The following is a 72,089-nucleotide window of genomic DNA, read 5'->3' as shown; positions in this document are numbered from 1 at the left end:
GTAATGTTACTCTAGGTGAGAAGTAACAGTGGCTCTGGTTAATAAAGCACCAGACGGAAGGGGTGGAAAATAGATACTCATTAACAAAGGTGTATTAGCTGGTTACTATGTGGCAAGCACCACTCCAGTGCAGGGAGTCAACAATGAACAACTCAAAGGACTTACAGTTTAGTGGGGAGACACATGGAATAAACAAATAAATAGAATACATACTCATTGGTGATGAGTACTAAGGGGGAAAAAAAAGATAAAACGATAGAGATGGGGAGAGATGCTATTTTATATAGTGTTGAAAAGGGTGACTTCCCTAAATACAAGACCAGAACGGAGATATTAGTCAGGGTCGTGGGACTTGGATAATAATTAGATAAAGGAAAGTGGTGAGGGGCATGAGGGATGGGAAAAAGATGACACTTGTTAAATGTCAGAATCATGGTAGCCCTTGGGTTAGGAGTGGTTCTATTTGTCGAATAAGTTAAACCTGCAATAGGAGAAGTTTGAGATATGGGGGGAAATGTGTTCAATTTTGAGCATATTGAATTAGAGTTATCGATGGCTCTCTCCAGTTAAGGTGTCCATGAGCTGTTAGAGAAACAGGTCTGAAGCCAGGGAGATATATCACAGCTGAGATATCAGACTCATCACATGGTTTTGAGAAAAACTGCAAAATTTCAAGTATCTGAGAATGCCTAGAAATTCTACATAATTAAAAGTATAGAGATCTTACGGCAATGCATACATTTTGAGACAGAGAGGACAAGAGAATTAAGGGAGTTTTAGAAAGATGCATCTGAAAAATGGTGGAAAGTCAGGACTGTATTGTCCAGGAAGCCAATGAAAGCTGACTTTCAGAAAGCCACAAATTAGGAGAGTAGAGGAGAAGAATATGAGCGCTCTGTGTTAGTATTAGAGAGGTCCTAGAGACTCAGAGAATAGCTAGGATCGTTTCTGATGGGGCAAGCATAAAGGTTGGCTGAGGTTCTGCTGCTTTGCAAGATAGTTATGTGGACTTGGAAAATTTGGGTTCCAAGGTGATGGAGCCTTATAACCACGTGTTGGTGAGATGTAGAGACATCAAGTTGGGTTAAAAAAAAACAAAAGAGGTCTGATAAAGCAGTCTGGTAACCCCAGCTTCCATATTTTATATTCACTCACCATTTCCTTGGATGAACCATTCAAAATATTGTTCCAGGGACTCTGGTCTCTTAACAAATGTTGCAATCCTCCAGAAAAAATAACCAGACACAAAAAACATCTCTGGGATTTCTGATGAGGTAAATCACCTTAAAGAGAAAAATAGGATAATGAAAAATCAATACAGTCATTTTCCAGCCTTCTTGATCTTCATAAAAATGGAGAAAAAGCCAGTTCCTAGAAAATGCCCTTTAAATATCAATGGATTCTTTTAATAAATTAGTTATTGCATTTATTTTTTTTTTTAATAAATTATTTATTTTTAGCTGTGTTGGGTCTTCGTTTCTGTGCAAGGGCTTTCTCTAGTTGCGGCGAGCGGGGGCCACTCTTCATCGCGGTGCGCGGGCCTCTCACTATCGCGGCCTCTCTTGTTGCGGAGCACAGGCTCCAGACGCGCAGGCTCAGTAGTTGTGGCTCACGGGCCCAGTTGCTCCGCGGCATGTGGGATCTTCCCAGACCAGGTCTCGAACCCGTGTCCCCTGCATTGGCAGGCAGATTCTCAACCACTGTGCCACCAGGGAAGCCCAGTTATTGCATTTATTAATCAAATATGTATTTTAAAGTTCCTACGAACCAGTCACTGGGATGATACTAAGGATATGACAAAGGAAGAGAAAAGTATTGTCTTTTCCCTCTGGGATATTATAGTCTACTTATAATGGGAAGCACTGGAAGATTTTAATATGTGAGTGCTATTATATTTGTGTACTACAGTTTAAAGATTACTAATAGGAGAATACATTAACAAATTATGCTATCCTTATAGATACACAGCAATATATATCCATACATACACACAACATCATGAATGAATCTCATGGACCTTATTGTTGGGGGAAATCATGGAGGTTTGACCCATTGAGCCATTGACCAGTGAGCTGGACCTAGGCAATTGCAGGCACCTTACCCCTCCCCCTGTCCTTGGAATGCGTGTTCCACTTGCCTTCCCTGCACTAGAAGCTGCCTAAAGATATAGCCTTGAGATAGCAATGTGGTGTTGAAACCATCTGGATTGTGTACATGACTCAAGCCAGGTAAAGTCTATATAAACTTTTAAGATTGGGGGAGCAGGTGCAGAAATCAACCCGTCTTGTGGCTGCCTAAGACCTGCCTCATAAGTAAGTTCTCTTGCTTATTAAACCTGCCACCTACCAATCTGGAACGGTCTGCCTCTTTCTTTGATCTCTTCCTGCCCTCTGCATATGCGGTCCAGTTTCAGATTATACCCAGCAAGCTCCTGAGGAGGTTGTGCACCAACAACTATGTTGAGTGAAAGAAGTCAGATGTTCATATGGCATGAGTCTATGTATATGAAGTTCAAGAACAAGCAAAACTAATCTGTAGAGTTAAAAGTCAGGAGAGGGACTTCCCTGGTGGTCCAGTGGTTAAGACTTGGCCTTCCGATGCAGGGGGCAAGGGTTCAATCTCTGGTCGGGGAACTAAGATCCCACATGCCTCATGGCCAAAGGGCCAAAGCATAAAGCAGAAGCAGTATTGTAACAAATTCAATAAAGACTTAAAAAAAAATCCACATTAAAAAAAAAAGTCCAAAAAGAAAAATTAATGGCTATACTTCCTTGTGCTGTACAACGTATCCTTGTTGCTTCACAATCTAATTTAAGCATAAAACATTAAAAAAAAAATCACAAACCAATTAGCACCTTCCAGGAAATCATGTTTCTAAAAACAATCTAAGATATGCTAGATCCTGGATATTCATGGTCCCTTCTGGGCATCATCTGTCAGCCCCATGAGAGAGCCATGTGGCTGTTAAGCTCAATAGACAGCTGTATATAGAAAGACATAGTGGTTAGAAAAACCGGCCATGGGCTTCCCTGGTGGCACAGTGGTTAAGAATCTGCCTGCCAATGCAGGGGACACGGGTTCGAGCCCTGGTCTGGGAAGATCCCACATGCCGCGGAGTGGCTGGGCCCGTGAGCCACAACTACTGAGCCTGTGCTCTAGAGCCCGTGAGCCACAACTACTGAGCCTGCGCGTCTGGAGCCTGTGCCCCGCAACAGGGGAGGCCGCGGCGGTGAGAAGCCCGCGCACCGCGATGAAGAGTGGCCCCCGCTTGTCGCAACTGGAGAGAGCCCTCGCGCAGAAACGAAGACCCAACACAGCCAAAAATAAAATAAAAATAAATAAATTTTAAAAAACAAAAACAACAAAGAACTTAACTCACAAGTTTTCAGTCGTGCGTTTTTCTTCAGTTGAGAGTTCCAATGGATAGCGCTGAGTGTGTGATATTCAAGCAAACGCTAATTTATTCTTTTATCCTATCAAGGAAATTGTGCAAGGAAATGCCACACATGTGCTTCAGAGGTGGAGGTATGAAACAGATTCAGTCCCTGATCTCCCTGAACTTCTGAGGGGGACAGGTGAGAATGCAGGTCATTTCAAAGTAGCAGGTGAAAACATTGAAGAGGCTGAGGAAGGCCTCAGGGGGGTCCCTCGCCCAAGCCTTGTGAGAGAGGTGCCAGGGCTAGAGCAAGCCTTAGACTTCAGTCTGGGCATTGTGGACGTTTTGGCCCGGATCATCCTTTGTTGGGCAGGCTGTCCTGTGTACCTATAGCATGCTTAGCAGTCGTCCTCGCCTCTACCCACTAGGTGGCAGTAGCACCCCTTCCCCAGTTATGACAACCAAAAATGTTCCACACGGCCCCTGGTAGAGAATCAGTGTCTTCGAGGAAGGGATGTGAAAGCTGATATCCTCAAGAATAAGGACAAGTTACCCAGGCAAAGAGGGTGAGCGCCTCTCTGAGGCAGAGAGAAAAGACAGACTATCACCTGGAATTATATTTATAATAGATGCCATCTTCCAAATGGACACATATTTCCATCTTTCACGTTCATTATTCTGAATCCTAAAAGCAAGAACATACTGCAATTGCAATAGCAATAATATAAACAACAACAGCAACAATAGCTGGTGTATTTGAGGTCTTCATGCTATTGATTACTAGCCCTCAGTAAGAGAAGGGAGTGGATTTACACATTGGCTGTCTGAATCCAGAAAGCGTGCTCTTAATTACAACACTGTAATTATCAGTTTGATCCAACAGGAAAAAAGATAAAGTAACGCGTCCTTGGTCACAGAGTTAGAAAGTGACCAAGTTGTGATTCAAAATCTAGTGGGTTTAGATCCCCGTGCTGACTCGTAACTCTGCGAGTGGAATCAGAACACTTCAATGGTAAAAGATCATGTTTGCAAAGGAACAAGTGACCGTAGGCCGCACCCCGAGGCATGCGGAACTTCCCCAAGAGGGATGGAACCCGCCGCACCTGCAGTGGAAACACGACGTCTTAACCACCGGACCGCTAGGGAAGTCCAACCCTGGGATATTTTACAATACTTACTAGTTTAGGAATCAGACAATGTCTTAAATGTCCTTCGATTGTGGAATCAAAGTTGTCAGTGTCCTGCTTATTCATTGGTGCATAACAAACCACCCCCAAACTCACCTTGGAAAAGAGGTTGGCAAATGTTTTTGGAGAAGGACCAGATAGCACTTGTTTTCAGCTTTGAGGGGTTATAAAGTTTCCGTTGCTACTACTCACCTCTGCCATTGTAGCACAAAAGCACCACAGACAATACATAAATGAGTAAGTGTGGCTGTGTTACCCCAAAAGTTTACTTACAATAACAAGTCATGGGCCAGATTTGGTTCACAGACTGTTGTTTGCTGACTCCCAGCTTTGAACGCAATCCCGTGGTTCTGGGGGTTCACTGGGCTCAACTAAGTGGTTCTCATTTGGAGTCTGTCATCCTGCTGCAGCCAGACGAAACCTGGGCTGCAGTCATCTGAAGCTTCTTCACTTGCATACCTAACACCAGGTGGCTGGGAGAGCTTGTGCTTGGTTGGGCATCTCTCTCTCTCAAAGATGCCTCTCCACGTGGCTAGCTTGGGCTTCCTCACAGCATGGCGGTCCTGCAGACAGTCAGGCTTTTTAGTGACTGGCTTTACCCAGGGAGAATGTTCCAAGAGACTCAGGTGGAACTTTCAATGCTTCTTGTGATCTGAACTTAGAAATCCCAACCATCTCTTCAGCCTTATTCTATTGGTTAAAACCTAGTCGTGGACCCAGCACAGACTTGGGAGGAAGGGACTGCACAAAGGAATAAATGCTGGGATGTATGGTTCTCTGGGCACCATCTTTGGCAATGAGCCAGCCGTTTGCTTTTTGAGATAACTTGCTGATTTCCAGATGCTGATATTCTTGTGGCCCAATGAAGATCACACAAACTCAGATTTAATAAGGCCAGGATATAAATATATACCTTTATGTGATCACTGCTTATAGCAGAAGGTTTTATACCTTCCTTCAGGTAAATTGTTTACTCCAGAAATCTGAATAGGGTGTTATTGATAAAAATTCACTTGGCTGTGAGGATACTAGTTATTTGATGTTTTTCTCAACGCTTAATATTGAAGCCCTCAAGGAGTGAAGAGTTAATAGACATGGAGAGAAAGAAACATTTATTCCGGATAATATGTGCGCATTATGGGAGGGTGTGTTAAACCTTACCCAGGCTAGGTTCAGACAACTCATGGGTCAGCCTCAGGCCCTGGAGCATGGATTTTTCACTCCACACTTTCATCTGTACTCTATCCTAGGTCAGGAGTCGCTGACACTTGTGGTCCAAACTCCACATACGGGCATGTTCCCTTTACAGCAGGGAGTTTCACATTTGGGATTCTGCTAAATATGTTTGCTTCTACTTTCTACAAGCTGATAAGGAACTATTATCAGGGCATATTGTCATCTAGTTCCCTTCCTCCATGCCTATTGCTCTTTCTGATCCAATAAATAGCATATTTGGGCAGGGCATTCTTACCTGCCTCTACAGTCCAAGCCTGGACATTGTACTCTCTCTCTCTCTCTCTCTCTCATCTGCTATAGACACTCGATCTGGATTTGCAGGAGGAGAGAACACAAGTTTCACATAAATTCCATGTCTCAGCCTTTAGTTCTGGCTTCGTTTGCTAGAGGAGTCCTGCATCTCTGAGACTTTCAGTAATGGTCCTGGTATCAATGAAAGTGGTACATTTTTCATGTGCCTCCTGACCCTCGTGCACATAACTCCATTGTAGAAGAAAACAGACCCAGTGGTAGGAGTTAAGAACTGGCATTGCCTGGCATTTAGTAACCATTCAATAATGAGGAGTTGCTTTTATAGATGACTCCTATTTTAGTCTCCCATCCCCAGGAAGCACATCCCCTCCAGCTGCCTGGGTAGCGCCTACCCCTTCATAAGGGGAGGGGACAATATGCCCTGTTTCAATCCAGGGTTCCTAATTCATGGGATTTCTTGCAAGAAGCCATAAAAGCATAGACCAGATGAGACAAACAGAATAACTATAGTTTGTTTACCCGACTCTTGACAAGTCAGCAGGTGAAGCCAAAGATCAGGGATGCCCAGAACTCAGTCCTCAATCCCCCCAATGTCTATTCAGTTTTATGTGTTCTTACTGAACTACGGATACTAACTTAAGTCCTTTAATTTCTACCAGTTGACCCTGACAATGTCAATGATGGTTAGCTAGTCTTATGTGTCAACTTAGCTTGGCTATAGGATCCAGGTGTTTAATCAAATGCTAGTTGAGGTGTTGCTACAAAGGCATTTTGTAGATGTGATTAACATCTATAATCAGCTGACTTTCAGTAAAGGAGATAACCCTTGATAACATAGGTAAGCCTGATCTAATCAGTTGGAGGACGTAAGGGCAAAAACAGGTTTCTTGGAGAAACCTCAAGACTCAAGATTGTGGCATCAAATCCTCCCGGAGTTTCTAACCTTCTGACCTGCCCTACAGATTTTGGACTTGCTAGCCAAATTGCATGAGCCGATTCTTTAACATCATTCAATCAGTCAATCAATCAGTCAATCTCTTATTATTGATACATGAGCCAATTTCTTAAATTGCATGAGTCAATTCCTTAAAATCAATTAATCAATCAGTCAATCTCTTGTTGGTTCTGCTTCTCTGGAGAACCCTGATACACTGCCCCTCACCTTATGCCACAGATTACCCCTCGGATCCTTTCATTTATCTAACATTCCATGAATGATTTGAACACTTACTATGTGTTGGGTCCTATTTGGTCCAATGATTTCCCCTCACCATTTAGGTTTAGACTCAACTCAAGACATGCCACAGTGTCTGGGTCTCCCTGGTGGATATCTAAAATTCCAGGTTATTGCTGCCAGGAAGGGAGCTCGATAACCAGAAAATTCTCAACACAGAATTCAGAACTTCTCTCCAGTTCTGTATAATCCTCTAGGCACAAACATGAACACTTTTTGACGTAACTGTACTTTCGAGATTAAGTGCTCAACCAATGAAGTCTCTTGATATTATCATGATCTCTAATCTTAATCTCTTAATACTTTCATTATTAGACATTCTAAACACAATCTTCTCCTTAATCAGAGCCCTGTCTCTGAACTTTATCTCATCCCTAACCCAGTGTCTCAAACTTTATCATACCCTCGTGCATTGTTGGAAGGAATGCAAATCGGTACAGACATGGAAAAACAGTATGGCGGCTCCTCAGAAAATTACAAACTGAACCACCATATAATCCAGCAACCCCACTTCTTGGTATTCATCCAAAGGAAATGAAATCATGATCTCGAAGAGATAGTCACTCCCCATGTTCATTGCAGCATTACTCACGGTAGCCAAGACATGGAAATAACCCTGGTGACCTTGTTGAAACACAGGTTGCTGAGCTCCACCTCCAGAGTTTCTGACTCACTAGGTCCAAATGGGGCCCCAGAGTTTGCATGTCCAACAAGTGCCCCAGTGATACTGATTCTGCTGGTTCCCTTCGAGACCCACTAGCTTTTGATATTCCCTGTGGCCAACCCAACAGGGGGCCTGTGGAAGGGAAAGAAAAAAACAAAACAAAACATGGGGTTTGAGTAAGAGAAAAGTTAAGTTGGAGTCCCAATTACAGAATTCCAGGTATACCAGGCGGAAGGTGATTTTTTTTTTTTAATTTATTTTTTTGGCTGCGTTGGGTCTTCGTTGCTGCACGCGGGCTTTCTCTATTGCGGTGAGCGGGGGCTACTCTTCGTTGCGGTGTGCAGGCTTCAGTAGATGCAGCATGCGGGCTCAGTTGTGGCACGCGGGCTCAGTAGTTGTGGTGCACCAGCTTAGTTGCTCCGCGGCATGTAGGGTCTTCCCAGGCCAGGGATTGAACCGGTGTCCCCTGCACTGGCAGGCGGATTCTTAACCACTGCACCACCAGGGAAGCCCAGAGGTGGTTTCTTCTATTCTGCTGTGAGGCATGTGCAGAAAGACCTGAGCAATTGTGAAGTCAGCAGGAAAATGGGTTCGTTAAAGCAGAACCATGTGAAATTTCCTTGGGTCACATCCAAGAAATGAATGCTAGGATGGATGAAAAATCAAATGTATAAGATGAAGTATGAGTGAGAAAACAAACACAAGGTTTGCTGTCTTAGCAATGTTTTCTATATTAAGGAACTATCATTATCTGTATTTTAGATTTAGAGAAATGGGAGTTCAGAGTGGTTAAGAGTTTATCATGTATAAAGAAGATGTGGCACATATATGCAATGGAATATTACTCAGCCATAAAAAGAAATGAAATTGAGTTATTTGTAGTGAGGTGGATGGACCTAGAGTCTGTCATACAGAGTGAAGTAAGTCAGAAAGAGAAAAACAAATACCGTATGCTAACACATATATATGGAATCTAAAAAAAAAAATTGGTTCTGAAGAAACTAGGGGCAGGACAGGAATAAAGACGCAGACATAGAGAATGGACTTGAGGACATGGGGAGAGGGAAGGGTAAGCTGGGATGAAGTGAGAGAGTGGCATGGATGTATATACACTACCAAATGTAAAATAGATAGCTAGTGGGAAGCAGCCGCATAGCACAGGGAGATCAGCTCCGTGCTTTGTGACCACCTAGAGGGGTGGGATAGGGAGGGTGGGACGGAGACGCAAGAGGGAGGGGATATGGGGATATATGTATACATATAACTGATTCACTTTGTTATACAGCAGAAACCAACACACCATTGTAAAGCAATTATACTCCAATAAAGATGTTAAAAAAAAAAAAAGAGTTTATCATGTAGCCGCTAAGTGGCAGAGCTGAGATAGGAACACTGGCAGTTTCTTTCCAGAGTCTGTGCTTGAGCAGGTTGAATAGTGGTTCCCAAAGGTACAGCCACGTCCTAACCTCTGGAACCTATGAATGTGACTTTATCTGGAAAAATGTTTTTTGCCGATGTAATAAAGTTAAAGATTCCAAGATGAGATAGATCATCCTGGCTTACCCAGGTGTGCCCTAAATCCAATGACAAGTGCCTTTATGAGAGACAGAATAGAAAAAGATTCAGGATTAGGGCTAGGGTTAAGGTTAGGGTTAGGGTTAGGGTTAAGGTTAGGGTTAGGGTTAGGGTTAGAAGGCCATGTGAAGATGGAGGTAAAGATTGGATAGATGCGGCCACAAGCCCAGGAACACCTGGGGCCACCAGAAACTGGAAGAGGCAAGGAAGGATCCTCTTCTAGAGTTTTGGAGAGACATGTTCCTGCTAACATCCTGATTTTGGGCTTCTGGCCTCCAGAACTGTGAGAGAATACATTTCTATTGTTTCAAGCCACCAAGTTTGTGGTAATTCACTATGGCAGCCCCAGGAGACTAATACAGAGCTCTTTGATTCCGTGCTACACTGCTCTTTCCAGGGCCACATGAGTCTCCCCTATAAGATGATCCCATCAATTCCATTGCGCAAAGCTGAAGCTGTCTCACATCATTCAGAATCTCACCCATCTCAGGTGAGGTCTAGGATTCCAGGCCACTTACGATGCCAGGAAGGGAGGACAGACTCCAGAAACACGAAGTTCTCGACACAGAATTTAGAACTTCTCTCCTATTCTGTATGATCTCTAGCCACATATATACCGTACAAAAATGAACACACAATACTGTTGCATTTGAAAGAAATCCTGTGATTTTTGTATAGCTTTGCACGCCAGCTGCTTTGTCCCAGAATTTGCAGAATATGCACATTAACCCTACCAGAGAAGTCGAGATGAGTGCAAACATTTGAGCAAGGAGTGCGTGGAATGGAGAAAAGGCCTGAGGTCATCCTTTGACCCCAGGGCACCAGTGATGGCCGTTTAATGGTACTTTCAGATAGAGCTCCATCTCTGCTTTGAACAGAATGTTCTGGCATCTGAGAGATAGAACAAAGCATCAAGCTCCGCTGTCCACCTCATTAACCTTAATGATATTTATACAGCTCTCATCCATACACAGAGTGCTATTGATTTCCGAGAACCAAAAGGCTGTTTCGTTACTATTTTACTAGATTTACCGAGATCCCATGTGCAGTGCTGGGTGACAGCTATGAGAATCGTCTAGTGATCAAGGACCCCTGCTTTCTCACAAGGACTTTCCTACAATCCCGTGCCCTCATCCCATCCCTGCACCTTTTCAACATGCTTCCTGCAAGCACCATATAATGCAATTTTGTTCCTTTGAAATAGTTTTCGTTTTCTTTTTTCTTAATTTGGGTATTTAACTTATTTTAATTGACTGTTATCACTAACACATTTGATCTTACAGCCTTTCAACTGTTTTCTCTTTCCTTAGTCCTCCTGTCTTCTTTCTTTTTGTCTTTGCTTATTATTTGTTGGAGGTTAGTTTCCATTGTTTCTTCCCCATTTTTAAAAAGGTGTTTGTGCTGCTTGAATTCTAGTGTCTCTAAGGGAGCTGTAATTGTTAGGAGTCTTTCTCTCTTTTTTTTTAAATGATGAACTAAACGCCACTTTTGTAAGTCCTTGCTCATTGGACTTCTTCTGGTGTTTTCTTTGTTTGTTTGTTTTTGTTTTTGTTTTCTGGTCAAAACCAATCCCCTTCTTTGCATAGCAGAAGAGCAAGCATATAAAAAAAGTATGTTTCTCCAAAAAGCTATGAACTTATTTGACGTTTAGTAAGCCAACTTGCTTTATCCATAATTCTTTTTAAAACAGTTTCTTCCCTAGGTTTGTTGAGCTATAATTGAATAACACTGTGTAAGTTTAAGGGGTACTATATGATGATTTGATACACATATATATTGTGAAATGATTACCACAATAGGGTTAGTTGACACCTCCATCACCTCACATAATTACCTTTGTGTGTGTGTGTGAGTGTGTGTGTGTAGTGAAAACATTTAAGATCTACGCTCTTAGCAATTTTCAAGTTTGTAATACAATATTGTTAACTATAGTCACCATGTAGTGATGACTACTAGGGATGTAGTTACCTAGACTTTTCATCTTATAACTGGAAGTTTGTACCCTTTGACCAAAATCTACCATTTCTCTCACCTACCAGCCCCATGGAGGCTACCATTCTACCCTGTTTCTTTGAGTTTGGCTTTTTAATTTTATTTTATTAAAAAAATTTTTTTGTAAACTCTTATTTTATTAAGGGATCCACTTCTATGACTCATGAAACCCAGGCTGAGTTAACAGTCATAAGTTCTGGAGGTAACGACACCCCACTCTGGACTTTCTGGTTTTAACCACTGTCTTCTCTCTCTACCTTAACCCAGACTCATGAGGCCTCAATCCCTGCCCTCCTATTCCTGGAAGATGGAGTTTGGCTTTTTTAGATTTCATGTATAAGTGATGTCATACGGTATTTGTCTTTCTCTGTCGGACTTCTTTCACTTAGCATAATGCCCTCAAGGTCCATCCACGTTATCACAGATGGTAGAATTTCCTTCCTTTTCATGGCTGAATAATATTCCACTGCATGAACACACACACACACACACACACACACACACACACACACACACACACCACACCTCTTCTTTATCCATTCAGATGTTGATGGACACAACTTGTTTCCATACCTTGGGTCTGGCTTTCTGTGCGTACTCACTAGCTGTCTGTAAAAGCTCACTCCTGCCGCTGTGGGAGGTGTGTCCAGGGATTAGGTCACAGGTGGGGTGTGCATGTGTTGGGCGGTAAGGTGTGTGGAGTGCTGGCACTGCCTCTGGGCCAGCAAGGGGGGTACACAGGGGAGGTGTCCCCACTGGCTCCAGGGTGAGCCTCGCGAGGTGGTCCCTGGTGCCTTTACTGGGATCTGTTCTGTTCTGACCCCTGGCTGCTTTTCCCCCAGCTGCTCACCACCCCCGGCCTTGTCGCTCATGATGCAGTACAGGTAGACCTCGTTTTATTGCAGTTCACATATGTTACCTTTTTTTTCTTCTTAAACAAATTGAAGGTTTGTGGCAACCCTGCTTCGAGCAGGTCTATCAGTGCCATTTTTCCAACACAGTTTGCTCACTTCATGTCTCCGTGTCACATCTGGTTAATTCTCACAATATTTCAAAACTTCCACCCACAAAAAATTGCGACTCACTGAAGGCTCAGAGGATGGTCAGCATTTTTTTAGCAATAAAGTATGTTTTTAAATTTTTAATTTATTTTTTTGGCTGCGCTGTGCAGCATGCAGGATCTTACTTCCCTGACCAGGGATCAAACCAGCGCCCCCTGCAGTGGAAGCATGGAATCTTAACCACTGGACCGCCAGGGAAGTCTGCAGTAAAGTATTTTTTTTTAATTTTTATTTATTTTTGGCTGCTTTGGGTCTTCATTGCTGTGTGCGGGCTTTTCTCTAGTTGTGGCGAGCGGGGGCTACTCTTCGTTGCAGTGCGTGGGCTTCTCATTGTGGTGGCTTCTCTTGTTGCGGAGCACGGGCTCTAGGCACGCGGGATTCAGTAGTTGCGGCACGCGGGCTCAGTAGTTGCGGCATGCGGGCTCAGTAGTTGTGGCTCGTGGGCTCTAGAGCACAGGTTCAGTAGTTGTGGTGCACGGGCTTAGTTGCTCTGCGGCATGTGGGATCTTCCCGGACCAGGGCTCGAACCCGTGTCCCCTGTGTTGGCAGGCGGATTCTTAACCACTGTGCCAGCAGGGAAGTCCCCACGTAACTTTTATATGCGCTGGGAAACCAGAAGATTTGTCTGACTGGCTTTATTGTGATATTTGCTGGACTGTGGTGGCCTGGAATTGAACCTGCAGCATCTCTGAGGTATACCTGTGCTCTGCATGAGGTGAGAGAGCAATGGGTGTCTTTGGCAGCATCCCCCCAGCTGGGGTAGCCAGGCACTGACTCCCAGATTCTCACTTTCACCCCAGGGAGAAATCACAGCCAAAAAGGTCACCCTTGGCACCGAGCTGTGCCATCTTCAGGGAGGGGGGACGTGGATAAAGTCGAATTGTTCCTCTTACCCTATTCAGTGCATCCAATCTTGCATTTTTCTTCCTCCAGCTGTGTGCTGAAATTTCCCTGCTAGACTCCAGGACTAACACAAAGACTCTCTTGTCTGTGGGCAGTTGTCTAATTCAGTGTCCTCTGGGGGTTCCTGGTCCCCAGAGCCAAGAGGGGCTGGAGTGGTTCACAGGCCACTGCAGTGTCCAGAGCTGGGACCCAGATGTGTATGCTTATTACTCGATGCACCAGTGGGTGAGGCACCTCCAGGATCCCTGGGCGTAGGTGCTTGTGACAGAACCAGAGTCAAACAGGGTTGTAGCCAACTCCTCAGGGTCCGGAGCTGTTTCCAGGTCTATCGTTGGGACCACAGTTGGTGAGTCAGCTGCATGGGTGTGAGCCTGCCTTCACAAAACGGGTTTCTTCGTCCTTGGGCTGAGAAGGCTAGGAATGAGACTTCTTGGATGTAACTTATAAAATTAACTTGAGCAAAAAGGGAGACTTTACTGGCTCCAATAACCAAACCAAGGAAAAGACAGAGGTAGAATTCCAGATAACTGGAGGTAAAACTGTCCACCGCATTCTTTCTTACAGCACGTGGGCTCTTGCTGCATGGTGGGAAACGAGGCTTAAGCATCTTCATTTGACCTCCCAGTAGTTTAGCTAACGCAGAGAAGTCTTCCCTCACCTCCGCCACCAGTTAAAAGAATCATGACTCTGATTGGGTCATGAGTCCATGACCAGGGATACAATTTAATGTGCTAAATCTTGATCCCCTTCCTAGTTCCGCGGTCTGAGGGTTAGTCGGTCACCACTGAAGTTGAACATGCTATACCTTCTGACTCAGCAATTCTTATTTTAGTGTTACTGAGTCCAAGCTCATAATGATCCCCACACGACAGGCCAATAAATCTAGAGACAAGTTGTTGGGACAAGGAATAGTGACTTTATTCAGAAAGCCATCGGACCGAGAAGACGGTGGGCTAGTGTCCCAAAGAACCATCTTCCCCGAGTTAGAATTCAGGCTTCTTTTATACTAAAAGGGGAGGGGTGTGGTTGGTCGTCGCAAACTTCTTGGTGCCGGAATCTTGTGTTCTTGCAGCTGTACACATAGTTATGGTCACAGTGTTCTTATAAACCGCCAACAAGAAAAATGTTATTCTCTGGCCTGTAACATTTTGACTCTATATGAACGGAAAAGTGTGATTCCTTTAAAGGGCCTTGAGAATGGGCTCTCCTGTATATTTCAGGCTATAGGCAACATTCTTTTACAAAGCTGCAGAGCCAGCATGACAAAGCAGAGGCAAACACAGCACAAGAGGTTAGAGCTAAAGGAATAGATTCAATATGGAGTCAGGTTTGCTCTTCTCTGTTACATTAGTATGTATATTTGCCAGAGACGTACTGGAATGTTGGTAGTAGTGCTGCCCATAATGTTCCTGGATGAAGACCACCCAAATGATGATCAAGAGTAACATGGAGGGCTTCCCTGGTGGCGCAGTGGTTGAGAATCTGCCTGCCAATGCAGGGGACACGGGTTCGAGCCCTGGTCTGGGAAGATCCCACATGCCGCGGAACAACTGGGCCCGTGAGCCACAACTACTGAGCCTGCGCATCTGGAGCTTGTGCTCCGCAACAAGAGAGGCCACGATAGTGAGAGGCCCGCGCACCGCGATGAAGAGTGGCCCCCGCTTGCCGCAACTAGAGAAAGCCCTAGCACAGAAACGAAGACCCAATACAGCCAAAAATAAATAAATAAATAAATAAATAATAAAAATAAAGTAATTCCTTTTAAAAAAAAAAGTCTTTAAAAAAAAAAAAAAAAGAGTAACATGGATGAATGAATTGTGGTGCATCACTTAGTGGAAAATTATACGTCAGTGAGAAAGAAGGGTCCACGTCTACACACAACGGTATGGATGAATCTCACACACATAACCTTGAATGACAGGAGGCAGACACAGAGGTATGATTCAATTTTTATGAAACATACCAAGAGAGACAAAACTAATCTATGCTCTCAGAAATCAGGCTGGTGGTTACCCTTGGTGGGTAGTGCCTGGAAGGGGGCATGAAGCAGGGCTAGAAATGATCTGTTTCTTAATATGTTTGTCAGTTATGTGGAGTGTTTACTCTGTGCAAATTCACATAGCACATGACATATGCACTTTATTATAAAGTCTACATGTTAATAGATAAACAAAACATGGTATATCCAGATAATGAAATATTACTCAGACATAGGAAGAAATTAAGTATTGACACATGCTACAACATGGTGAACCTCACCAACATTATGCTAAGTGAAAGAAGCCAGACACAGAAGGTCACATATTGCATGATTTCACTTATATGAAATATCCAGAAGAGGCCAATCCATAGAGACAGAAAGATTAGTGGTTGCCAGGGGCTGGGAGGATGAGGGATTGGAGAATGACTGCTTAATGGGTACAAGGTTTCCTCTTGGGATGCCACTGAACTGCTCACTTTAAAATGGTTAATTGGGGCTTCCCTGGTGGCACAGTGGTTAAGAATCCGCCTGCCAATGCAGGGGACACGGGTTCTAGCCCTGGCCCGGGATGATCCCACATACCGCGGAGCAACTAAGCCCACGCGCCACAACTACTGAGCCTGTGCTCTAGAGCCCACGAGCCACAATTACTGAGCCCGTGAGCCACAACTACTGAGCCCGCGAACCACAGCTACTGAAGCCCACGTGCTTAGAGCCCGTGCTCTGCAACAATAGAAGCCACCGCAATGAGAAGCCCGCGCACTGCACCGAAGATTAGCCAAAGAAGTGCACAGCAATGAAGAACCAAAGCAGCCAAAAATAAATAAATAAAATAAATAAATTTCTGAAAAAAAATAAAATAAATAAAATGGTTAATTGTATATCTTAAATTTTACCTCAAAATTGAGGTAAATTGTATACTGTAATTTAAAATTTTTTAAATTGTGTAAGGGGAAGTGAGTTTCTCTGACCATTTAGTTAACTTGCCAAAGATTATACTGTTAGCAATTCATCAGGATTTTTAAAAAATTTTCTTTCTTTCTTTCTTTCTTTCTTTATAAGACTTGGAATGCAGGTTCTTCCCCACAAATGCCCTACTGGTTCCCCCACCCCTCCCCCATGGCCAGCATTACGCTGATCAGCCTTGAGCTTTGGCTGTGTCTTTTTTCAGGAAAAGGCGTCATTCACATGGAAGAGAGAGCAAATCTTTATTGGTCAGAATGATCAGGGGTAGGACGTATTTTGAGAGGCAGCTGATGAATCCCATAACTTCTGCCTCTTCAAGAACACTGAGACTTATCTAAATACTGTGGAAGAAAAAAGAGATTAGAATCAGTATCACAGTCTGTCACTGTTCAAGACAGGATAATCCTTGCTCCTCCCTGATGGGAGATATGGTCTACTTCTAAGAACAAAATAGCATGAATAAGTAGAACAGGAGGAGAGAGGAACATAGGCGATCAGTGGCCTAAGGAAGGTGTCAGTATTTCTCTCTCACTCTCAAATTCAATATGCCATTATGGATCATTTTAATTTGCTGATTAATTTTTTTTTAAATAAATTTATTTTATTTATTTATTTTTGGCTGTGTTGGGTCTTCGTTGCTGTGCACGGGCTTTCTCTAGTTGCAGTGAGCAGGGGCTACTCTTCGTTGCGGTGCGCGGGCTTCTCATTGCAGTGGCTTCTCTTGTTGCAGAGCACGGGCTCTAGATGTGTGGGCTTCCGTAGTTGTGGCACGTGGGCTCAGTAGTTGTGGCACACGGGCTTAGTTGCTCCGCGGCATGTGGAATCTTCCCGGACCAGGGCTCGAACCCCTGTCCCTTACACTGGCAGGCAGATTCTTAACCACTGCACCACCAGGGAAGCCCTGCTGATTAATTTAACATAAATTATCTAGTCCATTATTTGAACAAATTTATTAAGCTGATAATTTTCAACGTTAAGGAAGTTGTTAAAAACGGTCAGTCTCATAATATTGACTGAGGATAATTTGGAATAACTTAAAATTTAACACACACACTTAACACGTACATATTCTTTGACCCAGTGATTTCGCTCAGCTATTTTAATAATAATTTTAAAAACCCCTTACGCACTTACTAAAAAACCAGTGTAGACAGTACCCATTGGGTCATAGTAATATCAAAATATTAAAAACAATCAAATTGTACTTTGATGGGGGAATGGTATATCCATATTATGAAATTTGATTAAAAGCATGAAGAGGGGCTTCCCTGGTGGCGCAGTGGCTGAGAGTCTGCCTGCCAATGCAGGGGACACGGGTTCGAGCCCTGGTCAGGGAACTAGATCCCACATGCATGCCACAACCAAGAGTTCGCGTGCCACAACTAAGGAGCCAGCAAGCCGCAACTAAGGAGCCCGCCTGCCGCAACTAAGACCCCGTGCAACCAAATAAATAAATATTTTAAAAAATAAAATAAAAGTAATGCATGTATATAACTACAAACATTAGACAGCATATAAAGTACTAAGAATGTGGAACCTGTCAACAGTCCAGCACAAATGTGACTATTATTAACATTTCCTCATACTTATCTGTCCAGGGACTTTTTTCTATATTTATAATAAAATACTTGTGAGTATTTTTAAATTGTTGTGTTTTCTTAAGGTCATCTACCTTCTAATATAAACATCGTATCTTGAATATTTTTCGTGTCATTAAATACCAACCTACACATCTATTTTCAATACTCTATTTTACTGTGCCTCTTCTCATTCAATAACAACTGATGGATATATTAACTGGTTTTTTTTGGTCACCGTGATGACCGTTGCCTTACATACGTATTTGTGCAGTCGTCCAATGTTTTCTTTAGGATACATCCGTAGAATGGCAATTGCTGGGCATCACTATTTATTGACAAGGAGAATTCAAGGTTACCCAAACCCTTGCTCACCTGTAGGGGGAAGGAAGGCTCTGTGTTCTCTTTCAATCTGTTAATTTCAAGGCAGGCTGCCTTCTACATCCCATTCATCCTCATCCCATTCATCCTTCTGCATTTTTAACCTACTTCTAATTATTGTTATCTTTTATTTTATATGGCTGTGCACTCCACCTTAAATCTTATTTTATAAAAAAAAAATTGGGAAAGTATGGGACGGAGGGGAAAAAAGAAAGAACGAGAGAAAAAAAGGAAGCCAGAGGAAAATGCAAACACAACATCACACTTACTCTGTATTAGGCCCATCTTCATAAGCACCATAAATAGTTATGAATGGTTGCCTATAAAATGCCCATTTTAAATCTATTTAATAGATAAGAAAGTGGGCTCACAGAGGTGAAGTAAATGGTGAATTAGTGATTAGCCACTGCCGAGTATGCCCTTCCAAAGCAGAAAGGTAGCAGGAGCATAGGAAGATGGGGTGGAGGAAAAAGTTATTTTCATGCATAAAACTGAACATCTCTTATGAGGGAGAGTGATAAGTCCTCTGAAAGTCTTCTCTTGAAAGTAGGTTTTCAATATTATGGATAATGTAATTAATGGAACTAAGCATAGATTCCCATTTACTTGGCTGCTAGGAAGCTCTGCCCCAACTGTAGTCTCATCATACAGCTTATACAGTGTTAACTTTACCTCTTGCTATATGACTCTAAATTTTCCTTGATTTTTCATCTATTAACTAAATTTATTATTGTAAGGCTAACTATTTTTAATAGCCATCTCAAACTTTCTGGACCAAGGGGGTAATAAAGAAAGAAAGGAGGGAGGAAAGAAGGCAGAGAGAGAGAAAAAACATCTGTTTCTGAGAACCCAGTCTGTGACAGTACTGGGAGTGGTCCAGGAAAGTAGGCATCAGATGGGGATTTGGAGCCGGGTCACTCCCAATCTGTGAGGGCAAGGAGGAGCCCATTACTGGTGGTAGGTGAAGAACACACAGCCCGTGGTGCAAGGTAGCAGTCCGGTTGTTAAAACTCTCCCTGGAGCTGAACTGGGATGGTATCCTGTGGAGGGGCATACACTAGCTGGTTGAGAAATCCTGGGAAAAAAATCACTATACAAATGATGAAATTGGATGGCTATAGCCAGCACCATTGATACCCTATTATAAGGTAATAAAAAGCTTGCGGATGAGTAACATCCAATTCAAAGCCAAGTTTAGAAACCACAGAACCTTCCTGGCATCTTACCAAGTTGCAAATCTGCAGACCAGCCTAGGAATGAATAACTATTGGCCGAGCTCCAGAGAAGGTTCAAGAATCAATCAAAGTCAGTTGGGGGAGAAAGTGGGACCCCTTTTTATACAAAACAACACAGTTGCTGTGTCTGGTTCCCAAATGGGGCTTTGACTCTTCTGGAAGCCCAACAAGAAAGGTCAACCCAATCACTCACTAGAGTTACAATGTGGATAGGGAATGCCCCACATGAGTCTTTATCTGTGTGTTACTGGTGTTGTTGACAATGACCGCAAAGACTTCTCCAAATTAAAGACTTTTCCAAATTAATGGCTATATGAGTTTTCACAAATGCATAGAGCTGTGGGTGTGGAAATGAATACTGATTTTAGCCATCAGTATTCATACGGAGTCCAGGCTAAATCTCTTACTTCATCTCTTACTAGCTGATTGGCTGAGATGCCCTGGCTCTCAATGTCCATTTCTACATCCATAAATTTTCAGTTTTGTTGGGGAGAGAGATATCTAGTGGAAAGCTCATAATAGAGCGTATAGTATGGGCTCAGTTAATGGAGATGGTTGGCAAGTGGTCTCTGCAAGAAACTTTATTAAGAAGATGGGATTTGACACTGGGTTTGGGTATTACCTAGCCTCGTATACTTCCTCGTTTCTCTTCGGGCATAATAACACCTATAATCACGTCCCGAGATCATCATGAAGGTTGCATGAGACACTATTGTGCACCCAATAGAATCCTCAATATAATTTGAGCATAGAAATGGGTAAACTCTCCAATGTCTGTTGACCACAGTTTTCTCCTTCCCATATCTTCTTTTGAATGGAAACTAACTTCATTTCTTCATTGGAATGAGGTCACAGACAAATCATTCAAGTCAGGGGCCAGCAAATTAGAGCCCGGAGGCCAAATCCAACCCACCACCTGTTTTTGGATGGCCTGTGAACTAATGGTTTTCTCATTTTTGAATGGTTGACAACAATGGTTGTACTTCCAATTACTGAAAAATTAATATAATAGAGAAGCAGACATAATATGTAAATAAAAAAACAAATGGTTGACAAAAGCCAAAAATCACAAGGTGACTGATATTTTGTGACATCTGAAAATTATATGAGATTCAAATTTCAGGACCTATAAATAAAGTTTTAATGGAATACAGCCATGTTTGTTATTATTATTTTTTTAATTACTTGTGGCTGTTTTTGTGCTACAAGGCAGAGTTGAGCATGGTTTGCACAGCCTAAATTACTCACTAGTAGGCCCTTTATAGGGAATGTTTGCTGACCTCTGATCTAAGCCATCACTAGATGATCTGGACCCCAAGCTTCCCTTTCCATTAATCCAGAGGGTCCCCACCTTAAGAGATCTGTAAGACCCCCATTCCATCCTTCCCCAGCCAACTTACTTGTAAGGAGAGCATTGTTTCCATTTTCCATCTTGGTTGTAATCTTTTGTCAATGAGCACCAACTCCGACTCAAAACATAGCCTTCCTTGGTGCAACTATCAAAGAGTTGATTTCTGTACAAGAAAGGGAAGGTACACTTTGGGGGATCTGCAGAGAAAGGGTGGAGCAGGAGGAGAAATATGAACATAAAAAGTCTTAAGATCAACCATTGTTATACCAACAACACATGCTTTTTCTACCACACAGAGCTGTCTTCAAGGTGGTTAAACCATTTAGAAAAGTCAGGATTTGGACTCAGGTTTATCTGACACCCCAAACCACGTAGCCAGCTGCTGTCACTTGCTTCTTGGATCCTGGGCATCTAAGACCACCCATCACAGGGGATCCTCACCTTCCGCGGTACAGTACCGCCATCTGCCTTGGAATACGTCATCAATAGAACACCAGGCATAATGACTGCGGACGGAGATGCAGCTGTAGTAGATAACGTCGCCATACGCAAATGGAAAGGTACAGGAATGGTTAAAGAACTCTGGAAAAGAGAAAGCAGGCAGAATGTGGGGCAAGCTTACAAAGGGAATTGACTTTCTAACGTCTATCGCACTTATTGGCACCAACTGCCCCCATATCCACCTTTGGCTGGCTTTGGCACAAAATGTATAAGTGAATATCAAAGGAAACCTATTTCAACCCGGACGTGGAAGCAGACTGGAGTCAGTGGCTTCCTTTTCATGTAAGTCCTCTAGTGACTGTGCACCAGATCGCCTAAGCCGAAAGTCTAGAGTCTTTCTTAGATTTCTCTCTCCTAGAAAAATAAATCTCTTAGCCTGTCAAAGTTAGTTCCTAAGTATCACACAAAGCTGTCCACTTCCTTCCACACTTTTTGCCTTGACTACTCAGTAACTTATTCCTGGATGCTTCCAACCGATTTGTCCTGTCTGTTCTTCACACTGTAGGGGTTATGTTTGTTCTTGAATACTAACCTGTCTCTGCCATGCATCTATTCAAATTCCATTACTCTTAAGATAGGAAATAGGATTGAAATTGCTTATGATACCCTACTTGATCTGGTTCCCAAATACACCTCCAGCCTCACCTTAACCCACCCTTCCTTGTGTTCTCTGTGCTCAAGCTTTGTAAGGTTTCCCAAGTGTACCACCATCTTTCTTGCCTTGGGGTTGTATAGACATGATCTCTGCTTGGCACACCCTCTGCCTGTTTACCCTCCTCTGATATTCAGCCTAAATGTAAATCTCCATGGAACTCCCTTGAACATCCAGACTATGCCAGATCCACTTGTACTGAACTTCCAACTTCCCTTGTATTTCTTATAAGTTCTTACATTTATTTAACATGTAATGACTTGTTCAGTGTTTCGTTTGTCAGAAGTGACCACACATATCTTGTTCAATGCTAGACCCATGATATCAACTGATAGGGATTGGTCCATACTAGAAACTTAATAAATATTGGTTGGCCCTTCATAAGCCTGAAATAATTTTGATGCAAGATTCATTGATTTTTGGTATTTAGCAATTACTTATTATTTATCAATATACATATTTATATTTTTATTTAATAATTATAGTATTACTTTAAACAAGTGTGTTAGTACTTTTATTTATTTTAAAATTTTATTTATTTATTATTATTATTATTTTTGGCCTCGCCATGCAGCATGCAGGATCTTAGTTCCCCGACCAGGGATCGAACCCGTGCCCCCTCCAGTGGAAGCATGGAGTCTTAGCCACTGGACCACCAGGGAATTCCCATTAGTACTTTTATTATTTAATTACACTGTAATTATAATATTTATCATTTAATATTTTAAATTATTATTTAACAATTTTCTATTACTTAGAATTAGTTATGACTATGTTCATTATTTGTGAGTTAGTTATAACTTATTTATATAATGAACTATTATATAGCTTACTCTGTGCTGGACATAACGTGCCCAATTTACAAAGACTAACACGTTTAATGATATCCTTACATCAGTCCCATGAACTGGGTACTGTCAGCTTTTCCTAAGGTCAGCTTCTCCCAAGGTCAGCTTTGGTCCTCAGCATATGATCCCAATTTATAAACAAAGAAACCCTGCTGTCCACTGCTCTGAAAATAACTTTCTTCTGACCTCAAAACCAAGAGGGCGGGCTTCCCTGGTGGTGCAGTGGTTGAGAATCCGCTTGCCAATGCAGGGGATACGTGTTCAAGCCTGGTCCAGGAAGATCCCACATGCCACGGGGCAACTAAGCCCATGCACCACAACTACTGAGCCCACGTGCCACAACTACGGAAGCCCACGCGCCTAAAGCCCGTGCTCCACAACAAGAGAAGCCACCACAATGAGAAGCCCGCGCACCTCAATGAAGGGTAGGTAGCTCCCGCTCGCCACAACTAGAGAAAGCCTACACTCAGCAACGAAGACCCAATGCAGCCAAAAATAATAAACACATAAAATAAATAAAAACACAGTAACAAAACAAAATAAAACAAGAGGGCTGACAGGCCACGTTTTTCCACCATAAACTCCAGGCTGTGTTGGTTCAACCCCCAAACAAGTAATTGGTGGCTGAAATAGTTAAAAAGCCAATCAATATTTTTCATAACTAAAGTTTCCCTTTCACTGGCTTGACTATTCCCACAGTGTTCCCACATCTCTGTTTCTTTCTTGAAACTCTCAACTTCATGAGAGCCATAGGTTAAAATTAAGTCCCACTTGTCTGCATGTGGATATGGTTGAATTCTTCCAAGAATTGGGATATTGTGGCAAAGCTATCTATGATGAACCCATAAGAGTTCCATGATTAACTTTTAAACTTTAAAAATAGACACACACAAAAATCACATGTATGATTCCATTTCTATGAAATGTCCAGAAGAGATCAATCTATAGAGACAGAAAGTAGATTAGTAGTTGCCTGTGCCTGGAGATGGGAATGGGAGTGGTTGAAAATGGATACAAGGGATCTTCTTGGGGTGATGGAAGTGTTCGAGAATTGGATTGTGATGATGTTTACACCGCTCTGTAAACTTACTAAAAATCATTAAATGGTACATTTAAAATGGATGAATTTTATGGTATGTAGATAATATCTCTACATAGAAGGCTGTTAAAAGTAACACACAAACAATAAAACCCACAAATGCTGATGTTAATTTCTGGAGGAACAGGGGAGGAAATCTTGGCTACCATGATCAGGGAGGGCCTTTTATGCCAGAAGAACAGTGAAGGAAAGAGTAAAACAACAGGGAGGTAAGTGCAAGGGACTTTCAGGAACGTAACATTGTTTCATGGGTGGGGTGGGGGGCTAACATTTGAGATGTTAACAAATAAAAAGATGTCTGCCTACCTGGATACAGAGGACGGATACGGACAATCAAGTCTGAAAGAGAAAAAAAAGGATAAAATTTAGACCACCTCCTAAAATACTCCATTCCTAGACTAATGGCTATTATAAGTACCTTGAAGTTCATGCAGTCAACCGCTCTCCTGTTGCAGAAAAACTATCACATTTTGGATGACTTGTGATAACTTCTAATTGGGAGGGGGGGGCGTCCCACCCAAGACAGGATCCACCCAAGACAGCCCATTAATTCAGGTATGAGCTCCAACTACTCCCAAGGTCTTCCTTTGTATAATTTAGAGTAAATCCACCCTATCCAAGGTCACTCAACTTCTACCCATTGGTTGAAATTCCACAAGTCCAAAGCTTGGAGGGAACATTCTAGCTTTTGCCCACAAGCCAACATTTCAGGAAAACAACATGTTTGTTTGTTCAGTGCTAGAGGTTGAATATTTCCAGCAGCCTTGGTGATATTTTTTGATTTTTTTAAAAATCATTTTGCTCTTTTATCATCCCTGAACCTTTATCAGGACATGTCTCAGTGGCACCACCACCGTAAAAGCGAGTTGGACCCTGTTAAAGATTAGGAAGGAAATACAAAGACATGTTAATCAATAACATTAGCTAATGTGTTTTTTTTAAATTAATTAATTAATTAATTTATTTATTTTTGGCTGTGTTGGGTCTTCGTTGCTGGGTGCAGGCTTCCTCTAGTTGCAGTGAGCGGGGGCTACTCTTCGTTGCGGAGCGGGGGTTACTCTTCGTTGCGGTGCACAGGCTTCTCATTGTCGTGGCTTCTCTTGTTGCGGAGCACGGGCTCTAGGTGTGCAGGCTTCAGTAGTTGTGGCACGTGGGCTCAGTAGTTGTGACTTGCAGGCTCTAGAGCTCAGGCTCAGTAGTTGCGGCGCACGGGCTTAGTTGCTCCACGGCATGTGGGATCTTCCTGGGCCAGGGCTCGAACCCATGTCCCCTGCATTGGCAGGTGGATTCTTAACCACTGCACCACCAGGGAAGCCCTTAGCTAATGTTTAATTGGGCATTTCTATGTTCCAGCTATTGGCCTCAGTTGACCTTCACAACAGCCCTATGAAGGAGAGATTATAATTTAGAACCCTATTCTCCTCCCCGACCCTGAAAGGTTTACGGAAAAGAAAAACATAGGCAACAGAGAACTAATGGAAGTTATATGACCACTGATTAGTGGGAACAAGGTTCAAACTCAAGAAGTCTTATTTTGGAGATTGTGTTCTGGACATGATTTTTTTTTTCTATTTTTTTTTAACATCTTTATTGGAGTATAATTGCTTTACAATGGTGTGTTAGTTTCTGCTGTATAACAAACTGAATCAGCTATACATAAACATATATCCTCATATCTCCTCCCTCTTGCGTCTCCCTCCCACCCTCCCTATCCCACCCCTCTAGGTGGTCACAAAGCACCTAGCTGATCTCCCTGTGCTATGTGGCTGCTTCCCACTAGCTATCTATTTTACATTTGGCAGTGTATATATGTCCATGCCACTCTTTCACTTCATCCCAGCTTACCCTTCCCTCTCCCCATGTCCTCAAGTCCATTCTCTACATCTGCGTCTTTATTCCTGTCCTGCCCCCTAGGTTCTTCATGACCTTTTTTTTTTTTTTTAGATTCCATATATACGTGTTAGCATACGGTATTTGTTTTTCTCTTTCTGACTTACTTCACTCTGTATGACAGTCTCTAGGTCCATCCACCTCACTACAAATAACTCAGTTTCATTTCTTTTTATGGCTGAGTAATATTCCATTGTATATATGTGCCACATCTTCTTTATCCATTCATCTGTCGATGGACACTTAGGTTGCTTCCGTGTCCTGGCTATTGTAAATAGAGCTGCAATGAGCATTGTGGCACATGACTCTTTTTGAATTATGGTTTTCTCAGGGTATAAAAATAGAACTACCATACGACCCAGCAATCCCACTACTGGGCATATACCCTAGACACGATATTGATATTACCTTGGCATTGTCACTTACCTGTGCAAGTGACTTAACTGATGTGCCTCACTCTCTTGGTCTTTGATATAGTGATGCTAATTCATAGGTTTTCGTGAGATTCTGTAACGCAGGAGGTGCCGTGTGGTGAGTATGGCATCCGTATTAGCCAACAGCAGCCTTGCTTTTCAGAAAGTAGCTAACAAGGTGTCAACGTTTTCGAAGTCGTGGTTAAATAAACGATTATTATGAGTGGTCTCCTGTACTTAATGCCTTCTGCTAATTATCTCACAGAAATGATGCTTGCAGCGCCCCCGTAAAGTTGGTATTATTACATATTATATTTATAGGTTACATATTATTAACGATGATCTCCATTTTGTAGGTACCGAAACGGAGTATAGGTTACATATTATTAACGATGATCTCCATTTTTGTTAGGAACCGAAACGGAGACTCATAGAGGGAAATCGCTTGTTCAAAGCCAGAGAACTAAGTAGTTCAGATGCTCTGACTCCAGAAACTGAGCCTCTGAAATAATCCTGCCTCTGGGGGGCGCTGTTTCCGACTCCGAAACTCTTCTAGGAGGTGCTGCCCCAGAGCTGAAGCTCTGCTGTGTGCAGATGAGGGTCACTTTAGGATAAAACTATGGGTACTTAAATTTCGTTATAAAGGTTAACAGTAGCTGGGTGAGTTTTCTGCTTTGTCCAGTCACGGCGGTTAACATTTACACCCTCTTATCTGACAGTTTTTAATCTTCACAGCCTTCTCCTCCTTTTACAGATGAAAGAGCAGAGAGAAACTTTTCACTTAAACCTCTTCCACACAGTCCAAAACGGGTGCAGGCTGGACTCCCATCCAGCCCTGTCTGATTCCAGGAAATAAGCTATTTCTTTCGCTACCCTGGAAATGGTCCTTTGCCATTTCATCTGCTAATATTGCTGAACAAGACTAAACCCTTACCGATCCCCTGTCATTGTTATGTCTTTAATCACATCGTTCGCCTGGCCAAACATTACCATTTTTACCATCTGATTCCCCCCCCCCACTCCTCCTCCTCCTCCTACAGCTGATGATGAGAAGAAATGCCACCACCAATATCGACTGAGGACTTAACAGTGTACCCAATGTGTTCTGAGAAAGAGGAAGCTGAAGGCAGTCCCCCAGACATCTGAAAGCTGACCTGACACTGGGGGCTACCTAGCCATATCGTTCTCCAATCAGGAATAAGACAACTCACAGAATCATGACCTCAGACAAGGTTACTCTGAGATCATGAGAAAATGAGATAAAGCAAGATCACCTCAGCATTGTGTACAAGCACAGGCAAACGCAAGTTCACTGTGTCACAAATTACTAAACACCCCCTCCCTTTGGCCAAAAAGAGTGACTGCTGCTTCTTTGTTGATTACACCTTTCTCCTTGTGCTATTCTGTCTTCACTCTAGAGAAGATTTATTGAGATACCCAGGCATAGAATTGCCTCCACTTTCCTAGAACATCCAATCTTGGGTGAGGCCCAGCTTCCTTAACCTAAGACCCCCCAAATCTGCCAAACCCTAGAATAGGTCCTAACAACCTCTCAATAAGACAGCCCATGGGACCCCAGGCTGTGTGGTCTTCCTGTCTCCAATGAGTGATAAACCAATTTGTTCAACATCCCTGTGTACCTGGCGGGCTTGGGTTAGATGCAGGGCATTGACAATTCCAAGGATTTTGCCTACCTTTTCTATTTTAATCCTTACAACAATGATAAGAGATAAGGATCACTTGCCTTCTACTGAATTTATTTGTTTTCTGAAAGGCAGTGCATATGGTTCAGACTTCAAATGAGTTATGAAAGGGAAATCATATAAGTCTTCCCGCCCATCCCTGACCCCAGCCTCCCCACAGATAACCATGCTGTAATTCTTGTGAAATCTACAGAGACAGTTTATGAATATTCAAGTGTATGTATTAATAACATTTTATTCCCTTTTTACACAAAGGAGAGCTTAGCCTACATACTGTTTATTTTGAAACTTGCTCCTTTAACAAAAGATCTTGGAGAACTTTCTAAAGCAATACATAATAAACTTCTTTCTTTTTCTTTCTTTCCGTTTCTTCCTTTCTTTCCCCCTCTCTCTTCCTTCCTTCCTTCCTTTTCTTTCTTTCTTTCTTTCCTTCTTTCTTTCTTTCTTTCTTTCTTTCTTTCTTTCTTTCTTTCTTTCTTTCTTTCTTTCTTTCTTTCTTCTTTCTTTCTTTTCTTTCCTCCTTTCTTCCTTCCTTCCTTCTTTCTTTCTCTCTCTTTTTTCTTTTTATCTATCTTTCTTTCTTTATTGTAGTATGAACCCTTTACATGAGATCTACCCTCTTTAAAAAATTTTAAGGCACAAACCAGTACTGCTAACTATAGGCACCATGATTTCCAGCAGACCTCTGCAACTTTTTCGTCTTGCACTACTGAAACTTTTTACCCATTAAACAAACTCCCCATTGCCCCTTCTCCCCAGCCCTTGGCAACCACCAATTCTACACTCTGATTCTATGAGTGTGACTATTTTAGATACTTCCTCTAAGTAGAATCACGCAGTATTTGTCCTTCTGTCACTGGCTTATTTCACTTGGCGTTATGTCCCCCAGGTTCATCCGTGTTGTTCCATGGGGCAGGTTGTCCATCTTTCTCTTTCTTAAAGAGTGTTATAACCATTATATAGATGAGAAGGCTGAGGCTTAAAGAAAGGCAGAGTTACCTGCTCATGATCACCCAACCAGCAAGGATTTGAACCCAGAATCCTCCAAATCCTCTCTTCGGCGCTAACCATTATGCTATATTTAAAAGGTATTACAGACATTGGATAGAATCTGTCTCCTGCCCGTCTCACCCCAAACCACTGCCTCCTAGGTCTCACTTTTTTCCTCTGTCCTCCCCTCCTCCCCTCCCTCCCTCATCTTGCCATCTCACCTGCTTTCAGCCCACATATACAGAGAACCAGGGACACCCAGCTCGCCAGATTCGTCATCACTTCCAACTTCCTGCAGATGGCCTGCACCGTAGCAAGTGTTGCCTCTGATTTTATACTCTCCAATTTCTGCCCCTCCCACTCCAGTGGCTCCCAGAGCACACAGACTCACTGCCTAGCATCTCCTTCCATGCCCTAAATCTCACAGTGCCTAGAAGAATTAGGAACATTCATCTTAGAATGCTCTCCAGCAGCATCCTGAAAGTGTGGTCCCTGGACCAGTTCCATCACCCTCACCCGCAAACTTGCTAGAAATGCAAATCCTTAGGCCGCCACACCAGACCTGCTGAAACTCTGGGGATGAGACCAGTCACCTATGTTGTAACAAGCCCTCCTGGTGAGTCCAATGTTCGAAAAAGTTTGAGAACCACTGCTTTAGAGCTCGTTTAACACTTTCATATCCATTCCATATCATTTACTCCCTTGATTGTTAAAAAAAGAGAGAGAGAGAGAGAGAGAAAGTCCAGCAAGAAAGGCAAAGCCAGCTTTAGCCTCCTGGATAAGTAAGGCTCAGAAAGGCTAAGCATTGTGCCTTGTGGTCAGCCAGTATGTGGAAAGGACAGATCTTTTTTTTTTTTTTTAAATTTATTTATTTATTTTTGGCTGTGTTGGGTCTTCGTTTCTGTGCGAGGGCTTTCTCTAGTTGCGGCAAGCGGGGGCCACTCTTCATCGCGGTGCGTGGGTCTCTCACTGTCGCGGCCTCTCTTGTTGCGGAGCACAGACTCCAGACGCGCAGGCTCAGTAGTTGTGGCGCATGGGCCTAGTTGCTCCACGGTATGTGGGATCTTCCCAGACCAGGGCTCGAACCCGTGTCCCCTGCATTGGCAGGCAGATTCTCAACCACTGCGCCACCAGGGAAGCCCGAAAGGACAGATCTTAATCCCAGTTCCTATGTGTGGGCTTGGTCCACCTTAGAATTCCTTTCCCATCTGCCATCTCTGGAGGGATCCGGGAAGAGCGCTTTATAAGAGAGAGAAGGGATTAGAAGAGTGACTTCCCCTAAGGAGGCAGGTATCCTGGTGCAGGGCAATCCGAGATGAGGAACAAACCATCCTGGAGATCAAGCATCATGACAACGTCAGGAAGGGAGGGGATTAATGCTCATCCTTCAGCACCTGTCTGTGCTGAGATCTTTTCAGACATCACTTATGCCCCATTTGCAAAACATAGGAAAACTGGGTACTGCTTAGAAACACATTTGTCTTTTCCAAATAGAGATGAGAAAACAGAATACAGGAGAAGTGGAAGAACTGATAAAGGCATGGAGAAGCTGAGTCTCTCCCTGTCTGACATGTAGGCTCTTTCTTTTTCTATTTCTCTATTTTGCTGGACTGATAGATCTTAACAGAGCCTCTGGCTGCTCTGCAGGTAATGAGGTCACCTGTCAATCACGAGTAAGCAACGTGGCTGGCATCACGTGCAGAGCTGAGAGACATCTCGCACAGCTTCATGGCATGGGAATTATATCCCTTGTTTGACATCTGGGGAAACTGAGGCTCCAAGAGGCAACATCGTTTGTCAGAGTTACGTGGCTTGTGCCGATGTGGAAGGGCACAGATTCAATCTGGGCAGTCTGACATCAAGCCATCTTGCTCTTGCCCAACCCATTGTTAGCGAGGTCTTACAGGTCCCTTCATAGGAAGCCTGGTCTCTTCAGAGTCACAAGTTCAACACTTACTCTGTAACCATGAACTTACTTCATCTCTGACACTTGCTAGTAGTTTTCCAGTAGCTCTGGAAAACTACTTTTGCTCTCTGAGCTTGCACGCCAGATCTCTAAAACGTTTGGGCTACCTGCATCCAATTTGAGAGCCCAGTGAATACTCTTTTTTTTTTTTTTTTTGAGTAATTCCAATTAATCATTTTCCATCACACCATAGTCTATCACTCTTACTGTCCAGGATACCTACCAACAAAATCAGTGGAATGTGAGGCCAGTTTTCTATATCTATTATAATTATTATTTTCTATACCTATCATTTAATGGGCTAATATCTGTGGCAGATATTTGAGTTCTTGTCATTGATTAGGGAAGATAGTTTGTGCATCTTTGACTTTGTCTCTTTTTTTTTTGGTGAATTTTTAAAAATACTCAGTGCTAATGATAACTTCTCCCCAAGATAATGGGAGGTTATATTCCTGAATATTTATGAGGTTACCGAGGCGGTGATGAATGTGTGCTGAGTTGGTGAGGCACATTCTAGAGATTCATCCCACCCCACACCCTAAAGTCATGGGCAGGATACTGTGTGCAGGACTCAGGACATTGTACCCCCTGGACGGGCTGAAGTCAACGTCAGAGAGAACCCATTATTCCTTTCTTGCTCAACTGAATAGTCATTATGCTCCAAGGTGCTCAACCAACTGTGATAAGCTATCTTTCAAAACCAAAGTTGGTGTCTAGCCAACAGTACTGGGAGGGATGGGGTGAGGATGAAAAGACAACTTGACCAAAGTCATGAATGTGCCAAGAGGCAGAGCTTGACTTGCACCTTAGAGATTCCATATGAATACCTCTAACCACAGGGAAGTAGAGAGAAATTACCAATGGTTCTAGCAGCAAGGGGATGATGTGGGGCTCAGTTTTATCTTCTGCAAAGATGAAGAGATGTATGCCACTGGGTTTGAATTCTTGCAATGCCAGCTCTAGAACCAGTGGAAAATATACGAGCATTAATGTCAGAGGGACTAACTTTCCCACTTATTCACTGGGAACACTAACTAAATAACTTAACCACTATTTTTTTTTTTTTACAAGGGTTGCTTCATGTCTGGATTTCATAGATGCACAGCACAAGACGAATAGCAGGTGTTTAACCTTACTAGTATCTGTTGTTTTTTAAGGGTGAGGAATTGTAGTTAAGGTAAGTAAATCCTGAAACCCTGTGTATTTGTCTGCTGGGGAGACCATAACAAAATACCACAGACTGAGTGGTTTAAACAACATACATTTATTTTCTCATGGTTCTGGAAGCTAGAAGTCCACGACCAAGGTGCTGGAGAATTCGGTTTCTGGAGAAGGTTCTCTTCCTGGCTTGTAGAGGCTGCCTTCTTGCTGTGCTTCAGGTCTTTGCTCTGTGCTCATATAGGGAGTGTGGGGGGGGGGGGGGGGTGGGAGGGAAGGAGGGAGGGAGAAAAGGAAAGAAAGAAGGCAAGAGATCTCTGGTGTCTCTTTGGGGGTTAGAGCATTCACATGTGAATTTGGGGAGAGACACAGTTCAGTCCCTAATGCCCTGATTTATCTCTGCAAAATGAGATTGTTGATCTCAGCCTCATTTACACCATGGGAGAATCTGAGATCGTAGGCATGCATTGAGAATCACCATAAAAAAAGAAAGATGTCTTGATTCTTGGAAAAGTTGACCCATACCCACGTGTAGACAACTGGAACTTAATTTAATCTACAGCTCTCATGCAGTTGATAATTTCAAGAGAGAACTAGGCAGAATTCCCTGGCGGTCCAGTGGTTAGGGCTCCGCGCTCTCACTGCCAAAGGCCCGGGTTCAGTCCCTGGTTGGCGAACTAAGATCCTGCAAGCTGTGCTGCCAAAACAAAACAAAAAACGAGACAGAGAGAGAGAGAGAGAGAGAGAGAGAGAGGGAGAGAGGGAGAGAGAGAGGAACTAGAGATGTGAGAACTCACAGGCACACAGAGAAGGATTGAAGAGATAGTGGGTAAGCATTTTGTTAGTGGCCAGAAACGCCTGGTTTCAGTGTAATATCCACCTCTTTCTCACTGTGAGACTCTGGGCAATTGGACTCACCTGTTCCAATCTGGTTTTTCTCATCTATAAAATTGGAGTCATCAAAATATTCTTTATTTTCCCCACCAAACTACTCATTCTGCCATCACATCTCTGTACATGACACAACCGTTCCCCTGGATGCATGGGTCCCACTGGAGTCACCCTTGATTTCTCTCTCTCACCTTATATCCAATCCACCAGCCAACCCTGCAGACTTTACCACTGAAATCTATCTTGAATCCAGCCACTTCCCACTTCTTCTTTTCTCTTCTTAATTTTTATTTGAGTATAGTTGACTTACAATGTTGTATTAGTTTCAGGTGTACAGCAAAGTGAATCACTTATATGTATACATATATCCACTCTTTTTTTTAGGTTCTTTTCCCATATAGGCCATTACAGAGTATTGAGTAGAGTTCCCTATGCTATACAGTAGGTCCTTATTTATTTATTTATTTATTTATTTACTTTTGGCTGCGTTGGGTCTTCATTGTGGCATGCAGGCTTTCTCTAGTTGCAGCGAGCAGAGGCTACTCTTAGTTGTGGCGTGCGGGCTTCTCACTGGAGTGGCTTCTCTTGCTGTGGAGCACAGGTTCTAGGTGCACGGACTTCAGTAGCTGCAGCACGTGGGCTCAGTAGTTGTGGTACGTGGGCTTAGTTGCTCCGCGGCATGTGGGATCTTCCCGGACCAGGGCTCAGGAACTTGTGTCCCCTGCATTGACAGGTGGATTCTTAACCACTGCGCCACCAGGGACGTCCCTATACAGTAGGTTCTTATTAGTTATCTATTTTATATATAGTAGTGTGTATATGTCAATCCCAATCTCACAATTTATCCCTTCCCCTCCTTATCCCCTGGTAATCAGTTTGTTTTCTACATCTGTGACTGTACTTCTGTTTTGTAAATAAGTTCATTTGTACTCTTTTTTTAGATTCCACATATAAGCGATATCATATGATATTTGTCTTTCTGTGTCTGACTTACTTCACTCAGTATGACAATCTCTAGGTCCATCCATGCTGCAAATGGCATTATTTTGTTCTTTTCTATGGCTGAGTAATATTCCATTGTATATATGTACCACATCTTCTTTATCCATTCCTCTGCTGATGGACATTTGGGTTGCTTCCATGCCCTGGCTATTGTAAATAGTGCTGCAATGAACATTGGGGTACAGGTATCTTTTTAAATTATGTTTTTTTCTGGATATATGCCCAGCAGTGGGATGGCAGGATCATATGGTAGCTCTATTATTAGTTTTTTAAGGAACTTCCATACTGTTCTCCATAGTCAGCCACTTCCCACTTCGCCAATGTTCTCTCTCTAATCCAACCACAATCATTCTCCCAGTGAATCACGACAGCTGCCTAAGCAGTTTCCCTGATTTTTACCTCTGCCTCCCCTAATTCTCTCCACACAGTAGCCAGAGAAAGATACTGTTGCTTCTAGGATGAGAATACCTGATAGCCTTCCAAGACTTGAGAAAAGGACGCCAAAGCCCCTACTTGATCTGACCTCCGACGTTCCCCATCCCTCCCTCAAACCAAGCACTCCCCCCCCCACACACACTATTCCTTGAATACCCTAAGCACACTGTCTGTTACATTTGCCTGTCTTTCAGAAGCTCTATTCCTCGAAGACTTCAGGCAGGACTCCCCTCTCTCCCTTTCTTCAGATTCTGTGATTTAATGTCATCTACTCAGAAAAGTCTTCTTATTTAAATACAAAACAGAAATAGACCCATAGACATAAAAACAAACTTACAGTTCCAAAGAGGAAAGGGGGAGGAGGGATAAATTAGGAGTCTGGGATTAACAGATACACACTACTATATATAAAATAAGTATGTGTCTTTATTCCCGGCTTACCAGACCTACTAGAGAATGGACTTGAGGATATGGGGAGGGGGAAGGGTAAGCTGGGACAAAGTGAGAGAGTGGCATGGACATATATACACTACCAAACGTAAAATAGATAGCTACTGGGAAGCAGCCGCATAGCACAGGGAAATCAGCTCGGTGCTTTGTGATCACCTAGAGGGGTGGGATGGGGAGGGTGGGAGGGAGACACAAGAGGGAAGAGATATGGGAACACATGTATATATATAACTGATTCACTTTGTTATAAAGCAGAAACTAACACACCATTGTAAAGCAATTATACTCCAATAAAGATGTTAAAAAAGAAATAAAATAAAATAAAATAGGTAGACAACAAGGACCTACTGTAAAGCACAGAGAACTATACTCAATATCTTGTAATAACCTATAATGGAAAAGAATCTGTAAAAGAATACACACACACACACACACACACACACACATATATATTATCTGACAGCCATTGTTGAATGCATGGGCTTGATGTGAGGGATTTACGAGCTAATGTGGTAAAACAATCAGGCCAAACATCCTCCTGAGTGAAAATCACCATCATAAGTTATTAATGTTAGTCATAATTATGTAAGTCATATTTATTAATGTTAAGAACTCTGTTCCTGTTGTCAAACTGCCTGGATTCAATTCCTGGCTCCTCCACTTACTAGCTATGTGACCTAGACTGCTTTATGCCTCACTTTCCTGATGTGTAAGACGTAGGTAACAAAAGCACCAAATTTCCAAGATTGCTGTATTATACGGGTTATTATGTGCAATGCAATTAAACAGTCCCTAGCGCAGAGTATGCGCTATAAAATTGTTTTCTTTAATAATTGCTACTGCTAGGACAACTATTACTACAACTAATAATAATAATAAAATTATCATTTTAGAATTATCATTATATTATATGATCCAAACAAAATCTCTATATGGTAAGCAATAGTATGAACCCAATTTGTGGATGGAGAAACCAAGGTCAAAATCAGTTAATTTGTCTGAAGTGTCACCACTGGTAAAATGTGGGGTAGGGATTCAAACCCCATGCTGTCTGATTCCAGAGTGTTCTAAGCCACGATGCTACATGACCTCTTTGGACCTACTAAGTTCACAAGATCATGCTTTCCTCCAACGGTGAGGAAGAACTTTATCTTTTACATGGAGCTTGAACAGTGATGGGCTCCAGCCTGACCCCTAGTGGATTCCTCGAGGAGAACATGTGAGGGTTCCCCTTCCTCCCCATCTTAGCTAACACTTACCTTTTGACTTTTTGATGATAGCCATCCTAACAGGTGTGAGGAGATACTTAATTGTGGTATTGATTAGAATTTCCCTGATGATTAGTGATGTTGAGTACCTTTTCATATACTTGTTGGCCACTTGTACGTCTTCTTTGGAAAAAATGTCTATCCAGGTCTTCAGCCATTGGTACAGACATTGTGGAAAAGAATATGGATGTTCCTCGAAAAACTAAAAATAGAACTGCCATGTGACCCAGCAATCCTACTTCTGGGTATATATTCAAAGGGAATAAAATCACTATCCTGAAGAGATATCTGTACCCCCAAGTTCATTGCAGCATTTTTCACAATAGCCAAGATACAGAAACTAAGTCTCCATCGATGAATAAATGAATAAAGAAAATGATATATTATATCATATATCATATATATTATATCATATGATATTATATATATATATATAATGGAATAATATTCAGCCTCCACCATGATCAACATCCCCCAACATTTGTTACCGTCTATGAACCTACACTGATACCTCATTATCGCCCGAAGTCCATACACTTTTTTTTAAGGGTCTACTTTTACACAGTTAGCAAGAAAAGTACTGAGGCTGGAATATAGTTTTCCATATCAAAACCTATAGTCCATAATCAAAACCCCAACTTATTTACAGCTGGATGACCTTCAACTCATATCTCAGAAAAAAAACAAAACAAACCCTTTTAATGAGGGTCTTACATCCTCCTTTCCCGACAAAAACTGTAGAATCTTTCCCATGAGAACGATTAAATCTCTTCATCCCCTCCCCCAATAAATCTCACCGTCAATCGCAATATTTCCAAATCTTGTCCTTGTTATAATTCTGGGTCAGTGAACACCATGTTTTCCCAAATGAATCCCCATCATCGGTACATTCCCAGTATATCAGGTGTCTGTACCAGAAGGGAAACACACATTTTGCAAAGTCTACAGAGAAGAGAGAAGCAGTCAGAATAAGAATTCTATTTTGTACCTCCCCTTTGCCACACACACAGACACACACACACAGACACATACACACACACACTTCCCACTCCATTTGCTCTGCTCTGTTCCACCAGAAGCATATGAAAGCAGTACTGGTGAGGGATTGAGGTTCTGCTGAAAGATTTCTTTTCAAGGTAACATGGTTGAAGCACTCATAATATACGTTTGGTGCAATGTGATTTTCATACTGTCAGAGAACTGTGCATCCCTTATTTTCACAAATTAATTGACTGCAGATTCCCTTTTCAGAACCCTCTTGTGATCTCACCGACCCTCTGCGCCCAAGACAAAAATGACCACCTTGTATTCAGAGGCAAGACACTCACCTTCTTCAGAACAATACTTCCAATATCCTTCATAAGTTTCATTCAAGGAGCACCACTTGTGTTTTGCATTGAACTTGACACAGTCATAGAAGATTCCATCTCTATAGTGGAATGGAAAGAAACACTTGCCATCTAGAGAAAACAAAAATTCTTCATCTCTCTCTGGGACTGTTAGTTGAGATGCTACAAAGGTACTTCCTGTTGGGTGTAGGGGCAGAGGGCCAGGGGTTGCACTGAGCTAGGACCTAGTTCTATTGAACAATATTGAGTCACACAATAGCAGAGCTGCTGGATCTCTACTAATAAAGGGTTTTTTTGTTTGTTTGTTTGTTTTATACTCCTACTTCTGTCCCACTTTTTTCCATGGCATAAACAGTCTTGAAATTTTGCTTAGCATTTGGCCCCAGTTCCAGAAATATACCTTAAGCTTAGAAACATAAATGTGGGCATCTATCTATTAAATGATTACCACCACATCCCGCCGTATCTCTTTTCTTCACCCTCTTCCACCATCATACACACTCATACACACTCATACACACACAATGTGATAGCCTGGTTTGTATCTTTCCACACTTTTCTCCATGCCCATGTGGGTATCTCTCTCTCTCTCTCTCTCAATCATCTATTTCCATCCATAAAACATATATATAACCATGCAACATATATGTTATTTATTATTATTATTATTATTATTATTCACACACAGAGACACACAGGCACACGTACACAGATTTTTTGCTCCCTCCCAAAATGAATCATACTTTATATCCATAACTTGAGTCTCTAACTTAACACATCATAGAAATCCTTTTAAACTTATACTTTTAACTTTTGTAGCTCTCATTCCTATTGCTGATTCTTATTCTGTGATATGGATTTTACCACAATTTATTCAATTTCCCATATTCAGATTTTTTCCCTGCCGTAAATAAAGTTCAGCAAACATCCCAGTATGTAAATTCTTATGTATCAAAGCATTTTTTTCTATCAGATAGAATCCCCAAAGCAAGGTTATTAGGTTAAATCGTATATAAATTTTTAACATTGATGGATATTGCTTTCTCAAAGGATAATAGCAATTCGTCCTTCCTAACAATGAACTCTTTTACCTGAATTTTCACCAGCATGAAGCATTTCTACACTTTTTTAAATGGTGACTTTTCTAACAGGTGATTCCTGCTTTAAAAGATCTCCTGGTTCTTAAGGCACATCTATATTTTCCTGCACTTTCTTCTTACTTTAAATGTGTTTTGTTTCTTTCACATTTAGTATTTGATTGGACAGGAGTTTACTTTTGTATATAATACAAGAGGGGAGTGCAACTTTATTTTCTTCCCAGTAGATATTCAGTAAGACAAACTGATGGTAAAATAAACCACCTGTACATTTAAACATCCACACATTTGAAACCATGTATTAAATTCTAATATATCCTGGGATCCATTCTATATTTTCTATCAAGGTCTTGAAATTACTGGAGAGGTAGATGGTGGTAAAATGGACAGGGTCTGGAGCCAACAAACAACAGAAAATATTTCTCCTTCTCCTCTGCCCCTCCCCCCCTCCTTCTCCTGCACTTTCTTCACCTCCTCCTCTTCATGATCATTATTATTATTATTACTGGACACTTTCTATGCAGATACCATGCTATTTATATTACTATATTTGTGGTTTGTTTAAATATCTGATAATACAAGGTATTTCTCCACTCCAGTACTATTTTTGTTCATAATATTCCTAATTACTATTGGACTTTTTTTTATATATGAGTTGTTCTGTATGAACTTTAAAATCAAGTATTCTCTATTAGATTGGCAGAAATTAAAGAGTAGAAACATAAAGTGCCCGGGAAAGTTCAGAGTGATTTCTCTTTCTTGTTTTTCTTTTTTATTTTATTTTTTTATTTTTGGCTGCATTGGGTCTTCATTGCAGCAAGCGGGGGCTACTCTTCGCTGCGGTGCGTGGGCTTCTCATTGCGGTGTCTTCTCTTGTCGTGGAGCACGGGCTCTAGGCGTGCGGGCTTCAGTAGTTGCAGCGTGCGGGCTGAGTAGCTGTGACTCACAGGCTCGCAGGCTCAGTAGTTGTGGCACACGGGCATAGTTGCTCCGCGGCATGTGGGATCTTCCCGGACCAGGGCTTGAACCCGTGTCTCCTGCATTGGCAGGCGGATTCTTAACCACTGTGCCACCAGGGAATCCTCTTGTTTTTCTTTATTTGTTTACAAGGTACTTATATTACATTTCATGAAAGGAGAAAAAAAGATTTTTTACCAGGAAAAAAATCCCATTGATTTCCCCATTTTTACAAAATTAAAAGAAAATATGCTTTTTAGCAGTTTTCTGATCAACCTACCTTTGACTTCTGGAAGGTGAGTTATAGTTTCTGAAAAATAAAATTTGAAGCTGACGTTTATTTCACTATTCTCATGTCTTCCAACCAAGATCATGGCATGATCTTCTATGTTTTTTAGAAATTGCTTTATGTTCTTCAATATGATTTTATCATTTACTTTATATAAGTCCTGCATATTTCTTGCTGATGTAACCCCAAAGCATTTTTTGACATTGATATAAAACAGAATGATTTCCTTTTCTATCAATGTCTAGTTGGTCCTTACCAGTATAGAGAAAAACCATTGACTGTTGTATGTCTATCTTAAATCCAGCCATATAACCTGATTCTCTTTCTAAAACTAGTCATCTTTACTAGTTTTCCTAGGGGTTTTAAGTATACAATCATAAAATAACTTTGCCTGTTACGTTCTGTAGGCTTACAGATTATGTCCTTTTGGAAATATCACATATGTTAGAAAAATATGTGATATCCTCCCAATAATGTTAATTAGTACTGTTTACAATAGACACCTCTGTGCTTTCCTGGTTTCAGTTGGAATGACATTAGGGTTAAGGATGTTCATTTCAGCACAGTTAATAACAGTCAAAAAAAAAAAAAAAAAGAAAATCCAAAAATATCAAACTAAAGGAATTTTAAAATAAAATATAACTTTATAATATCATGGAAGCATCAACAAAGATGAGCACATAAATAGATATGGAAACATTTGTACTTTGTCTTTAGGTGACAAAAGGCATTTTCTATTTCATTATATTATATAAGACTATTTTTGCAAGAATAAAATCACATTATGAAGTTCTATGTAATGAAATATTTGATCACTCAAAAATATTAACAGTAAAGCAGGTACTATTTTTATTATCAGAGTAAAATTACTATCTTTATTAACAGATAGTAAAAATTCTATCTTTATTAACAGATAGTAAAATTATGATTTTTCTCTTCTTTTTCCTTAACTATTTTTTTTAACATGGAAGGTATTTTATCTTATATACAATGACATAAAATAGTAGTTTCGTGAAAAATATGATTTCTTACCAGGAAAAGAAGTATAGTATTCATATTTTATTACAAAATTTAAAAAAAAGTTTTGATCAACTCACCCATAGTTGGTGAATATTTACCTGAAAGACACAATTTTAAACAAATACTTATTTCACTAGATTTAGCCTTTAAAATAAAATAAAAACAAAATATTTTACCAAATTCTATTCTAGTAGGAAGAATAATTTTGGGAGGATTAACATATACACTCTATTATATATAAAACAGAGAACCAACAAGGACCTACTGTATAGCACAGGGAACAATACTCAATATTTTGTAATAACCTATAATGAAAAAGAATCTGAAAAAGAATATATTTTTATGTATAACTGAATCACGCTGCTGTACACCTGAAACTAACACAACATTGTAAATCAACTATACTTCAATTAAAAAAAATTGTTTTATAAAAACTAAAAAATTTTTAAGAGAATAATAATATTTTGAAGGCGATGCATCAAAATTTCAATGTTTATTTTCAGTAGTGTGATTGTGGGTGATTTCTAATTTTTCCTTTCGCTTTAACTGTATTTTCCAAATATTGTTAATGAATAAGAATTAATTAAAGTTATTTTTAAAACAAAAAAATTCAGCAGGCAAAAGTAAATGATTTACTTTTTCCACACTTCCCTACAAAATAAACCATATAATAATAGGAAAAATGTGTTTTATCATTTCACGTTTATCTTCTGCTTTGTTTTGTTTTATTCTATTTCTTTGCAGTACTATCTGGGAAGTATGACTTGAAGCAAACATTTGCTTGACTTGTCCTTGGCTTTTAAAATGAGATGCAATTAGTTTTAGCATCTGTTAATAAAGGGTCTTTTCATCAATTTCATAGGTTTGTTGTGAGGATTAAATCAAAACATATGTCAGGGCTCAGCCCAGCAGACAGCACTTAGCAAGCACTTTGAATATGGTAACAATTTTATTGCAATGATAAGGCTTTCTCTTCTTACAAGAATCACGATTATTTTCTCCCCTTCAGATGTAAGACTTATTCAAGTTTGCAATAGATTTTCACAAACCATAGGGAAGTTATATCCATTTAAAATTTGTCCAGAATTCAAGTTTAAGAGACTTTGCGATCCAGCAAATATTGAAGTTACAAGAAATCTCAAAGAAAGTGCTGGGGCATTTCATAATAAATGGATTGCCCATTGTTCACAGATCTACAACTGCTCTTCTCTAAGATGAGAACACAGGCAGGATCTCGACGGACGTGTATTTGCCTGTCAATTTTGAACAGGCAAGCTGTAAAACACAGAAAACATTTTTTCTCCTGGGAGCAGGAAACAGGGCACAAAGAGGGCCACTTACAAGTCTGAAGGATTCCAGTAGGAGGACACATAAATATAAATTGACAGTGTAAAGACGTGGCTAAAAAAATATGGTTTCTTAGACTCTAGCTCAAATTCCAGTTGTCATTAGCAAGCTGTGTGACTTTGGGTACATGACCCAGACCCTCTGTGCCTCGGATTGTCTTCTATAAAATGAGGGCAATCGTTTTAGCTACCCCAGGGGATTGTTACAAGGAACAGATGTATCAGGCATTTACGTACTTAGAGCAGTGCCTGGAACGAAGAAAGCACTTAATGGCTTATAGCTGCTATTGTTACCAACAATGTTATAACGACTGAAATATTGTCGTCATCAGCACCATCATTTCATCACTATTGTCTGTCATTAGTAATATTCAGGCCAGTGCACAAGATACTTGTATCACAGTATCGCCTGTGCTATCAAATTATGATGTGAGCCTCACGCAAACATCCCTCTCTGCTTAATGCTAGAAATGTTTTCTGCCATTCACAGAAGGGAGGGCATTAGACAATTCTTTTGAGTATGTGGGAGTGTTTGCGTGACACAAAGATTTTAAATATTTTTAAAAGGAAACCTGACCTAATCATAATAGCAAAGAATTATGCAGCGCTCATGGTAGGAACGTAAAATGGTGCAGCCGCTATGGAGGAAGGTATGGAAGTTGCTCAAAACATTAAGAATAGGTTTACCATATGATCCAGCAACCCCACTTCTGGGTATTTATCTGAAAGAATGGAAACCAGGATCTTGAAGAGATATCTGCACCCCAATGATCATAGCAACACTATTTACAATAGCCAAGACATGGAAACATCCTAAATGTCCATCAATGATGAATGGATAAAGAAGATGTGGTATAAACATACAATGGAGTATTATTCAGCCTTAAAGGAAGGAAATCTGGCCATAGGCAACGACATAGATGGACTTGGAGGGCATTATGCTAAGTGATATAAACCAGACATAGGAGGTTAATACTGCACGATTCCACTTTATATGAAGTATCTAAACTAGTCAGACTCACTCTGTGAATATTTACTACTAAACCCTGTATTCTGCCTTTCTAATAGCTGTAATAGCACCTGTAGTAGTAGATGCAAAACAGTGCTAGTAATAGTAATGACATACTGTTGGCAACCCTGTTGGGAACTTTGTGCTGACTGATAAAATCCACCCAGCAATCCTGGGATGGGAAGGCGGCAAGAATTATTCTCCTCTTGTTTCAGATGTAGGAACTCAGAGCATCTGAGGCTCAGAGCCTTGCGGGAGGTTACAGATGGAGCCAGGACAGGACCCTGCCTGGAGGGAGATGGGCAAGGGAGACGGAGGTTAGGCAAGGAGGGGGGGGGATGCCCAGGAACTCCCTCGACCCCATAAACTAATAAAGCCTCTCTCAATGCAAGATTCACATCTTAGCACAAAGCTTGGCTGAAGTTTAACTATTATCCAGTGGGCGGTCTAATCCCACAGGAACCTGAAATGGAAATGGGCAACGGATGGACAATCCTAGGACTTTAGGTTCACACTGCATGTCAGGGTCTGCCCACCCGGACAGTCTTTCTTTTTTTTTTTTTTTTTTTTAAATTAATTTATTAATTTATTTATTTTTGGCTGTGTTGGGTCTTCGTTTCTGTGCGAGGGCTTTCTCTAGTTGTGGCAAGCGGGGGCCACTCTTCATCGCGGTGCGCGGGCCTCTCACTATTGCGGCCTCTCTTGTTGCGGAGCACGGGCTCCAGACGCGCAGGCTCAGTAGTTGTGGCTCACGGGCTTAGTTGCTCCGTGGCATGTGGGATCTTCCCAGACCAGGGCTCGAACCCGTGTCTGCTGCATTGGCAGGCAGATTCTCAACCACTGCGCCACCAGGGAAGCCCCGGACAGTCTTTCTTGCAGGGGACCACACTGTCATGGGATCCCTGAGTACTCCCAACAGCCTGTCATAGTGGAGAAATTACATTTTGTGCATGGCAAATTTCTAGTCCTGGAACAAGATCTCTCAGACGAGCCCTCTGTGAAGTCTTTCCAGGTCAATCACGTCTCCAACCTCCAGATAAGCGTATAGGCTATTAGGACTGACACCCCTTTGTCTTTCTTCCCTTTAGCCTGTGAACTCATTGAGTGGAGATATGCCATTTAATCTCTGCTTCCTGTGCCCCTAACAGGATCTGAAACCTACCACCTCATCGCTTCTAAAACGCTCTAAAATGTGTGGCTTTTCATGTTCGAACGTCTCCGAAATCAGAATGCCCCTTACATTTGCAGGCATCTTATTATCTGCAGACCAGGTTGCTATGGGGACGTGGTGGTTATTGCCTGCACTGAATATGATCACATTCAAAAAGTCAGCATCAAAACTTGTAGTGTGCACGTCAGTGGCTCAAAAGAAACTCCCAGAGGGAAGAACAGGCTCTCTTAACCCCTGGGTTATGAGAGGAGAGAGAGGTAGTGAATAAGCAACAGTTCTGAAGACTCAAGAGTAGACCATCACTACCTAATTGTAAAGACTGGATTATGTGCCCAGGACCAATGGGTTTTAATTCTTTTACGCATTGTTTTGAGAAATGCTGCAATCACTAAGGTTCTGCACAGCAAAAGGATAATATTATATGGAAAAATGTGACCCTGATAATTCAGGAGGCCAGACACTAAAAGTGGAGAAATTTTAGGACCCTCTTCACCAGCTTCTTTCATGTATATTTTCCTTTTCATGTATGCATAAGAGTGACATCTCATAAAAAACCTAGGTACAAGTCAAAAGTATTATTTTTCAACAAGTGTAAAAAATTCCAACTGATATAAGAAAGCAGTGGTCATAGTTACACCAAGAGCATTTTTTCCTTTGTTAAAAAAAAAGTTTAATCAATACTGTGTTTGATTTATTTTTCCATGCAAAGATGGCCTGAAGAATATTTGAAAATAGTTCACACAAGATCATAGTTTTTTGCCATCCCATAAAAATTGTTTTCACAACTGTGTGTAAGACATGTAAGAAATGAATCCGTAATGAAATCCCCTCTTATATTTCACTTTATAATTGTTGAAGGCAACATGATTTTGGTATAAGAATTAAATAGGTTTTCCGAAAATTAGTTCCATTTTCAAAACCTCTCCATAAGGCATTTAACATATATTAGCATAAAAGAAGACACCTGGTAATCAAGTAACATGACTTCTGTCAACAACATTTTCTCATTCATATTCCTGTCCTTGTATTTTTATTTGTCGAATCTTATTTACAAAAAAAAAAAAAAAAAAAACTATCCATGGATCGTGTCTATTCAATGGAAATACCTGAAAAATACAAAGAGTATCTTTTTCTTTCTGAGGGTACATGAGATAAGGATGGCCCTTACCCTTCAGGGCATCTCTGATTTGATTACATACGGCGGGAGAGGTTTCTAAGTATCCAACCCCAGACGCTGTCACATCGCTCCTCACCTCCATGTTGGAGACCGGCCACACTGTGGAGGCAGCAGACCCAAACCAACAGAAGCCCCACAGGCAGCGCCATGCTCCTCCGTCCAGGGAACAGTGGTCCACCGGCTCACCCTCAGGATTTTATAGCCACAGCCCCTTTCTCCTCCTCCTTTGTTCCTCCTTCTCCTGTTTTTCCATCAGCCCCAGTCTCCTCCTTCTTCTGTCCCCATCCTGCTTCTAATACCCCTTCTCCTTCTCACCTCCCTTCTCCCCCTCTCCCTCCTCCTCTTCATCCTTCCTCTCTCTCTCTCTTTCTCTCTCTCTCTCTCTCTGCCCCAAAGCCAAACCACCTCCCTTGCATAGAGAAGACATACACAAAAAGAAGTACTTAATGAAAAACAGGCATTCAATAAGACAAGGATTAGAAGAGTCAGGGGGAAGAATTTCCAGTTGTTTCCATGACAACAAGGATCCCAGGAGCAGTCAGAGATTCTTCCAAGTCTTGGACCTTACCAGTCTTTGAAAGCCAGGGCTGAAGACTCCCCCGGAGGATGCCAGAGAGGCTGCCTGGGGAAGCAGGTTTGCTTTGCTCGTACAAGCATTTCCGTGTAAGCTCTGTGAACCTTCAGTGTGGGCCACTGTTCTCTGGTGGCCCTTGGCAATCTAGCTAATGAGCTGCCGGTGGCTGTGCAGTTCTGGGGATAAGCAATGCACCATTTCTGGTCACTTACATTTCACAACTCTGAAAAGTAAGATTAATTGGGAATTCTGAAACACACCCTACTGTATTCTTTTTTTTTTTTTAATTGAAGTATAGCTGATTTACAATACTGTGTTAGTTTCAGGTGTACAGCAAAGTGATTTGATTATACAAATATATATCTGTACATATACATATTATTTTTTCCATTATAGTGTATTACAAGATATTGAATATAATTCCCTACGCTATACAGTAAATCCTTGTTGTTTATCTACTTTATTTTTTATTAATTAATTAATTAATTTATTTATTTATTTATTTACTTTTGGCTGTGTTGAGTCTTTGTTGCTGCGCGTGGGCTTTCCCTAATTGTGGCGAGCGGGGGCTACTCTTCGTTGTGGTGCACGGGCTTCTCATTGCAGTGGCTTCTCTTGCTGTGGAGCACAGGCTCTAGGCACGCGGGCTTCAGTAGTTGTGGCTCGAGGGCTCAGTAGTTGTGGCGCACGGGCTTAGTTGTTCCGTGGCATGTGGCATCTTCCCGGACCGGGGCTCGAACCCGTGTCCCCTGCATTGGCAGGCAGATTCTTAACCACTGAGCCACCAGGGAAGTCCCTATGATATTCCTTTTTTTTTTTTTTAAAGAAATCTCCATTTTAATTTTTATTTATTTATTTATTTATTTATGTCTGTGTTGGGTCTTCGTTTCTGTGCGAGGGCTTTCTCTAGTTGTGGCAAGTCGGGGCCACTCTTCATCGCGGTGCGCGGGCCTCTCACTATCGCGGCCTCTCTTGTTGCAGAGCACAGGCTCCAGACGCGCAGGCTCAGTAGTTGTGGCGCACGGGCCTAGTTGCTCCGCGGCATGTGGGATCTTCCCAGACCAGGGCTCGAACCCGTGTCCCCTGCATTGGCAGGCAGATTCTCAACCACTGCGCCACCAGGGAAGCCCCCTATGATATTCTTTAGTGTTAAGCCAAGGCACTGATCATGTATCTGTCCCTATAATGAATTAATAAACTATTTTCCAAAAAAAAAAAAAAAGGAAACTTGGCTCTGTAGAAATGTGTGCCCAGTTTGGTATAATGATTAAGAGCATAGGCTCTTTAGGCTACTGGTTTGAGTTATGTGTCTACCTTTATATAGGCTGTTACCTTACCTTTCCACGCCTAATCTTCTGTAACACAAGCTAATATTAGTTCCTGCCTCATACGGTTTTGTGATAACTAAATGCTAATTAAACAAAGCATCCAAAGTTATGCTTTGCACACAGCAAGTGCTCAGTAAATGCTGACCACTGTTATTTATTGAGCATCCACCATGTACCAAGGATTCTGCTTAGATGGTCTCATTTAATTCTTAAAACAATCCTATGGGATAGATTTCAGTACTCGCATATATAGATGAGGACCTTGAAAATCAAGGACATTCCATAACATGCACGAGATCCCCTGGATGAGCTAGAATTCATATCTGGACCGTCCTTTGCCAAAGCCACAACGATGAATATATTCAACAGTTGTGAAAATGGAAATTCTGAGGGGTGAAATGTCTTGCTTGGAGCCCCACAGCCAGCTTGAGAGGCGGGCTCGGATTTGAAACAATCTTTTCTGGACATAGTCCAGATTGGCTGACTCAGGTAGAGACAACGATGATGAAAATGATAATGACGAATATTTATTAAGCACATTTTACGGGCCAGCTGGTGTTCTAAGCCATGTGTGTCTATATTCGTTTCCTGGGGCTGCTGTAAAAAATTAACTGTCTGATAACAACACAAATTTATTCTCTTACGCTCTATAGGTCCGAAGACTCACTGGGCTATAATCAAGGTGTTGGCAGAGCTGTGTGCTTTCTGGAGGTCCTATAGGGTAGAATCCTTTTCCCAGCTTCTCAAGACCACCTGTGTTCCTTGGCTCGTGGCCCCTTCCTTACGTCACTTGAACCTCTGCTTCCATTGCTACAGCTGATTTCCTGGCCCTCCTGCCTCCCTTTTATTTTTTAAAAATATTTATTTATTTATTTGGCTGTGCCGGGTCTTAGTTGTGGCCTGCAGGATCATTAGTTGCGGCATGCATGTGGGATCTAGTTCCCTGACCAGGGATCAAACCTGGGTCCCCTGCATTGGGAGCACGGAGTCTTAGCCACTGGACCACCAGGGAAGTCCCCTGCCTCCCTCTTATAAAGACTCTTGTGGTTACTTTGAGCCCAGCCAGATCATCCAGGGTAACTTCCCCATCTCAAGATCCTTAACTCAATCAAAATCCCTCTTACTGTGTAATATAACATATTCACAGGTTCCGGGGATTAGGGCGTGGACATTTCTTTGGTGGTGATGGGTATCTGGGTATTAGCATCTACTAACTACCTCACCCTAACTTTCTGAAGCAGCTGCAATTACCCTCATTGTCTTCATTTTACAGATGAAGAACTGGTACCCAGAGCACTGAGTAAATTTCTTAATGCCATAAAGGTTGTAAGAGGCAAAGCTTTCTAACCGAGTTCAGGCACTTTTAAGTGTTCCAAAATTCTGCCTTTTGGGATCTTAGTATACAGGCAAAAAATTATTAATTAAATTTGAATCTTAGGAAGAGGGATAGAAATGAAAGCTTGAGGTTAATAAATTAATGGAGGTATAGATATTAGGGTTTTTTTTTTTTTGGTGAGACAGGGATATAAGCATAAAATTATAGGTGGTAAAGAGTTTAGAAGAAGTGGTAAAATTTGTCTCTCCTCCATATCCATAAATGGTAATTATTATCTAGCTTGTACACCCTCCGCCATTTGCAAAGTACTTTCCAGCATCTATTGCACTTATAACAAGGTCCTGTGGTGGGTTTTATTCTCCTTCACTTGATGATTGGGAAAACTGCACCCACATCTGACTTTGGTTTGACTCCAAAGCCCCAGCATCACTGTTTTCTACCAGCCAACAATATGGTGACCGTGGCAGGATGCCAGCCCCAGCTACCCCGTGACCTGGGACAAAGTGTCCTCCAAAGCGTTTGAATGTGCAGGTGCTTGACGAGTAACTTGGTCCTAACCTGAATGTTCCAGACATTCAGCTATTAAGGATATTAAGGTTCACTTTACAGTTCAATCCTTGCGTTGAACCACCCCCAACATATTTTCTATTCATATCCACGACTTGATCCAAGTAGACTCATTAATATTCCAGAATGGCCACCCATATCAACTCCTCAAGTCTGTACAAAATCCTTTAAGGCACAAGGAAGCAAGCCATGCAATTGTCTGTTCTGGTTGGGAGAGGCAGGGCAGGAAGCACCCCATGGGGAGAGATGGGGGTATAAGCAAGCTGAGGTATAAGCAAGCTCAGCTGGCTTGTGCAAGAAATGGTAAAAAGACTAGTGGAGCCGGAGCAGATCAAAGGAGGGGAAGAGTGATAAGGAAAGAGTTTGAGAAGGACTTGGCATGGACGGTGGATTTTATGATAAACGTGGTGGAGAATTCTGAATTAACGAATGCCACTTCTCCCCACTTTAACCCCTCCAGCGGTTTCCAGTTGCCGTTAGGACATAAGGAAGGCTTTGCAGGGTCCAGCTCCATCCACCTCACCAAGCACCACTCAGGCACTCCGGCTCGACTTGTTCCTTGACCACGTGTAACTCTTTTCTACCTCAAGCCTTTTTCACACCCTGCGGTCTCTGCCTAGATGACCCCCAGACACACACCCTGGCTCCCCTCACGCCTACTCATCCTTCTCTTCTTCCGGGTCTTCATTCAAATGTCATTTTCTCAGAAGAGCCTCCTCTGACCTCCCGATCAAAAGTCACTTTGCCCCAGTTAGCCTTTATCACAGTCTCTCTTCTCCTTCATAGCAATGATCACAAGTAAGAGTTACAGTTGAACCTTGAACAATATGGGGATTAGGGGCACCGACTGTGCAGGCAGTTGAAAATCCAGTATAATTTACAGTCAGTCCTCCATATCCTCAGTTTCTCCATGTCCAGGGTTCCTCCATATCTGAGGTTCCTGGTTCTGCATCCTCAGATTCAACCAACCTCAAATGGTATAGTAATGTAGTATTTACCATTGAAAAAAAATCCACGTAGAAGTGGACCTGTGCCGTTCAAACCCATGCTGTTCAAGGGTCAGCTGTATGTGCTTGTCTCTGGTTTATTCATTTCTTGTCTGTCTCCTTCATTGGCTGTCAGTCCCATGAAAGGAGAAACCATGCCTGTTTCACATACTGCTGTATACTCATCACCTAACCCTGCACCCCGCCCATTGTAAGTGCTCAATAAATATCCGTTCTTGAGTGAATGCATAAAAGCATGCATCAAGAGAGATCCAACTGTTACTGAAGCAAACTTGGGTCCAGTCGCACAACGTGCAGCAAAGCCAATCTACTGACACCAGGTTGTGGTGAGGGAAAGTACAGTGTTTATTGCAGGGCATGAAGCAAAGAGACTGAGAAGCTAATGCTCAAAAGATCTGAACTCCACAATGGCTTTCAGGGAAGGGTTTTTAAAGACAGTGTGAGGGAGAGGGTCACAGAGTGTGTGATCAGCTTGTGCACAATTCTTTGATTGGTTGATGGTGAGGTCACAGGGGGTGATGTTTCCAACCGGTCTAGGGTCTCTGTGTTTGTGGTCAGCAGTTCCCATCTGGTGGGAGTCTGGTTTCCGTAAAAACAGTTTAGGAATCTCCATCAGACATCGTTATCTGTGTCCTGCAGGGAGGAACTAAAGTCTTGGGACTCTGCTGTGTGGCTGATCTGTTGTTTAAATTGTTACCAGTTCTCCTGCCCGGCTGCCGTTCTTTGTCTCTGAATGTTCTCATTCCTCTAATCATTAACCATTGAGCCAGACTTTCTGAAACTCAAGGGGACGTTCAGGAGACTGAAGTATTTCTTTAAGTGAGAGCTTTTGGAATATGAAGGAGTCTGCTACAGAGAAAAGCCCACCTGGGGATTGCTCAGTTTCCATCTCCCCTTTTCTTTGTTACTCCTCATTCCTGAGGGGAACAGGGGCGGGACAAGAAAGGGAATAAAGTTTTGGATAGAGAGGTTAATCATGAATTCATCAGGGGAACTCGGATTCACTATCAGCAGCCTTGTAGACTGGACAGGGGAGAGACTGGAGGCCAGTATGTCAGCGAGGGGAACAGGACAACAGTTTAGGGGAGAGATGGTGAAAGCCTGACTTGGATCAGTCACAGCAGAGACAAAAAGGGATGGATTCAGGAGCTATTCAGAAAGTAGAATCAACTGGATTTGATGACTAATAGGACATAGGGAGGAGATGGGAAGGGCAAAGCTTTACTCTTGGGTTGATAATTTGAGAGATTAGGAAAAACACCGACAGGTCTGCAGTTGAATCTCATATCTGTCACTTACCATCTGTGGTCTTTCGGTAAGTTCCTTAACCTCCCAAATTCCAGTTTCCTTCCTCTGCAAAATGGAGATGATCACGCCTCCTCCTCTGGTTGTTAGAGGGAGTAAATTGGAGTATGGATACAAAACTTAGAACATACAGTGAGTAGGCACTCAATAACTGGTAGCCAGTAGTAGAAATGGTGATAGTAGCTGAACCTCAAAGCAAAGCCAGACCACCAGTTCCAAGACCTGCGTTGTTGTTTCTGCTAAGAATGGCATATTTATGTGTCATTGAAGAAATGGCATAGAGGCAACTAGAGCTAATAGAAAGTATGATTGATGAGGATACTAAATGCTGATTATTAAGGTACTTTAATATCCAGCCAAGTAGATGGGTGTGATGCATGAGGAGGGTTTAAGGCTATAGTTACGGTTCCCATAATGAGTAGAGCCTTCAGAGTCATTTATGTTGGTTAAAATCTTGCCATTTCCTCCCTGTGTAACAAAGTCAGGCAGATTACTTGGCTTCTTGAACCTCAGTTTCCTCATCTGTAAACTGGGGATTAAAAATATCTGTCACTCGACTCACAGACATAGAGAACAGACTTGTGGTTGCCAAGGATTAAAAATATCTGTCACTCGACTCACAGACATAGAGAACAGACTTGTGGTTGCCAAGGAGGAGGATGGAGGAGGGATGGATTGGGAGTTTGGGATTAGCAGATGCAAACTATTATATAGAGGATGGATAAACAACAAGGTCCTACTGTATAGCACAAGGAACTATATTCAATATCTTGGGATAAAGCATAATGGAAAATAATATAAAAAAGAATGTATATATGTATATAACTGAGTCACTTTGCTGTACAGCAGAAATTAACACAACATTGTAAATCAACAATCCTTCAATAAAATAAATTTTAAAAATACAAAATAAGAGAACGCCTCCCCACCCCAAAAAATATCTGTCACTCGATTTATGAGAACCAAGTGACATAAAGTGTGTTGAGCATCTAGCCTGGAACATAGTAAGTGCTCAGCACATGCTATGTCTCTCCTTCCCATCACACCCTCCCCTACGTAATGACAGTATATATATTTTGTCTTTTCTGTAAGAATAAGCTTTGTTACCCTCTGGGGATAGAAAGAAAATGGCATGCATGACATCAAACCTGGGAGTTAGTGGAAGAAGAAGGAAACCCGTGGGAGTAAAATTTTTGTCTTCCTTCATTCCAGAAAGAAGCAGCCAGCCAAGATGAATGGATGGCCCAGTTACCTGTTGGGATGCATGACCTTCCTCCTCTACACCTGTGAAACAAGTGGAGGTGAGTATACTGGGAAATGATGGGGAGGGTTTGGAAACTGGAAAGAATGAATGGACCAAAGTAAAGATTACTGGATCCAAGTAGGGAGGAGATACCTTAGTAGAAATCTCAGACAGACGTGGGGTTTGGACCATGGATCTGCCACTTTTTCTCTGTGTGACCTTGGTCAGGCAATGTAACCTCTCTGAAGTCAGTTCTCAACCTTGAAAGAGGAATAATGGCATTTACCTAATGGGGCTATTTTCAAGATTAAATAAAATAACAGACATAAGCATCTTTCATAGACTTAGCACATGGTAGGGGGAATGCAAATATTTTAATTTAAAAGGGGGGACTCTATAATTCCAATGGGCTGAAACCTCAGACCCCCCTACTTGGACACTCCCTTTATACTCATTTTTTCAAAATTGTGGTAGAACATAAAATATACCATCTTAACCATTTTTAAGTGTACAGTGCAGTAGTGTTAAGTACATTCATATTGTTGTGCAACCAATATCCAGCACTCTTCATTTTGCAAAATTAAAGCTCTGTACTCATTATACAACTCCCACTCCACTCTCCCTCTTGTCCTTGGCAACCACCATTATATTTTCTGACTCTATAAATTTGACTACTCTAGGTACCTCATACAAGTGGAATCAGACAGTGTTTGTCATTTTGTGATTGGCTTGTTTCACTCAGCATAATGTCAACAAGATTCATCCATGTTGTAGAATGTGTCAGAATTTCCTTTCCTTTTAAAGATGGTTGATATTCCTTTGTATATGGATATATACACTACCTTTTGTTTATCCATTCACTCATTGAAGGACACTTGGATTGTTTCCACCATTTGACTATTGTGAACAATGCTGTTATGAACATAGGTGTTACAAGTATCTCTTTGAGAACCTGCTTTCAACTCTTTTGAGTATACACTCAGAAGTGGAATTGCCGGGTCATATGGTAATTCTATTTTTAATTTTTTTGAGGAACTACCATACTATTTTCCATAGCACCTGTACCATTTTACATTCCCACCAGCAGTGCATTAGGGTTCCAGATTTTCCACATCCTTGCCAACTTGTTATTTTCTGCTTTTTTAAAAAATAAGATCCATTCTGGTGGGTGTGAGGCTACACACGATGTATCTAGGAATCTAAATTAACCACTCAAAGATTGTATGGTAAGCGTGGAGGCAGAACAAAGAGAGACCTCGATGATGTATAGTTCACTCAAGCTATGGTGAAACATCCTCCGTATTAGAGTCTTTTTCTGCCTGACACACTTTTCTCCCTTGGATAAGGTTCAAGAAACATTCCCATATTCATGCACTGTGATCCCATGAAGTCTCTTCAATGATCGCATTCGATATTCCAGAGATTCCTAGTTTGGAGCCACTTGGCAAGCACTAGAGTCCATGAAACCCTGGATTTGTATAAAAAAGATGTATAATTATCAGCATAGTGAGGATATATATTGTAACAGACACACTCCAAATTATCAGCTGCTTAACACAATAATGATTGATTTCTTGTTCCTACAAAGTCCGATGAGGGTACAACCGGTCAGCGGGGATCCAAGCTCCTTCCATCTCAGGGCTCCACCATCCCCTAGGGCATCAGAGTACTCTGTGGATTTTTTGCTTTCAGCTGATAGACAAGGATCCAGAGAGCCTGGAGGGTCTTGGAGGAGAGTTTTCTGGCCGGGACTCACATGACCCTTAACTGCAAGGGAGTCTGGGAAATGTAGTTTAGCAGTGGGTTTGGGAGGAAAACAAAGCTGGTTTTCGTAAACACACAGCCGTCTCTACCCCAAGAGCATACGAGCATTTTCCTAGAAAGAAGGGTCGGGTTCACAAAAGAACTGACTAGTCCCTAGAAGGTTAAGAACGCACAGTTTATTCAGACAATGTACTTGAGTGTCAGCTTTTCTAGGTATTGTCTCATTTTGGTCCTGCCTTCCTGAGACCCTACCCCCGTTCCTGTGCTGAAACTTGGTATCCCCAAGTCCCCCCTGCACATATTTACAGACTCATTTATTCAATACACGTTTACTGAGTGATTCCTCAGTGCCAGGCTCTGTGCTATGGGCCAGAAACATAGCAATAAATAAAACTCATGCCCTACACTCAGAGAGCTCACAGTGAATGGAAGTGATAGATACATAAACAGATAATATTATTTTAAAAATTGGTAAGTACGTTTATAAAGATTGGATCAGAGTATTCTAAGAGTGAGGAACAGTATTCATCCAGACTGAACCGAGTCTTAATGAATGAGTAGCAGGGGAGAAAATCATTGTGGGGGGGATGAAGGGCATGAACAAAAGCCCAAAGACAAAGAACATGGAGTAAGGTCAAGGAAATGTTAATCTGGGAGTGAGAACAGAGAGGTCAGCAGGGCTCCGATTATGGAGGATTTTAACCCAGCTAAGAAGATTAGACCATCTGCTGGATTACTTTACAGATGGCTAATAGTATCTATTATGTGTTGATTTTTACTAACAACTCCCAAGGATAAACTTAATTCTATGTACAGGGGGTACCTGCCTGCCCTCCCTGCTACCACCAGCATCCCGTGTACTCAGTGGTGTTCCTGGTTGAGGACAATCATTGATGATAATGATAGCTAACTTTTGCTGAGTAGCAGTCATGCTCCAGCTACCCTTCTAAGCACTTTCTAGATATTAACCGGTTTAAACTTTACCAAACTAAAACCAAACAGTTCTGAGACCCAGAGGAGATCCAGAGGTGGAAAATTCAATGTTACTTAAGGATCCCTAATTTCATCAACCCATTGGTGAGTCTCAAAAATGGAGGTCTGCCTTTTCTACTCTCTCCCAACCCATCTCTCATCCCTATCATGGCCTCTAATCAGGGTAAGAATCTGATCCAGAACAACAGTGGGGCTACTAGGTTATAGATCCTGAAGAGAGAGACCGTGTCTTGCCCATCTGTATTAGTAATGGACTAACTGCTGTAATAAACAATTGCCAAATGTCAGTGGGTTAACTCAGCAGAGGCTCACGTTGAACTTGTCTAAACTTCAATGTGGGTGTTTGGTGGGCCGTCTCTTTTGTTGTGATTCAGAGACACGGGATCCTTCCGTTTTGTGGCTCCACCCTCCCCTAGGGCCTCAGCATTCTCGGCAAGGTCCTCTTTATCAGAGTTTCTCAACATTGGCACTGTTGACATTTGGGATGACTCTTTGCTCTGAACTCCTGTTTTGTGCATGGTAAGATGTTTAGCAATATCCCTGCCCTCTACCCAGTAGATATCGGTAGCACAGCTACCAGTTCCTCCCTCTACCTCTTGTAACAACCAAAAATGTCTCCAAACATCGTCTAATTGTCTAATATCCTCTAGGGAGGTCATAATTGCCCCCTTCTCCATTGGGAACCACTATTCTATACCCAGTTGGCAGACAGAGGAACAAAGGAGTATGGAGGGTTGCTTGGGACTTGTGTTTTTTTTTGAGCCAGGAAATGATTAACATCATTTTCACCCACATTCTATGAATCCTAATTTAGTCCATGGCCCCACCTGACTAAAAGAGAGGCTGAAAAATGGATTCTAGCTACTAGCTCAGAAAGAAAAGGAAGCTGGGTTTGGGTAGTACATGGAAGCTTTGCCTCACCATCTTTGTAACATGAGCTAACACACATGCAGGAAGACAGGCATGTGCGTGCACATGTATGTGTGCACACACAAATAACCTATCAGAGTATCTTACACATAGTAATCCATCATTATGTCTTTGAGGGAGGGAGGGAGGAAGGGGGGAAACGTGGCGAGGTGAAGGCAAGGAGGGAAGCTGTAATCTTGGGCTAGCAGATGAGAAGTCCAAGTTCTTCTAGTTCTGCTCAAAAAAAACGTATTAACTTTAAATCATTCCTTATCTTATATGGGTCTTCATTTCCTTCTCCACGAAATGAAGAATTTGGGCTAGAACCGCATTTCTTAAGATGTGTTTCAGGGACCATTAGTCTCTAGCACTATTGAGTAGTGGGGAAAAAAAAAAGAATATCTCAATATACTCTCTACCACTCCTGTTAATACAATCCTCAATTGCATATGGGCCCTTCTGATGAATCCCTCATTAAAAAAACTTGTTTAACTCTATTTCACATGGTGTTTCCCAAACTTATTTTATTCTGTCGGTTATTTCTTGAACATCTGCTATGCGCAAGTCACTATTCTCGGTTCTGAGGATACATGGTGTAGAAGATCAAGTCCCTGTCCTCATACAGAAGAATAGAAAGGTCAAGAGTTGTGTTTCCTAAACTTTACTCATCTAAGTGTCACCCCCTCCATACTTGCCACATCTGCACGCCACCAGAAATATGCTGTACTCAACATTTTTCTTCAAATGTGCTCACTTCAATACATTTATTTTATTTTATTTTTTCAATTTATTTATTTTTTATTTTTATTTATTTTTGGCTGTGTTGGGTCTTCATTGCTGTGCACGGGCTTTCTCTAGTTGCGGCGAGCGGGGTCTACTCTGCAGTTACCGTGCCTGGGCTTCTCATTGTGGTGGCTTCTCTTATTGCGGAGCGTGGGCTCTAGGTGCGCGGGCTTCAGTAGTTGTGGCACGTGGACTCAGTAGTTGTGGCTCCTAGGCTCTAGAGCGCAGGCTCGGTAGTTGTGGCGCAAGGGCTTAGTTGCTCCGCGGCATGTGGGATCTTCCCGGACCAGGGCTCGAACCCGTGTCCCCTGCACTGGCAGGCGGATTCTTAACCACTGCGCCACCAGGGAAGTCCAATACATCTATTTTAAAAGAATAGTTAGCATCAGCTCTGTAATCTATAAAAGCACTACTACTTGCCATAAATAGGAAGTACAAATAAAAATAAACACTATGAGAACAAAATCCTACTGTTAAATTCTACTAGATGCTATTGTCCGAATAGGGCTTACAGCCTGAGTCCTGCTCTCTCTCTCGCTCACTATCTCTCTCTCTCGTTAAATAGGGAGATTATTAAGTATTAGAGACATGGTAGAGAAATATTAGCATTAAACTGAAGCTTTCTCTTTGGTGTCATCAGAAGGATTGAAAGAGCATTGAAAAAAGAAATTGTTTTTCAGTCTGTGTTTCAAAATTATTTAATGTGTGTCTCTTCATTACCTGATGGGATCTTGTAATTCACCAAATGTATCTTGTGTGACATTAGTGGTGCCCATGCTGAGAAGCGCTGGTTTGAAGGAATAATAAATATATCTTGGTTGCCTTCATTGTTTATGAAACTCATCCACAATACTCTTGGTCCAAACATAAACTGGAGATGCCCTTATATGTCATTAGGAAGTTAGATGCAAAGACTACACGTGTAGATTTCAGACCACCATGTAAACCAGACCAAGTCTCATCCTTGGCTCATTCTTTGGGACTAATCCCCTGTTTTGTCCTTCTGTCCTTCAGATAAGAGAGATTCGTGTGTCTTTCCCTTCATCTACAAGGGTTCTACTTACTTCTCTTGCACCAGGTGTGTGACCAGAGCAGTTTATGATGGACAGTGGAAGCACTGCACGATAGAAGGTGAGTGGTGCCACGTTGTCCCATTGGCAGGTTTCTTAAGATGATGGATTACAAAAGGGAATGCGTAAATGTGTATAATATGATCCTATTTTTTTGCAGACAAGTTATACTATGCAGGTGTACATAGACAATTCTCTGGAAGACCAAACGCTGAATGTTAATAATGGGTAATAATGTTAAGGATTATAGTGTTAAAAATGGTACTCTCCAAGACATGGAAGCAACCTAAGTGTCCATCAACAGATGAATGGATGAAGAAGATGTGGTATATATATACAATGGAATATTACTCAGCCATTAAAAAGAATGAAATAATGTCATTTGCACCAACATGGATGGACCTAGAGATTATCACACTAAGTGAAATAAGTCAGACAAAGAAAGACAAATATTGCATGATATCATTTATATGTGGAATCTCAAAAATGATACAAATGAACTTATGTACAAAACAGAAACAGAGTCACAGACAGAAAACAAATTTATGGTTACCAAAGGCAAAAGGAGGGAGAGGGATAAATTAGGAGTTTGGGATTAACAGATACACACTACTATATATATAATAGATAAACAACAAGGACCTACTGTATAGCACAGGGAACTATATTCAACATCTTGTAATAACCTATAATGGAAAAGAATCTGAAAAAGAATATATATATGAACATATATATACACATATATATGAATATATATATATACACATATATATGAACATATATATATATACATATATATATGAATAACTGAATCACTTTGTTTTACACCAGAAACTAACACAACTTTGTAAATCAACTACATGTCAATTTTTTTAAAATGGTGCTCTCTCTATTGTAATATTATAAGACCACTTGACCAAAGGGAACCACTGTATTCTTTGTCTCTTTCTTAATTTTTTAAATCAATAAGGAAAAACGAAACAGTATAAAAGAAAAGGGATTTGAGAGATTCTGTTTATGTTTTCTCAAAGCCAAGACACTTTTGATCATTACATGATTTCTATTTTTTGTGCACAGGACAAAAGACATTTAGTTTGTTTTAACCAATATCCTACTGTTGGGTATTTAAACTGTTCCTGCTAGTATCCAGCTTTTGCATATTTAGGATTTACTTTTCCCTGGTATCACTGTCTTTCATTCTCTTAGGTCAATGCCCCCCCCCCTTTTATAATAAATATAACATCCTTTTTACTCTCCTGAAATGAAATTTATAAATAACATTACCTATGTACATTCATAATTTCAAAACAATGAACGTATTTCTTAACTGTAATATAAGACAAATTAAATGAAGGAAATTGATACTAAAGTAATAAGCATGCATGACCATAAATAACCTAAAGGACATTAAAAAGTGGCCACAGGATTGTACCCCTAAGCAGAATCTCTTTGATTACACGAGCTAAAATGACTACAAGGACTTCCCTGGTGGTCCAGTAGTTGAGACTCTGCACTTCCATTGCACGGGGCAGGGGTTCCGTCCCTGGTCAGGAACTAAGATCCCACAAGCCGTGTGGCGTGGCCAAAAAACAAAACAAACAAAAAACAAAAACAAAACGAAAACACACAAAACAAAACCTGGAAGCAATTACAAGTATACCTCAGAGATACTGTGGGCTCAGGTCCACACCACTGTAGTAAAGTGAGTCACATGAATTTTTTGGTTTCCCAGGACATATAAAAGGTATGTTTGCACTATACTGTAGTCTGTTATGTGTGCAATGGCATTATGTCTAAAACAAGTACATACCTTAATTTAAAAATACTTTATGGCTAAAAAATGCTAACCATCATCTGAGCCTTCAGGAAAGTGTCATCTTTTTTGCTGGTGGAGGGTCTTGCCTTGATGACTGCTGGCTGATCAGGGTGGTGGCTGCTGAAGGTCAGGGTGTCTGGCAGTTTCTTCAAATAAGACAGCGATGAAGTTTGCCATATCCATTGATTCGTCCTTTCATGAAAGAGTTCTCTGTAGCCTGTAGTGCTGTGTGATAGCATTTGACTCAAAGTAATGTAGAACTTCTTTCAAAATTGGAGTCAATCCTCTCAAACCCTCCTGCTGCTTTATTAACTAACTTCATATAATATTCTGTATCTTGTGTTGTTATTTCAACAACTTTCACAGCATCTTCACCAGGAGTATTTTCCATCTCAAGAAACCATTTTCTTTGCTCATCCATGGGAAGCAACTCCTTATCCATAGCTTGTGCGTTTCAGGTTGCCCCCCAAACAATTATAATTGTCACGTCAAAGATCTCTGATCACAGATCACCGTAACAAATACAATAATACTTTAAAAGTTTGGAATAGTTCGAGAATTACCAAAATGTAACACAAGAGACGTGAAGTGAGCAGATGGTGTTGAAAAAATGACGCGAACAGACTTGCTCAATGCAGGGTTGCCACAAACCTTCAATTTGTTAAAAATGCAATATCTGCAAAGCACAATAAAGCAAAGTGTAATAAACAAGGTAAGCCTGTACCGCCTCTGTTGAAAAGTTCCACTCTGGTTCAAACGAACCAGGATCAACTGGTTGAAATTGAATTAGAAAATTAAAAATAGACATTTTTTTTAAATGCTGGAAAAGAGGTCCCCAGGGAATTCCTTGGCGGTCCAGTGGTTAGGACTCTGCGTTTCCACTGCAGGGGACATGGGTTCAATCCCTAGTTGGGGAAGTAAGATCCCACAATCCGCCTGGTGCGGTCAAAAAAAAAAAAAAAATTGAAAAAAGAAAGTCCCCAAACATGCTTAAGACATAAAAATGGGGGCAAAATTCTGCCAAAAGTACATATACAGACACAATCAGGGCCAAGAGATATTTAATTCCATATCACTGTTTTGAACAAAGTAAAGAATGCAACCTCTGCTTTTTTTTTTTAATAAATTTATTTATTTATTTATTTATTTATTTTTGGCTGCGTTGGGTCTTCGTGGCAATGCGCGGGCTTCTCATTGCGGTGGCTTCTCTTGTTGTGGAGCACGGGCTCTAGGTGCGCGGGCTTCAGTAGCTGTGGCGCGCGGGCTCAGTAGTTGTGGCTCGCGGGCTCTAGAGTGCAGACTCGGTAGTTGTGGCTCACGGGCTTAGTTGCTCCGCGGCATGTGGGATCTTCCTGGACCAGGGCTCGAACCCGTGTCCCCTGCATTGGCAGGCAGATTCTTAACCACTGCGCCACCAGGGAAGCCCTGGTTCTACTTATTTAAATTTAAATTAAAATTTTAGAAAAGGAGGCTATTGAACCAGGTGACCCATTCTCTACGTCTACTTAATGGACTTCAAAAGTGAGAAAAAGTCGGAGGAAGGTGTCAAATGAACTCTTTATTTGGAGGACCTTTGAGTTACTGAAGTGTCCTGCTAGCAGGCAGAGGTAAGGAGGAATATATCTTTCCAGTTTCCCAGCACAGATCAGGGTCAGGAGGTGAGGGATGGAATCTAACAGAGGGAACCTCCCTGAGCAGCCCAGGGCAGACCCACGCAGAGGCAGGGGGCTTCCAGGAATGGTTTTGCGGCGACCAGGCGAGGATTTGGAAGAACCCATCCTCTCTCTCTTTGCATGATGTCATTTTGAGGGGGATTAATTCCCTGGGGGATCAGCTTGCTCTAAACCTTGATAATCCAGATTTGTGATTTAATTCAGTGGCCTGAGTATCTGACACAAGGAGAAGGAAGTAGGAGGCTAGAGAGATAAAAACAGACTGTGCTTCCAAGAAATCAAGGCGGGGTGGCGGGGGTGGGGGGTTGGTAATCTCACTTGGATGCCTCTTTAATTAACCAGTTCCGTGCCCAGTCTTATCAAGAACGCTGTTTCTAGCCTCATGATTGGCATGCCTCCTTCTACTGAGAGAAAGAAACTGAGGAGATTTGAAGCAGTTGAAGCAAGAAGGGGGAAGGGTAGACTCTGTGCTGAACTCTTTGAGTCTAACAGGGGAAAAGACTACTTTAACCCAGAGGAACTGCGGGAAGAGACTCTGGCCGGTTACAGGGATTTAGGATTACGTGAAGTCAAAAGATGTCATTAGTCTTTGGAATTTGGGGAGCAGCAACTAGACTGTTTTGTTCACATTTCCACACGCAGACTCTTCCTTCTTAAACTAGTTCCAGAGATGTAACCCCTACCCCATCTGGCCAAAGCTATCGTTTCTAGTCTAACCTCAATCCATAGCGCTGCAATGCCAGTCTCCCACCCTCCCTCCTCTGAGGGCCCATGGGGATGTGGTCCTCCACTAGGGCTTGATCCGTGTTGACCAGGTGGAGAGTGACGGGGGATTCCAGAAACTCCTCAACGAGACATCATCTTCACAAACTCTGCAAAAACAAAATTTCTGGTGAGGCACCTCTTTGTTGGGTTTTTTTTTTTTCTTCATTTGCTTTTTAAAATAATTTTTAAATTGGAGTATAGTTGATTTACAATGTTGTGTTAGTTTCAGGTGTACAGCAAAGTGATTCAGTTACACATATAGATATATTCATTCTTTTTCAGATTCTTTTTCCTTTAGATTATTACAGAATATTGAGTAGAGTTCCCTGTGCTATGCAGTAGGTCCTTGTTGTTTATCTCTTTTATATATAGTAGTGTGTGTGTATGTTAATCCCAAGCTCCTAATTTATCCCTCCCCCCTCAGTGAGGTACCTATTTGTAAGAGTAGCTGCCATTATTTTTTCCAGCCTTTACTATGTGTCAGGAACCCCTGGTGATCTCTGGGAAATTAATAACTTGACCCCTCTATGCCTTGATTTCTTCATCTACAAAATGGGAATCATAGGATTGCTATTTACCTTATATGATTTTTAAGATGGTTAAACAATATAATGCTTAGAAGACACAGTTGGTGTTCAATAAATAGTCATTATGAGTCTCTGATGTCAACTTTTCAACCGATCTTGGAGGGGTAAGTACCATTTTACAGGTAAGCAAACTGAGGCTGGTGAGGTTGACCAACATGGCTGAGATCACGTGGATGGTGAATGGAGAACCCTGGAATGAACCCAGGAGGTACTTGACTTTGCTGGGACTCAATGTCAGGTGGACTTATTGGTCCCACCCAGGTCTCGAGGCCCCTCTGTCCTTCCCTTGCCTGTGGTTGGCCTGAGGAACTATTTCCTCAAACCACTGTACCTCTCCCAGATTTTCATTGATGCCTACTCTGCACCTGAGGCTGGCTAGATCCAGCAGGCAACCAGCAAACATTTGCTATGTCGCAGCCATGCAACAAACATCTACTAAGTTCCTATGCTGGGAATTGCACAGCAGAGATGGGTTAGAGAAGTTCCCTCTGCCCCACAGGAATTCACAACCCAGGAGGCAAATGTAACTCAAGATCTGCAGTCATAACTTCCTTTGGAGAGGAAGAGAAAAATCCCTGTAAGTCTTCACAGCTGGGACTACTACACCAGATGAGGATGAAGGGAAGCATCTTAGCAGAGGTTGCACTGGCATGAACTCCTGAGAGATGGATAGGATTTGAAAATGCATTGATAACACGGGAAAGGTGTGGTAAGTAGAAGGAACATCAGGGAGAAAGGAACAGAAGTTGGAGAACACAGAGCAGTACCAAGTGTGCACCAGAGCATAAAAATTCAGAGAGTGGTTGTAGAAGATAGAAGCTGGGTGGGTGGGTAACTGGGGCAGCATCATGGATGCACTTGAATATCAGACTAAGAATTTGAACCAGAGGATGTCACGATGAGAACTTGACGTGCCCTATTGATGTCTCCCACAAAAATGATCCCCCCTCCCATCCGCTCAAGACTCCAATATTTCTCATTTATCCAATTACTCAAAACACATGTGCTGAGCTCTCTGCTAGGAATTGGGGTATAATGATGAAAGATTTAGTCTGTGGCCTCAGAAGCAAACAGGCAATCAATGACTGGAAGCTATTGTGATGTCATGTGCCAGTATCACAGAGGCATGCGTGGGTGTTACGGGAGCACCGAGGGATGCCCAGCCTGGTAAGAAAGATGGGGCCCCATCCAGGGGCATAACTAAGACTTAGCCAGAGGAAAGAGGAAAGGGTTTTACAGACAGGACATGAGAAATGACAGCAAGGGGTCCTTAGTGCATGATTTCTTTTAGTTTTTCTCTAAAATTGGAGAGAAAGGTATCATCTTTACTCCCATTTTGCAGATGTGAAGACTGACACTAAAAGAGAGGAGGTGACTAGGATAAGGCCACGTAGTTAGTAAGAGGTGATCCTGAATTTGAAACCCATGAATCTGACCCCAGCATCCCAGCGGCTAACTAGTCCACTCTCCTTCTGATGGGACATTTTTTTCCTATGATAAAGGCATCCAGGGAACAAAGAAGGGGTGGGAGAGGTGGAGTAGGAATGGGCTTCTGGACAGGGTGTTCCAAGGAGTGGCCAAGACAGAAACAAGGAGAGGTGAGAGGCACTGAGCTCTTGGAAATGACATGGGCAGAAAGGGATGAAACAAACACCTCCAAAATCTAACCCCCCTCCTCCAACCTCAAACCGGGGGAAGAGTGAGAAGGAATGGCCGACTTGCAAAAAAATCACACTGGGGAGATGGAGGTGTCTGCCCCTGTACACTATACAACATCACCTTCAAAGTCGACGGTGCCGTCTCCGTTAATGTCGGCTTCCTGGACAACCTCGGAGATCTCCTGGGGCGTGAGCTTGTCTCCCAGGAGCCTCTGCATGGCCTGCTGCAGCTCTCCCAGGGTGATCTCCCCGTCTCCGTTGGCATCAAACTGAATTGGAGCACAGGGGATGATGTTAGCAACAATGACCACAATAATAATAATAATAAAATAGCACTGTTTATTGATCATTTACTGTGAGTCAAGAACTCAGCTAAAGATAACCAACAAGGACCTACTGTATAGCACAGGGAACTATACTCAGTATCTTGTAATGACCTATAATGGAAGGGAATGCAAAAAAAAAAAAGAATATATTCACTTTACTGTATACCTGAAACTAACATGACATTGTAAATCATTGTAAATTTCACCACTGTGGCCCTGGGTCCAATCCCCGGTCGGGGAACTACAATCCCGCAAGCCACGTGGTGTGGCCAAAACAAACAAACAAACAAAACTCAGCTGAGAGCTTTTGCACGTTATCCTCTAAAAGTCAGCTCCTTGAAGGCAGGTTCAAGGAGTGTTGTTCCTTGTTCCATGCTTAGCCCTCCCTATGCTGCACACCTTTAACTAATCCACTAGAAAGTCTTAGAACGTAAGTTCTATGTCCAAACATATCTGGGAGCCAACTGCCCTCTCCAGCTACATTGATGCTAATCTGGTTCAAACCACAATCATCTCGTGCTTGATTATGGCGACAGCCTCCTAATTGGTCTTCCAGCTCCCACTGTGGTCCTACATAATCTGTCCTCCACACGGTGGGACTTGACATTCTTGTTCATTTAAAACACCAATCAGATCTTGTCCCTCCCTGGCTTAACGTCCTCCAGTGGCTTCCTATCCCACTCAGAAGAAAATCCTGACACCGCTCCGTGACACGCAAACTCCTATGGGATGGGGTCCTGCCTTCAGCAGCTCTTGTTTATTTCATGCTACTCTCTCTCTGGCTCGTGCCTCTCCAAGTACTCCAGGCTTCTTGCTCTTCCTCAGACATGCCTTCCTGCCTTCCAGTGTTCGTACCTGCTGCTTTCTAATCCTGGGATGTGATTTCCCCTAGAGCAGTGCACTGCCCAAAGGAAATACAATGTGAACCTCATGGGTAATTAAAAATTTTCTAACAGCCTCCTACCGCCACATACACAAATTTTAAGGGAACAAGTGAAATTAATTTTTTATAATTGATTTTACTTAATCTATCTAATATATCATTTTAAAAATTTAAAATGTAAGCAATTGAAAAATTATTAATGAACTATGTTACATTCTCTTTTTTTTTCTGGGATCAAACCATTTTATTTACCCAACGTCCTTCTCCTGGCCGGGATCTCTCCAGCTTCACAGTCACTGAAAAGCTGTTATATTCTTTTTATGCATACTGGATTTCATAAGACTTAGTATAATACTATGCTAAGGACTTACTTAGTATGTCCTTAGCATGGTTAGTTAACACACCTACCCTTCAAAGATACTTAAACTAAGCTACTAAATCTTAATCCAGCATGTATTTTATACTCACGGCACGTCTCAATTCAGACACTAAATGTTATCAGAAATACTTGATCTGCATGTAGGTTTCATGAAGTATATAGTTGAAAAGGTAGATTTGCATACCCAAGTTGTTCCAAATGAAAGTTTTCCAATAATTGCATTGAGTATTCATTTTTAGATTCAAACGAATTGAAATTTATTCAATTGAATACAAATGGAAATTAATTTAATTGAAACTAATCAAAATTAAATACAATTACGTGTATACAATGGAATATTACTCAGCCATAAAAACGAATGAAATAATGCCATTTGCAGCAACATGGATGGACCTAGAGATTATCATACTAAGTGAAGTAAGTCAGACAGAGAAAGACAAATATCATATGATATCACTTACATGTGGAATCTAAAATACGACACAAATGAACATATCTATGAAACAAAAACAGACTCGCAGACATAGAGAACAGATTTGTGGTTGCCAAGGGGAGGGGGTGGGGGAGGGAAGGATTGGGAGTTTGGGATTAGCAGATGCAAACTGTTATGTAAAGGATGGATAAACAAGGTCCTATTGTATAGCACAGGGAACAATATTCAATACTCTGTGATAAACCATAATGGAAAAGAATAGGAAAAGGAATGTCTATATATGTATAACTGAATCGTTGTGCTGTACAGCAGAAATTAACACAACATTGTAAATCAACTATACTGCAATAAAAATTTTAAAAATTAAATACAATTAAAAATTCAGTTCCTCAGTCACACAAGCCACATTTCAGGCCAGCGGCTACCACTGTGGACAGAGCATTTTCATGATCACAGGAAGTTCTATTGGACGATGCAGCTCTAGATCTTTACATGAAGCTGAGAGAGAAAAGCACACAGCTAGTAGGTAGAGACCTTCCTGGGATTTGGACCCACGTTTGCCTGACTCCAGGGTGTCTCTTTCCAAACACTACACTCTTCTTTATTTTTGCCTCACGTAGTTGAAAGCTCTCTGAGAGAGAAGAGCGTTTTATCACGGAATCTAAGTGAATTTCAGCAAGCCCCTTACCCTCCCTGGATCTCATCTTTTTAAGGCATCCCTACAACAAGTAGTTTCAACCAGATGATGTCTTGGAGTTTCTTTCTGGGATCTCAAATTCTTGGATTCCCTCTTCCTATTACAGGCATGAGGATTAGAGGCTCTAACATGTGTTTTGTAGATTGCAGGATCTTGGATAAGGTATGCAATTTCCATGAGCCTCAGTTTCCTCATATGTAGCATTGGGATACATGACTACTTACTCCTAATGTTATTTGTGAGGACAAAATTAGATGAAATAGGTAGAGGACCTTGTCCATTGCAAGTGCTTGAAATATGTCATTTTCCTTCCCTATAAATCCCACCATAGTTAGAAAAGTAACTGGTTTTGGTGGGTTCCGTCCATGGTTAATGGCTAATCATAGACCTCTTGGGTCTCCCTCAACCACCTCCAACATTATGAAACTCACTTCCTTGAAGGCATCTCGCATCTCCTGGACACCAATCATCCCAGCTGTTTCTGCAAGCAATTTGGGGGCCATCAGCTCCACAAAGTCGTCAAAATCTACACGGCCACCCACTGAGGACAGAAGAGGCAGGTCTAGTGAGATTCCATGTGCCCCCAACCCTCCATTACCTCACTTTGCCCTTCAACTCTGTTCAAGAAATAGATCTGCTCCAATCTCTCTGCCTTCTAAGAGCTTCCTTTCTTAGCCAACTCAAACCCTCTTGCCCCTCTCATCTGAACAGGAGTGGATGGGGTGCCGTATGGTTGGAAGTAACTAACTGTTGGTGTGACCTTGAGAAAATCTCTTAATTGGTTCAGATCTAGGTTCCCTCATCTGCAGATCTGGAGAAGGGAGCCTATGAATTAAATGAGCACTAAATCCCTTCCAGATATGAATGCTATCACCTCCTTGAATTCAGCATTGTTTACTCAGTAACATGCCCAGAAGCAAACCCTGTAGCAATTTTATCCCAGCTTCAATGACAAAATCAGCTTGTCTCCATCTAAAACCCCATCTTTTTTGTAACATTATTCACCAACATTAGGCTCCAACTCCAAGTTTGTTTCCAGCATCAAATACAGCTCCAATGTTGCCCTCCACTGACGAATCTTAGTGGCGATAGTATTAACTTACATTTAATAGGCATTTACTAGAGGCTAAGCCTTTACCCATATTAACATCTTTATCCCTTCCTTTCTACAATCCCACAAGGTAAGGAGGGATATCGTCTTCACTGGGTGGATGGGGAAACTGAGACTCAAGAGTGGGGGCTAACTCCACTTCTTATATGACTACAATTAGTAAATAACAGAACTAGGACTTGAACCCAAATCTATCCCTAAAAGTCACGCCTTTAACCACTTCAAATGTTGCCTCCTTAAGTAGAGTCTGAACTGTTTCCTTCCAGACTTCTAGCCCCTCTCCCCTCCTCCCTACCTCCAACTCTACTCTCAACCTCCATATATCCTTCCTAATTCCACCCTTAGCCCTCCCCTAAGCCCCGTCATTCCTCCCACCCCCTGGCCTCACAGTTCATGCGGATTTGCTGGCCCAGTTCAATCAGTTCCATCTCTGTGGGCATGTAACCCATTGTCCTCATGAGATTCCCCAAATCCTTACAAGAGATGAACCCATCTCGGTCCTTGTCAAACTCAAGAAATGCTTCCCGGAGCTCTGAAAGTTAAGAGAGAAGAACTTTGGGGAAGTTGAAACAGTCACTGGGGAAGAGTAGCATCCCTTGAAACTATCAATGAGGCACTGACTAAAGACTCCTCAAAAAAGAATACATTATAAAATTTTTTCAAAGGAGTGATGTATGAAATGTGTTAGCAAAAAGAATAGTTCCTGAGACCACTAAACGATAGCACTGAAGTCCTTCACATTTTTGGGTGAAGTTATGGGAAACTTCAAAACTACCAAGAGAAAAAAACCAACAAGTTTGGACTCATCCTAAAACTCAGGCATCATTTGTGGGTCTCTGAGACAGTTGGGCATGGGGATGGTTTCTAAACACTTGGGGAAGTACTTTAACTGCCACAAAATCACAGATGAGTGGGAAGAGAGAGTGATGTAAAATTTTCATGTCAAGGGGTTTATATTGAAATGCACAAAGGAACAGAGAGCAGGTGAGTGGGTGGATGGCCAAGTGGGGGCATTTAGGGGAGAGAGCTTTACCTTCAATCTCATCTGGTCCCAGTGGTCTTTCCTAGAAAAGAATGCAGGGGGGCAGGGGATTTGGAGAGAGGATCAGGGATCCACATTCACTTCTTGAAACACATCTCCTCATCCTTTCCTGTTTCTCTTCCCTTCTTGCTCCCGTCTACCCCTCTCGCCTTCTTTCTCCCAACTCCTGACCCCCATTCCATGGCTATTTGTTCTTCCTGCTCTTCCTCACCCCTTCTCATTTCCTCTCTCCCATCCTTGAATCTTGGTCTCTCTCCTCCTGCCTTTCCCAAATAGACATCCATCCTGTTGTGCCGAAATGGGTCCTGGAGGCCATGGACTCCAATCCCCTTCTTCTCCAGATGAAGAAAGCCAGACTTAGAATCACAGCTCACATATTCCGTTTGTTGACTGTGCCAGGCTTCCACAATCATTTCATTTAAACTTCTTTGAGGTAGAGCCAAATATCATTCCCGTCTTATTTAAGAGGAAGTCGAGGGACAGAGAGGTTAAGGAACCTGCCTGAGGTCACACAGCTCATAAGTGGCAGATCCCCTCCCAAAGCAGGGAGACGTTAAATCATTCCTTTGAGGTCATGCAGAAATTCAGGTGCATTGAGAGCTGGGATTTGAATGCAGGTCTACTGGCTGCCAGGTCAGAATTCTTTCCACTCTACCCCACTGGCTGTTTTTCCACCTGCCTCCATGCTTTCTCTCAAGGGTTAGAATCCCTCTGCTGTGGGAGCTGTGTTCAGTGGCACCCAGGCAGGACGATCACTGCCAGCATGACGGATTCCTAAAACCTTTCATGTTGCCACCACCCACTCCTGGACATAACTGAAGGGGCAGGCTTGGGTACATAGCACATCAGCTGGGAAATTCCATCAACCCCTGGCCTCTTTCACCCCCTTTTCTCCCTTTATCCTTGGAGATTTTCCCCCAGCTTCTCTTTCTTACTATCCCCTTCTCCCCAAATCTTTCTCTCTCAATCTTTCTCTCTCTCTCTCATGATCTTAAAAACGAACAATTAAAATCATGCCCGTTGGAATCAAACAGACCTGACTCTGCCACTTACTAATTGTATAAGCTTAAAGCAAGGGACTTCATGACTCAGAGCCTTAGTATCCACGTCTGTAAAATAGGAATGAAAGTATTATGGACCTCATGAGTCATTCTGAGGATTAAATGACATCAGGAATGCAAAGCCCTTTGCACGAGTCTGGGCACACAGCGATGACTTAATAAGTGGCATCTATTGTTATCACCACCTCCATCATCATCACCACCGTCATCACTATGGGTGTCAAAGAAAAGAATGGTGATGATCATCAACAACGACATCATCCTAGTTCCCCTTTTCTTATTCTTTTTCTCGTCCTTCATCTTCCACCTTTTGGTCCTGACTTCTGATTTCACCCTCACCCATCTTACTGACCCACGTGTCCCCACGATGCTCCCAGGAATTCTTCTCCCTTCTCAGTTCATGCTCTCCCCACCTGCTCCCCTCTTGTCCCTTCCCTTCCCCGCATCCCAGCTCCCTCTGCCCTGTCCACCATCCTCCCTCATTGTCCCCAGACTCACCCGCTGTTTCTCAGCGATTCCTTTTCTTAAGAAGATGCAGGCGGGGCCCATGGGAAACTGCATGGAGGGGGCAGGGCAGAGCTCACCGGGCGCCACTCTCAAGACAGCTCTCCCTCCTTCCCGTCCCCCTGGATGGCTCAGCCTCCTTGTCTTCTCTACCACTCCTTTGCCAACTCTTCCTGCCTCTCTTGGCCTCTCCCTCGGTCACCTTGGCTCCCTTAGAGCTGTGACAGCTGGGTCAGAAATCTCTACTCGGGTTGGGGAGGGATGACAGTTGTTCCTGCCTCCGCATCTGGCTTGAGAATGGAGGAGCCAGTGTCAGGCTCTGACCTTTTATCCCCAGAATAGAATTGGAAGGATAGTCTTGAAAATGAGGATTAGAGCAGAGGGCATCGACTCATACAACGTTTCAACAGGCACGTTGAGTGATCAGCCTAAGCCTGGCCTCTGCTGGCCTTTGTGTGTGTGAAGACGGAGAGGACATCTGGCCTCCAGGAGCTCTAGGGTAAGTCAGGAATGTGTGTAAATGAGCAGAATGCAAAAACTGCGTGACAACCTGACTTCAGGAATAGACACGCACAGTGGCTAAGAGGGGGATATGTGCTCTTCCTCTTGCTTCTCTCTTCCCT

General features: G+C 42.0%; 4 protein-coding genes across 5 annotated transcripts in view; all 4 read right to left on the bottom strand.

The window, feature by feature from the left end:
- SULT2A1 (sulfotransferase family 2A member 1) overlaps positions 1–1,425 on the bottom strand; it is an 11,761-nt gene extending 10,336 nt beyond the window's left edge. The window contains 2 exon segments of the mRNA XM_082437121.1: positions 1,156–1,249; positions 1,251–1,425. Coding sequence (XP_082293247.1) covers positions 1,156–1,249; positions 1,251–1,325 — 169 coding nt within the window. The 5' untranslated portion in view covers positions 1,326–1,425.
- Positions 1,426–16,676: 15,251 nt separating this feature from the next.
- Positions 16,677–27,367, bottom strand: LOC309649648 (binder of sperm protein homolog 2-like; the record flags this gene model as incomplete). Its single annotated transcript, XM_082439833.1, has 3 exons — positions 16,677–21,168; positions 21,413–21,702; positions 27,309–27,367. The coding sequence occupies 3 exons, from the start codon at positions 27,365–27,367 to the stop codon at positions 21,017–21,019; spliced, it is 501 nt and encodes a 166-aa protein (XP_082295959.1). The 3' UTR covers positions 16,677–21,016.
- A 7,854-nt stretch (positions 27,368–35,221) lies between these two features.
- Positions 35,222–46,710, bottom strand: LOC309649646 (binder of sperm protein homolog 1-like). The gene is made up of 3 exons (XM_082439800.1): positions 45,671–46,710; positions 37,566–37,798; positions 35,222–37,179 (listed from the first exon to the last, which is right to left on the bottom strand). The coding sequence occupies exons 1-3, from the start codon at positions 45,799–45,801 to the stop codon at positions 37,037–37,039; spliced, it is 507 nt and encodes a 168-aa protein (XP_082295926.1). The 5' UTR covers positions 45,802–46,710; the 3' UTR covers positions 35,222–37,036.
- A 13,400-nt stretch (positions 46,711–60,110) lies between these two features.
- CABP5 (calcium binding protein 5) overlaps positions 60,111–72,089 on the bottom strand; it is a 12,151-nt gene continuing 172 nt past the window's right edge. Inside the window, exons 1-6 of one of the 2 annotated variants that reach the window (XM_082437483.1) lie at positions 71,461–72,089; positions 69,893–69,923; positions 69,248–69,391; positions 68,180–68,289; positions 65,152–65,299; positions 60,111–62,892 (exon numbers count right to left, since the gene is read on the bottom strand). The exon at positions 71,461–72,089 is cut by the window's right edge and continues 172 nt beyond it. In XM_082437483.1, coding sequence (XP_082293609.1) covers positions 62,867–62,892; positions 65,152–65,299; positions 68,180–68,289; positions 69,248–69,391; positions 69,893–69,923; positions 71,461–71,523 — 522 coding nt within the window. In that variant the 5' untranslated portion in view covers positions 71,524–72,089 and the 3' untranslated portion in view covers positions 60,111–62,866. Of the gene's footprint in view, positions 62,893–65,151; positions 65,300–68,179; positions 68,290–69,247; positions 69,392–69,892; positions 69,924–71,432 lie in introns of both variants that reach the window. The other variant, XM_082437484.1, reaches the window with a different exon arrangement.

The sequence above is a fragment of the Balaenoptera physalus genome (assembly GCF_965194825.1).
Source record: "Balaenoptera physalus genome assembly, chromosome: 19".
NCBI classification, from domain to species: domain Eukaryota; kingdom Metazoa; phylum Chordata; class Mammalia; order Artiodactyla; family Balaenopteridae; genus Balaenoptera; species Balaenoptera physalus.
Note: the sequence above shows the minus strand (reverse complement) of the source record. Positions and strands in the feature narration are given on the sequence as shown.

Excerpts from the sequence above, each read along its gene's own strand:
- LOC309649646 (XM_082439800.1), bottom strand. The coding sequence starts at position 45,801 with ATGGCGCTGCCTGTGGGGCTTCTGTTGGTTTGGGTCTGCTGCCTCCAC. Across the intron at positions 37,799-45,670 it reads AGAAACCTCTCCCGCCGTAT|TGCAACCCCTGGCCCTCTGC; the intron begins GTAATCAAATCA and ends GTCCTAGCTCAG. Across the intron at positions 37,180-37,565 it reads GAAGTATTGTTCTGAAGAAG|ACTTTGCAAAATGTGTGTTT; the intron begins GTGAGTGTCTTG and ends TCTTCTCTGTAG.